General features: G+C 55.7%; 1 protein-coding gene across 1 annotated transcript; it reads right to left on the bottom strand.

Moving 5' to 3' along the window:
* Positions 1 to 26,063: 26,063 nt before the first annotated feature.
* Positions 26,064 to 60,144, bottom strand: Slc29a3 (solute carrier family 29 member 3). The gene is made up of 6 exons (XM_046419885.2): positions 60,056 to 60,144; positions 56,634 to 56,926; positions 41,167 to 41,249; positions 35,620 to 35,846; positions 31,514 to 31,676; positions 26,064 to 27,405 (listed from the first exon to the last, which is right to left on the bottom strand). Coding segments are annotated over exons 1-6 (1,422 nt in total). The 5' UTR covers positions 60,057 to 60,144; the 3' UTR covers positions 26,064 to 26,750.
* Positions 60,145 to 60,948: the final 804 nt, after the last annotated feature.

Genomic DNA, 60,948 nt, shown 5'->3' on the forward strand with positions numbered 1-60,948 from the left:
CCAGCCCTCTCGGGGAGCAGAGTGTGGAAGCACTTTGACAGGGCAGAGCCCCACACAGCCACCCACCGCCCAGGACCCAGCATTATCCAAGGCTCCTCCTGGCCAGGGAAGACTGACCACTGCAGGCAGGAAGAGATGGACCAGACCCTGAGCTGTCCCCAAATGCTCACGTGTCCAGTGATCCAGCCCTGATTGCTGGGGATGCTGGGAGGTGTGCGAACTTTGAGAGATGGGGCTTAGTTGGGAAGTTAGGTCAGCAGGGCGTGTCCTGGAAGGGGACATTGGGACCAGGCCTCTGTTTTCTCTCATTTCCTGGCCGCCATCAAGTGCTCCCCTCCATGATATTCAGCCTCGACACAGACCCAAAGGGGTGGGGCCGAGTGACCGTGCTCAGAAACCATGAGCCAGAATAAATCTTTTGTCCTTAAAAATCGTTTATCTCCAGGGTCAGGGGCTGGGGCTCAGTGGTACAGCGCTGGTCTCGCATGTGTGAGGCCCTGGGTTTGCTCCTCGGCACCACATAAATCAAGGTGTTGCGTCCACCTACAACTAAGAAAATATTTTTTTAAAAAAATTGTTTATCTCAGGTATTTTGTCACAGTGATGATAAACTCATTGCAAAAGTCTAGCTGCACTCGACTTGGAAGCTTGAGGGGAGCTGTAAAATTTAGAAATAGTTATGACTAGTTTCATATGCACAACCATGCAAAGCACCTGGCCAGGGCTCTGGGGCCTGATCTGGGTGTGTTCTTGGCCACCAGCCTCCTTTGGTTCCCATCTGTTGTCTGGGCCTATACTCCAGCCTTCTGATTGATTCTACAGCCCCCCCCTCCCCATCTAACCAGTCAGTTCATCTCCTGCCTCTGTTATCCAGAGCTCGCTTCTGTTGCTGGTGGCCATGAGAACCCTGGCTGGTTCCCTTCCCAAGATCACAGGGGAGCCCACCCAGGACAGCAGCATGGCTCAAGTCACTTTCCCGCTCTTTGGTCAAAATTAAAAAGAAAACAAAAAAGTGGCACCCTGACCCTTCCACCTCAGGGCCTCCTGTCGGGGTGTTGGCAGCTTCCTCTCCCATCCAGAGCCACGTTGATTTCCAGGCCCTCAGAGGCAGGGGCTGAGTCTTTGTTCATTTGTCTAACCCCCAGACCTGCAGAGCCCCAGGGTGCCAAGCTGGACTTGAGGACACAGAGAAACACAGGACATCGGAGTGGCCCTCAGAGACGCTACAGTCCAGCTGGAGACAGAGAGAGAAGCAAACAGGAGGCAGTAGACGGTGCCATTCTTTAGGCCAGGACTAAGTTCCAGAGTGACAGAGGGGACGCCAGCAGGGTGCCATCCACCCTCTCCAAGGAGAATTGGGGAAGACTTCACACAGGAGGGGCCACCTAAATGGGGCCTTGAAAGGTGGTGTCCCTGCAAGATAAGGCCAGCAAGGGCGTCTGAGTTGGGAGGGGCAGACTTCAGACACCAAGTCCTGTGGTAGTGAGCTGTGCCAAGGAGCGCGCTGGGCAGAGGAAGGAAAGAGATGAATCCTGGATGCCATGCCCCGAGACCCTTGGGCGTCATCTCAGCAAGTGGTTCTGGGATGGAGCAGCACAGGCCACAGGTGAGGACACAGGGTCCTGGGGAAGCATGCGGGCCAAGGAGGGGGAGGGGAGTGTGCCCTATCCCAGGAGGCCCCCGCTGGCTTCTGGGAGGTAGGACACCACCCATTCAATGTCTCTGCATCCCTGATCCGCCAGGTGGCCAGCGGCTTGCGGGTACTCTCCATGAATAAAGAAGGGAGGGAGGGAACCACATATGTGGCTTTAAACACGTCCAGCCTGTTGAGTCACGGGGGATCTGGCCCCGCCTTGGCGTTCCAGCCGCCGCCCCTGGGGGCTTTGCGCCCTGCTGCCCTCCCTGAGGACGGGACAGGAGGCCGAGGGGTGCAAAGCCAAGCCCAAGAGACTGGGCTGCAGTGGGCGGGGCCTGGCCACCCAGTGGGAGTGGCCGCCCAGAGGGGGTGGCCACCCAGTGAGAGCCTCAGCTTGCTCTGCGGTAAATGGGTGTGAGAGTCCCCAGCCCCTGAGAACACCTCCCAAGATGGCCATTCCAGTCAAAAGAGAAAAATACATGTTAAAGTGCTCAATAAACTGTAAAAACAAGGCGACACTCAGAACCAAGTCTCTCCTCCCTGGAGGGTCAATGAGTATTTTTAATGCACACCGATGCCAGTCCTCCAGGTGTCCTGTGTCACTGTTTCCTGCCTCACCACAAGGCACGGTTTCCTACTCCCACCCCTGGGCTGGTGAAAAGCTGTTTGTCGCTTCCGGCCCACTCACCCTCTCCCGGGTGGCACTGCCACCATAAAGCAAACATGTGTGCTCCTGAGCTTCTTTGTGGGCCCGTGGAGCCCGGCACAGCTGTGGCAGCTCAGCTGGGCTTGGGGAAGGCTGGGGGGCTAACAAGGTGGGGCCGGGGCCTCCCATCTGCAGAGCAGAGGACCCCCAGGAAACCCCCAGGGGACACAGGGTTCCCTGGGCACAGTCCTGGAAGCTCAGCCTCCCTTACGGGGTCCGCAGAGGCCGCCTGCCTCCCTCGCGTTCTGCCCCTCTCCCCGATCCCCCGGCCCATCATTTATTTATAAGGTGTTCATAGCAAATGAATGACAAAAAGTTAGAAGCTAATTAAAGCTGGCACAGACTGGCACACGAGGCCATGCATTATGCATTGGCGCAGAATGGTGGTTGGTGGCAAGGACTGGCACCGAGTGCCCCAGGCACTGGGGGAAGGTGGGCCTGGGGCCCCAGCTCTGCCTCAGCCCCTGCTGCCTCTCCGAAGGGCTTTCCATCCAGGGCCTTTGTCGGGCTGTGTCAGCCACCACCCCTCAGGGGGCAGTTCCTCTCTGCACGGCCCAGACTTCCTGGCAGTGAGAGGCATCAGCGCCATGAGCACAGGCTGGACTCATCCCACAGAAGCACGTCACTGGCAATGGCTCTGCAAGCACGTGCCTGTGACAGTGCCACAAAAAAAAAGAATGAGCAAGGCTCGGCTTCCAGAAGGGCAGAGGCAGAAGGAGAAGGCCTGAGATGCACAGGTCACTGCTGACAGGAGCTTCAAGTTCATACCGTCCAAATCTTACCCTGTACTCAGAGATGGAGAACCTGAGGCCCAGAGAGGGACAGGGTCTAGACCAAGTCACACAGCTAATGATGCTGAGGATAGGATTTAAAGCTGGTTTGGTGCCACTGTCCTGAATGCTTTGCAAATATTATGCCATTCAATTCTCATCTGAAAAAAGACACTATACTTATCTAAATTGGCAGATGAGGAAACCAGGGCAGTACAGAGATGCAAAAGCAACTTGTCCAAGGTCACCGAGATAAGCAGGGGCAACTAAATCAGGCAGCCCGACTCCAGGCCCTGGCCCTGTGGGCAAGGGTAGTGGCCGCAGCCCTGGCTCCTGGGACATGGGGCAGGGATTTAACAAGAGGATCCCAGACTAGAGCTGATCGTTCTGACCTCTGGGGACCTGAAGGCTCCCAGGTGACTCTAAATGCAGAGGAAAACCAGTGGGGTGTGTACACGGGGAGTGAATCCTGGTCCTAAAAGTCATGCGTGTGAGTTCTTGCTCTGTTCCTCCCACTCCGTGACTCTGAGGACATGACTTCACCTTTTGGGGCCTCAGTTTCCACGGCTATAAAATGGGGTGAGTAATAGTTCGGCTCTGGAGTTGGGCTGTCTGGGTTGGACTTGAACCCTGGCTCTGCCTCTCAGGCAGGTTGCCTAACTTCCCTCTGCCTCGGCCTGCTCATGGGTAAGAGTGACATCACTAATGCAGCGACGGTGAATGAAGTGACGAGTATCAAGTGTGCCTAGCACACGTGCTCATGGAGATGGAAGCCATGATCATTATGTTGTCCTGGCACTGGGGAACCTTGTCCCTCCTGGGTCACAGCCTGTCGGGCCACAGAGCCGGGTCCCCAGGCCGCCTTCCTGGGTGCCAACGCTGTCTCTTGGCACATGGGAGCCAGGAGCCCGTTATCACGGCAGACACTTCAGCCACGTAGACCACCACGGCTCTCGGTTTGGTGTGTTTCTTTCCAAGGAATGTTCTATGTACATATGGAAACATCTAGTTTTTTTGGCTGGGAGCAGGGTTGGGAGAGAGAGAGAGCCATCGATCATGGCACACTTCTGTACTTTTGACTTTTGAACCATATGAATGGCTCAAATGTGAAAAATAAATATAAAGGGTAGGCTTCAGGCAGGAGGAAAGTGGTCCCAGATGGAAGCTTGGATTTTCAGGAAGGAAACAAGAGCAATAGAAAGAGAAATACGAGTAAATACAAATGATATTGGTTGTATAAAACAATAAAACTAATGTGTAAAATAGAGAATTAAAATCTCCAGCACCATAGCACATGAGTCAGGAAGGGGGCACACGAGTTAGAATGTTCTAAGGTCCTCGCATCTTCTAAGCGATGGGTTGGCATGTGGCTATGTGGTAAACATCAATAAATCAAGGGAACCCGCTCCGTCTCCAGGCTAACCCTAGAGGAATGGTAATTGGATGTATCACTAACCAGCCGGTAGGGGGAAATGGAATAATGAAGTGTTTTATACGTGTGTATGTGCTAAAATTTTAAAGAATTGTTGTTTATAAATAGAGTCATACTGCACATATTGTTCTATAACTTTCCTTCTCTCTTAAGATATGTCCTGTGGCTCTTTCCACATGGGCACAGAGGATGTGCCCCTCCTCTTTATGTCTGCTGGTGAATGTTCCAGAAAATGACGGCAATGACAGAGTGTTAAAGAGCAGGGTCCTGTGTGACTGCACAGGTCATACCCCCACCCCAGAGCCTACACTGACCGCAGTTCCCGGGCTATGTGTACAGCCTGGTCTGGGGCCACGAGCAAGACCTGCTCTCTTGAAGTTCTGAGCCCCCACCCGGGCCCTGTTGGTCACACATCAGAAAACCTAACATCCATCAAAAATAAAGGGGTTGCCAGGCACGGTGGCACACACCTGTAATCCCAGCAGCTCGGGAGGCTGAGGCAGGAGGATTGCGAGTTCAAAGCCAGCCTCAGCAAAAAGCAAGGCACTAAGCAACTCAGTGAGACCCTGTCTCTAAGTAAAATACAAAATAGGGCTGGGGATGTGGCTCATTTGTCGAGAGTCCCTGAGTTCAATCCCCAGTGCTCCCCCAAAATAGAGGGGCAGCCTTAGATCATCTTGTCTCTTTTCTCCTGTCTCCTACTGCAGTCAAACCACCCCAGAAAGAACGTCTTTCCATTTTGTTTGCTGGTTTCAAAGAACAGGGCTCCCGTTTGGTATGGTCTGTACGTGGCTTCCTGCTAGATACAAACCTCCTTTGAATCACCTCTTTGAGTCACATGGTGATCGTTATTCCCTTTTGAATAGCTTACTCTATTGTAGTCCATGTCGATATGCAAAGGACAAAGTCTCCATTTGTGCTGTTTTGAACCCTGGCTAATCCCTCTTCTAGAACCAGAAGGGATCAGAACTTCTGCTCCACCTCCACCTGCCAGAGTTTGGCTCTTTAATAAGATTGTTTTCTTATTGTGTATTTATTTTGATAGTTACCTTTCATTGATTGCAATTAGTACTGTTTTATTGCCATTTATGGCAGTGATTAAAAAGGTTTTAAAAATAAATTTAAGAGTTTGAAGCCAGGTGTGGTGGTGCATGCCTGTAATCCCAGCAGCTCAGGGGGCTGAAGCAGGAGGGTGGCAATTTCCAGACCAGTTTTAGCAACTTAGTTAGACTCTTCCTCAAAATAGAAAGGGCTAGGGGTGTAGCTCAGTCGGGAGGGCCTCTGGGATCAACCCCCAATACCATAAATTAATTAAACTGTTTGAAAATAAGGGATTAAAATTTGGGTTAATAACAGTATAGTTGGCACACAGGGCCAAATTGGTCAATGTGTGAAGTGAATGATTGAAATCAGGAGGTCTTGACCTAAAGAATCAGGTCAAAGCATCTCTGTATCATTGGAACATCCCAAGCCCTCCTTCTTCCTGTGAATCAGGCCCAGGTAACTTCTGAGGCTTGATCCAACCTCTCTTTCTACCAGGCCTCCATCCCAGCTGGAAACCATGCAGACACAGAGGGGCAGGGGTGGGATGTTCAGAGAGGTGTTCTTTATAGTAGGGGCACAGGGGGCAGAGCCTCAGTAGTGAACTGGTTAAACACACCATGCTTTCACCCATCAGTTCTATGGACCACTCTGCTCTTTGGACCTTCTACCCCTGACCTTGGCTCAGCCACTGCCCACCCGCCCTTCCTCTGCTAAAACCCATCCTTCAAGTCCCATGGCTTCCTGGAAGCACCCCCCCTGCCCGTCTCCCAAACCCCAGGTCCTGGGCCTCCTGTGATCCTTGGGATCCTCACCATAGGGACTCCCTGTAGTCTCTGTATAGCATGGAAACATGAGGGAATCTCTTCATATTATTTCTTATTCCCATCAGGTGGTAGCTCCCAAAGGGCAGAGGTGGAGGCGTAGCTGTGGGTGTCCTGCACAGGGCTCAGAAGACCAGGGTTCAGCCTACTCTGCCTCAATGAACCCACACAAGGCAGCCCCAGGCTCAGTGTCCTAATCCTAATGGGGGGCGGGGATTTCAAGGTCCCAGGGTCCTTCCTGCTCTGAAGGTCTGAGACCATTACAATAAGATTTAGGATTCTTCCATCATAATCTCACTTAATCCTCTCAACAAATGGCAGCGGTGCTGGTGCTACTGTCTCCACTTCACTAATGGGACTACCGAGGCACAGGGAAGCCACAGCATGAAGATCAACAGGCTGCGCTGCGATGTGAGCCCACCACGAAGCCTCAGGGGCCACAGACGCTCACTTCCTGCCAACATCTAGTGCAATGCTGACCAGACGGCTTTCCTCCAAGGGAGGCTTGGGATCCAAGTGTTTCCATCTCAGAGCTCTGCTGCCGGAGCACCTGTCACTGTGGCCACACACAGGTCACCAGGGCAAGGCAAGAAAGGATGGAGGAGTCCATGGGTTCCTAACTGCCTTGTCCTGACGGGGTGAAGGGTTCACATGTCCCTCCTGCTCCCCTGTTTCCCTGGCCAGACTGTCCATCATGTGGCTCCCACGGGGCTACAAGGAGGCTGAACTATGGAGTGGTGAGCAACAAGAATCTGCAGCACAGAAGCTAGGCCACCAGGAAGTGGCAGAGGCAAGGATTTGAACCCAGATCCCAGATCCTGAGATTTGGAAGTTTCTACTTAAACACTCTTCTCTGTCATCTCCAAGGAAGTGCCCAGTCCACAGAAGGTGAGTAATGAGCTTAGTGGGGACAGGTAAGCATAAAGAGGGTGAGTAAACTGATCAAGGTCAAACAGCTGGGAGGTAGCTGGAGACTCTCACCCAGGGCCCTGCAGAGAGCAGGGCCAGGGAGGAGGAAATGAGGCTTGAGTTCTCAGTCCAGGCCCTGCCCACCCTTTGCTGACCAAGCTAGGCAAAGATGACCTTGGGAGGGAGCCCTTTTCTAGAGGCATCGGGAGAACCCTGAGGACAGACCACCTGCCGCAGCCTTGTCCTGTGCCTGGGAGGGAAAATTCCTGCAGGGCGATTCCCGCCCCCGCCCCCGCCCCGTCCAGATCTGCAGTGCGGGCGCCACCTAGAGGCCGAGAGCGGAGCGGCGCCTCACTTCCGCGTGGGTGGTCGGGGCTTGGGAAGCCAGGCTCAGGGGCAGCTCCTGCACGCGCGGGGCTCGGGCCACCAACAACTTCGCGGTTGTTCTACCCCTGCCCCCTGTTCCCAGTACTCCCGAGTCTCTCTATGGTCGTGTTTCTATTACAAATATTAATTGAAAACCTTGTATGGGTCCGGTCCGGTCCGGACTCCTGGGTTCAGTCTTGCCAGGCCACTAGGTGTCAGTGTGACTCCGGGGCAGTCACTGCCCGTCTCCAGGCCTCAGCTTCCTCTGGTAAAATGCAGGTTACAGTTAGGGACCAGGCCTGCGTCTGGCCTCAGTTTGAATCCCAGCAGCGCCACTTCCTTTTTGAGTTAATTAACCTTGTTGCCCCAGTTAGCGTGTCTGTAAAACGGGTGGATGCTGCCTTCCAGAGTTGTGTTATCAAGACTAAATCACATCTAACTAAGCTGCTCAGAGCTGGATGAATTTTCTTTGCTTCTTGTGGTTTTCTGTTCCCTGTAATGCACATATTAATACTTTAAAAAAAATAGATATTTTAAAAACCTGTTTTTAAACAAGGATTAGGGCTGGGGCTATAGCTCAGTTGTTAGAGTGCTTGCCTCACATGCACAAGGTCATGCAACCAATCCCCAGCATCACACAATCACACAAAAAAAGATTAAACTTATATGAGTTCTACCATACATGAAGTTCCTAGCTCCTGAAATTTGAAACATGAGCTCAGTTTCCATGGCTTCCCTACCGTTCTCCCTAAGAAAGATCCAGATCAGCCTCCTGAATTTGCACCCTGCCCACCTGCACCAGACCAGGCAGTGCCCAAAAGCCCTGGTTCCTGGAACAGCGCTCCTAACCCAGATCCAGCCAGTGCATTGGGTGGGGGGGGAGGGGGCTCCTCCTTCCTCCTGGGGTTGCCTCTGCCTTCATGGTGGGGATGTGGTAAATGGTATCAATTCCCCGGAGTTCCCCAGTGCACAACCACAGTCACTGTTCATGGCTGCCCTGACAATGAAATTCTCAGTAACGAAAAACAGGTTCACCGGGATACACAGCCCAACACCTGGCACTGGGAGAGGAAAGAGGGGCAGGTAGAACACCTGTAGCTTTAGAAGATCTCAGAAAGAACTATTATTCTAGCTGAGACAGAGGCCCAATTCCCTCCCCCGACCCCCTCCTAACCCCAGAGGGCAATGCTAAGCACCTGCTCCTGCTTCTGACATTTGCAGGCTTCTGTTTATCGCCCAGACTCAGTTTCCTCATCTGTGAAATGTGGATATAATCCCTGGCCCGTTTCCTCCCTCCATTTGTGAGGTGAAGAATCTGACACTCTCCTATCAACAGAGCTGTCCCTTTGAGAGCAGGGACACATCCTTTTCAGACATCCTGACCATCTGCACCTCCCCAGGCTCCTCCCCTTGTTCACCTATTGGGGAGGTCACGGGACATAGTGGGCGTCTGTCTTCACTTGAACACCTCTGCAAAGGTGAAAAGAAGGAACTGCACCTTCCCCCAGGGCACCTCAGCCTCCCTCTGCTTCCCCTGCCTCCTCATGGTTCTAGGCCACCCCTGCCTGTGCCCCACGCATCACATACACGCACCACATCATTTCACCCTTTCAGCAAACTCTGGGGCTGGCACCAGCATCCCCGTTTTAGACATGAGAACTGAGCCTCAGAAAACTTCAGTGGAAGAAGCCGGGTTCAGGTCCGGCTCGGCTGGGCTCTGCACTGAGTCCACCTTTGGATCATACGGGGAAGAGATGCTCGTGGCTGGTGCTCATCCGGTGTCCAGAGACAGCACCAGGCGCTGCGCAGACTTCATTTGATTCCATCCCTACACCACCCTGCCAGCTGCCCCGTGTGACAGGTGAGGAAACTGAGTCTCTGCGAGCGGAAGGGAAACTCTGGGCCCTCCTCCGCCATCCTGGCTGATGCCTTGGGAGTCGACAGATTACAGTAATCAGCTAATGCCCGCGCAGGTCTCTGAAGATGAAAGCCCTCATTGAAAGTGCTAAGTATGGTGATTAAGTGGGGAGGTGGAATTAGCTGCACAGGGGGGCGGCAGCCGCCATCGGGCGAGGATTAGTGACTTGCTGCCCATCTCTGCAGATGTGGGGTGGTGGGGGGAGAGACTGAGAAAGGCTGGTAGCTCTCCGGAGCTGCTCACGCGGAAGAAGGGGAGTGACTTCGAGGACCTGTGAGGCAGCAGTCGGGGCTCCAGTGTGGAAGGGACAGACCCACAGACACAGGACAGAGTGGGCCCTCAGCTCCTCACCCGCCCCCCCCCCATTCACCTATCCATCCGCTGAGTACTGATGAGGGCCTGCAGGTACCAAGTGTGGGAGGGGGTGGCGCTGGGAAGCTCCCAGCCCCCGGGAGGAGACATGTAACCATAATCACACATCAGGAGCTGGGTGTCAGGAGACATAGGTCTGTGATCCCAGGGGCTCTCGAGGCTGAAGCAGGAGGATCACAAGTTCAAAGTCAGCCTCAGTAACTTAGTGAGACCCTAAACAACTCAACGAGACCCTGTCTCTAAATAAAATATAAACAGGGCTGGGGATGTGGCTCAGCGGTTAAGTGCCCGTGGGTTCAATCCCTAGTACCAAAAACAAAACAAAGAATCACATATCAAGGAACTATTGTTAATTTTTAAAATAACAGTATTTATTTGTAAAGACTATTTTTAGAGTAGTTTTAGGTTTACAGAAAATTGAGAATACATTTTAGCATATAGCTCCTGCCCCCCTACACATGGTGCCCCCATCATCGACATCCCCCATCAAAATGGCACATTTATTGCAACTGATGGAGCTACATGGAGACATCATTGTCACCCAGCGCCCCCAGTTCCCGTGAGGGTTCCCTCTGGGTGGTGTTCGTTCTTTGGGTTTGGACAAACTTATTTACAACGTGTATTTGTGGCTCTGTCTTATAGAAGCCCTCTCATCTCTTAGTGACACGTACCAAGATATTTACAGATGCCGTGACATGATGCCTCGATTGACAGAGTGGAGGGCTGCGGGGTGGCCCACGGGAGGGCAGCCCTGAGTGGATCATCCCTGAAGCCAGCGACAGGTACATGGAATCCATGGTGCTGTTCTGTTATCTTTTATAAATGTGTGACGTTTTCCATAAAAGAGGTTTTTATAAAAACCAAAGGTAGATAAATAACTACCCTCATGGTAAGGACCACAAAGGAAAAGTAAATGGTATAACAAGTGTAACCCTTTCTGTCTTCCCCTCCCTCAAGGGCAGCGTGGCAGTGTCCTGCGGAGAGGGGCATCACCAGCAGGCTCTGACAGATGAGAATCCTAGGGCACCCAACACTAGCACCCAAGTTCCCACTTCAGTAGTGATGGCAGGACTGGAGGAGGCCCTACCCAACTCCTGCCTGTGACAGGTGTGTGTTACTTACCTGCCCTGAGCACAGCATCCTTAAAACAGCCTCAGGGGGAAGGAGCAGGACTCCCACTTTATAAATGAGAAAAACTAGGTTGTAAAGGGTGTGAAAGGACTCACCCGAAGCCAGCAGCAGAGCCAAAGATGGAGGCTTGTGATCCTGTCAGTGTCACCCCCATCAGCCCTACCTGTTGACACAGCCACCATTCCTGAAAGGTGGGGAGGTGAGGGGAAAGGATCGTTAACAAGGCCTATTGCTGGGACCTCAAACCACAGAGCTGTGGGCCAGAGGAGACAGGGCCATTCCTCTCCAGGGCATAATGGCAGGTGACAAGGAGGGCTGTTGTCTCCTAGAAATGTGCAGAGCCACGTGACCTTGGGCCTTCACACAGAGAGAGGATGCAGTGCCGGGTAAGCGCCCCCTCCCAGCAGTGCCCTCGGCTGCAGTTTGGTGGGATTTGTGAAGGGAAGGGGTCCAGAGCTGGGCAAATTGGCAATGCTTGGGCACACGCTGGGGGCTGGGGGGTGCTGAGAGGGGCCGTGGGGAGCTCTGGGTGAAGGACCTCAGGCTCTGGGAGTGGGACTCTTGGCTCAGGAGCCCCACCAGCACTATCCACGGTGTGCACTCTGGATTTTTCCACAGGGCACAGCCTGTAACACCCTCCCTAGTGCTCCTGTTTACCCCCTAAAAAAGCAGGAATGACAAGAGAACAAATGTGGCTGGTCCCTGCTCTCACTGCTAAGGATGATACCCTCTGCATCAGGCCAGCCTGTGTTAACCCTTTGGGCAGCCACTGACAGCCCCAACCCATGTCCTTGTAGGAAGCAAGCCCCCGCCTCCATCAATGCACAGTAAAAATGAACAAAGCCAAATAAAGCCAAACATCAAGCAGAGCTCATTTCTTACAGCCACTGTCCTCCTGGTTGGGCAATGACTCCCCCCTGTGTTCTCCAAGATGTTCTCCAGAAGCAGATGGAGGCAAGGGTTCAAGCGCAAGGAGTGTTTTGGAGGTGATCCCAGGAAGCCCCAGTTGAAGAGTGAGGGAGTGAAACTAGGAAACGAAGGAGACCCCCAAAGGCATGTTATTGAGCAGGTTACCATGGTAGAGAGCCGGAGCTTCAGCTCTGGGCTTTATGCAATGGGGCATTGGCTCTCCAATATTGAACGTGCATCAGACTCCGAAAGGATGGGCCCCACCTTCCAGATTTTCTGATGCAGTGGGTGCAGGGTGGGAGCCGGCTGGTAATTTGCATATCTAGCAAATTCCAAGTAATGCAAATTACTGTGGGCTGGGACCAGATGTCCCCTCAGAACCGCTGTATGGGTGTGACTCAGCAGGATCCCACCTGAGAGGTGAGAAGACCTGGGTACTTAGGCCACAACTGCTTGTCCATCAGTACTTTATGACAGCTTCCAAGGGCATTAACTCTCTGGCACTCAAGTTTCCTCTCCTGGCAGGCCAACCTTGGCCCCACCACCAGGAAGTCCTCTCACCCCTTGCTAGGGGCTTCCTAGGAGAAAGGCCCTTTGGCTGGGATACAGGATGGGGTGAGGTAATATAAGGAAGGCTGCAAGAAGTTTTGACCTAAGATTGAAGGGCTTTGAGGGAAGCTGAGGGTCAGGGATGCCTTTGTGTAGGGGCCATAGCAGTGTGTTTAAATGATCATTTATCTTTGTAAACAACAACAACAAAAATGTTGTTCTCAACATTCTAAATAAGTATTCTTTTTTGTACTTAATTTTATATTTGCAAATTTTAGCCTTTTCTCTGAAAAAGGCCCTTGAAATTATCTAAGTTCCAAACCCCATAAAATTTGGATTTGCTGCCCACGGGGCCTAGCAGGAACACTTAGGTTTGCTGAATTGAAAAAGGAGTATCTACTGCTCAACTCATTAAGAACACATACCACCTGGGTTTAAGAATATTCAATTTCAAATTCCAGTTCTGCCACCTTGTAGTGGAGGTAGTTTGGCTAAGATGCTTAATATATTTAAATTTCCACTAACTTGTTTTCAAAATGAGGATAGTAATCATACTTTCCTTACAAAATCAGATGAGGGGCTGGGGCTGTAGCTCAGTGGCAGAGTGCTTGCCTAGCACATGTGAGGCACTGGGTTCGATCCTCAGCACCACATAAAAATAAAACCAAAGTAAAGCCATTCTGTCCATCTATAACTACAAAACAAAAATGTTTCAAAAACCAGATGAGGATCAAATGAAACGCTCCTGGTAAAGAGCCAGACCCACAGGAATCACTCAACAAACGTTTATCTTCATTTGCTCCCATGGTAAGCCCCGCCCCTGCCCCCCGGACTAGGGATGGACCCCTTCTTTTTTCATTTGTCTTAAAGATCTTGGTCCTCAAGTCCAAGTAGGAGTGAAGGAACGGGAGCCAGAAAAGACAGCCACCCCCGGAATTGGCAGGTCGCCTCGCCTCGCACTCCCCCTTCCACACCTGTTCTCCCTGCCCTACTGGTCCCGCCCCTCAATCGGCGTCTGCCCCGTTGCCGGGTAACCCCCGCGGCCCCTGCGCGGGGATTGGCTGCGAGACCAGGCTCCCGGCATGCCCCGCGGCCTCCGGAAGTCGCGCTAGCCTGTGTGGGTTGAGCTGCCAGGCGGCGGCTAAGCCTGAGCTGTGGGGTCTGTGCTGGCGGAGCTGATCCCGGCGTGGCCGCGCGTCCGCCAGTGGGACGGCCTCTCTCGGTGTGTCACCGCCCTGGGGGCCGCCGGCTAGAGTTCTTGGGAGACCTATGGAGGCCCGGGAGTGGCCAAGCATCAGCGTCCTCATGTCCCCGGCGGCCTGAGCCCCACCACGCTGCCCCGGCCGCCCTACCCTGATTCTGGGCCTTGAGCCTGGAGAGGAGCACCCACAGCCTGGTTCAACTCTAACCTTGGGCACAATGAAAATACCTATAGTGACTAATGAGTGGCATTGTTATTGGTTGCTTACATTATGCCATTTTACAGACGGCAGGATGAGGTTCAGGGAGGATTTTAATTTGGCCTGACTCACACAGCCGCACAGATTTCCAATGCTAGGTCGCTCATCTCCAGAGTCCATGTAGCTTAGAGCCTTCTTTCGAGGATGGAGGAGAGGATGTCAGGTCCTAGCCCGGAGCCCTGCACCTACTAACTGCCCAGGTGAAATGAATGGGCCGATCATCGTAGTAGGTATAAAAAGTAATAATCATATCTAAGAGTGGCTTTGGTCAGCCAGTTCTCAGGGACACAGTGCTCTGTTCACTTAGGAAAGGGACAACCTGGAATTTGTTCCTCCCACTCCCCAGAGTTTCAGGTTCTTAAAAATATCCACACTGCTTTGGCTTATGTTCTCTACTTCCTTCTTAAAATTCTCTCCACTTCTATTTTTACCCCTTCCTGTCCTGTCTTACAGTTTCAACTAGCTCCATGGGTGAAGCCCTTCATTTCTGAAAAAATAGCAACTAAATTTTAAAATGGCTCCAAATTTAAAGGGGATAATCAGTAATCCTAGAAGTTCTTACTTTGCTTGGCTAAAATGGAAATAGTGAAAACGTCAACCAGGAAAGAGGGACTCCACTGAGGGGATTCCATAAAGGGCGAACTTGGCTAGCCTGCCACTCTGGTTTTGAGGATAGACAGCTGTATATATATATAACTTTTAAAAAATTAAAAATAAATTGTAGTTATAGATGGACAGAATGCCTTTATTTTATTTGTTTATTTTTTTCATGTGGTGCTGAGGATCGAACCCCGTGCCTCATACATGCTAGGCAAGTGCTCTGCCACTGAGCTAAAGCCCTAACCCCAGTCTATAGTCTAAATGTGAACACATCATTCTCATGATAAACTTGAATATTTGTGATCCCAAAGAACCACCTGTATTTTTTAAACTGAATATTTTAACTCAATTGCTTTACTGATATTTCCTTTTTTTTCTTTGTACCAGATTGAACCCAGGGGCACTTAACCAATGACCACATCCTCAGCCCTTTTTGTTTGTTTGTTTCCCATTTAGAAATGGGGCCTGACTAAATTGCTGAGGCTGGCTTTGAATTTACAATCCTCCTGCCTCAACCTCCTGAGCTGCTGGGATTGCAGGAGTGCACCACCATGCCTAGCTTGACATTTACTTTTTTAAAAACCCATATGACATCATTTTAATGGAAAACTGTTATAAATAGAAGGTAAGGAAGAAATACAGATTACAGCATTGTTTTCAATTCTAGCAGGCAAGACCTTGAAGTAAGGCCTGATCTCTTATTCAAAAGAGAGAATGCCCAGTTTTAGCAAGGTGTTAGCAAATTCAGGTGCTAAGCTGAAAATTTCTCCCATGGGTAATCAGCGTTGAAAGAACTGAAAAGGAAGAATATCCACATGCTGAGATTCTGTGCTTAACACTCTGCCTGGCACCGGAAGTTGCCTAGCACAGTACCAGGACTTCACTGTCCACACTTGGAAAAACAGTGGCCAGATGGCTGGAGCTGTCCATTCTCCAGTATTTGCTCTGATTCTCTTAGGGCCTGTGGGACAGGTGGGGAGCAGGAGATCTGTCCTCGTTGGTCCACCACAAGCTTCCCGCTCAGGCACAGGTGGAACTGGTCACCAGAATTTGGTGTGCGCCAAAAGCTATTGGCCAACTACTACTGCATGTTCCCAGGCCCCAAGGAAGCAAGTGGAGCAAGCGTTCCTGGCTGACTTTCTGGAGTAAGAGGGGCTGAACTCCCAGAGATGGCAGCTCACTTCTGGATTAGAGTCTCTAGACTGTCACAGGATGTGTGGGTAGGACAGAGACAGTGGGCAAGGGTGTCACATGTAACAAAATATGGATGATGACACCATGAGCAGCCAAGGAAGAGGCAGGAGATCAGAAGGGGCCCCAACTCATGGTGATGACTGCAGGCTGCCACCTTTCACCCACTGATTTTTCCCTTGTGCCAACTAACAACACTCTTCCAAGATGGAGATGAGGGCAGGCAGCACCACTCTTCCTTCCCGTGATTGTTCCCTGAACAAATATCTGTGCTCCCAGGGCCTGCTCCCTGCCACCCCAACTCTTCCAAACACAGACACCAAGATGGAGCTCATGACTTCTCACAGAACCATCTAGCCTCATGTCTCAGGGATTTTCACAGTGGCAGCAGGACGGAATTGTAACACAGAGTCCACCGGGAGACAAAAAGGAGACCAGCCATGGCTCAGGGTGAATGTATGGTCCCCGCTTATGGCCTGTCCTGCATGTCCCTAGAGGACACGATATGGCTAAAGGATGGAGAAAGTGCTGCAGCCCCTATTGATCTCTCCTAATCCTGTCTGCGGTTCCTAATGTGGATGCTTAGGAAGAGAGGGGAGGGAAATAGGAGGAGAGGTGCAGATGGAGAGCTCTGTCTGACTCCAAGCAAGGGGAATTCAAACTTTAGGTAATGAAAAAGAACTCTAATGGGCCCAAGACAAGAGTATAAATGAAGCCCTTATACCTCGTGTCTCCATAGGTGATTTATACACCCAGTGACACACTTGAAATACATGCTTTCTTCCTTGACACACGTATAGCTTTATATCAACCTGGAAGGTTGTCATACTCTCTGAGTTTGGCTCAATCCCACATCTGGAGACGTCTCCCATGCACATGTAGACACCCCAACCCATATGTCCTGACCTGTACCACATGCAACAGCCACCCCTTGTGCCTGAGAGTGCCTTGAACACCTGCACTTGGGGCAAGGCCTGCCTCGGCCCTCATTACCTGTTTGAGGCCATCTGGGCAAAGAATTCACGTGTCCCAGGTACCTGGAGCAAGGTCCAGAAGGGGAAAAGGCCATGTGCTGCGGGCTGTCATGTCCCCTTTGTCCTACATATTCCCTTTCCCTCCCTAACCCCAACCCCCCTTCCCTTCTCTGGGAGCTCTGTAAGCAGAAGGCGGGCCCCAGACACGCTCTCTGGAAAGATAACGATGATAAAGCAAGGCCAGACTTCTGCATTCCTAGCTCACCAACATTATTAGAAACTGCAGTCTGCTCAGTTTCTGTTTCAAAAAGTTGCTGTTTGGTAACGGCTCATTTCCCTTTTTGAGTCTCAGCAAAGACTCAGCAAAATGAAAAACAGTAAACATCACCTTAGCAGCTAATGAGCTCCAGAGAACAGGTAGGAGGTGTGACCCCAGCCCTGGCAGGAGGCTCGGCACCCCCCCCCCCACTCCCCAGCTCCACACATGCCTGCCAGGAGGTGAGACCACAGCTCCACCAGCTCCTCTCTCAGACTTGCCCCTGGAACTCCCCCTTCCTCCCCACTCCTCCTGAATATTTATGGAGAAGGTCTCAGCTGAAGGAAGCAGATGGGAAAGGGGTAACCCAAGAGTAGAGTCTCTGGGCGCCGCCCTTGGGGGCTGGTGGAGGGGATGCGGCTGGCGCTCCCTGTGCCCAGGCTGCCCTGAGTCTGTGATGGTGTTTAAGGAAGGACGAGGGAGCACCTACAGGCTTCACCCCCTTTGAAGACTCTGCAGCCCTGAGCCCTCAGCTGGAACAGGAGCAGATGAAGCCTCGCAGTCTCCCCAGGCCAGGTGTGAGCTCCTGACACCCCTCCTCAGTGGCTCCTGGAAGTGGGATTCAGAGGGGCAGATTCAGCACCACCTGGGAGCTTATCAGAGATGCAAGGACTGGCCCCACCCCAGACCCCTGGGATGGCAGACTCCAGGGGGTGGGAGGTGGGGTGGATTCAGCCCTCTGCCATCTACCCAGTGCTCCTGGGGACCGTGATGCACACCAGCGCGGTGGTAATGTCGAGGAGTCCCAGAGGCGGGCAGACTGGATTTGACGCTCAGCTCTGCCGCGTCCAGCTGTAGGCCTACGTCTCGGTTCTGGGGTCAGTGATACTTGCTGCAGTGTGATTGGATTAAGTAAGATTCTGCATTCACACACTTGACTCAATAGGAGGCAGTTCCTCTGTTCTCCACACATCAAATTAGTCAGTGGGACTCGAGGAAGGCCACGGGACAGACGCTCAGAGGCCAGTGCACCAGGCCTTCAGATGTGCGGCTTCTGACTCATACCCAAGACCATCTCGTGCATCCTGGGGCCCATAACTGGTTCTCCCTCCTTGCCCAGGACTGACCCTGGGTGGATCTGGTTTACTCTCCCGTGGCACACGCACACCAGATGGAAAGTTCAAGGCTCGTCTGGGCAACTGAGGGAGACCCTGTCTCAAAATAATAAAAAGGGCTGAGGATGTAGCTCTGTGGTAGAGGGCCCCTGGGCTCAGTCCCCTGTACTGTAATCAATCAATCACGGACACCCTTCCTCCCCTGAAAGCGTGCCGGCTTCCTCTCTGCCATGCTCTCACCGGACGGTGGGTCAGCAGGACCTGCCACATTTGCAGGCAGAGGCTCTGGATCTGGGTTATTATCACTGTCCTTCTTCCTCATAGACAAAGTGCTGAGGAGCACCCAGCCCTGTCATCCTCGTGGGGAGGACCGCAGCCCTCTAGCCTGGATGGGGCGCTCTATGTAGATAAACTCATTGGATCACAAGGACCCCGTGAGGACAGGCACTGTTTTCCCCCTTTACATACAAGGAGACTGCAGGTTAAGAGATTGCCCTTCGGGAGGCTGAGGCAGGAGGATTGAGAGTTTACAGCCAGCCTCAGCCACTTAGGCCCTAAGCAACTCAATGAGACCCTGTCTCTTAAGTGAAAAAGGCCTGGGGATGTGGCTCAGTGGTAAAGCGCCCCTGGATTCAGTTCCTGGTACGAGACAGAGAGACAGAGACAGAGGCAAAGGACTCGCACCAGGTCACTGACTGATAGGAAAGTCTGGGTTCAAAATCACACACCTGGTTCTTGAGCACTGTCCAGGGGCAGCCTCTACGCTGCACAGGGTCTGTAGCTTGGCATCGAGGGCTCTGATGCCGTCTTACAAGGTGGGTCCCTTGAGGATCTGATGAAAGCCGGGGCTCCTTCCTCTCCCAGGGGAAGAGCATACACTTCTGCATGAGATCTCAGGGGGTCCTCGAATCTCTCATCCCACCCAGGGACTCCAGATGAACACCTGTGTACGCGGCTTAGAATATTCTGCCCTCGTTCCGCTTCCGGGAGTGGGCAGGGGCCAGCGCTGCAGGAGGGAGGCTGTCAGGGCTGAGGCATGCGAGACCCAGGCAGGGGACACGGGGGCTCTTTCCAGAACAAGAGCAGCCCAGAGGGTGCTGAGTGGCTGTGGGCCCGTGTCTTGGTCCACAAGAGTCAGCTCTGGCGGGTGGACAGTGGCTCACAGAGTCCTGCCCAGAGCTAGAGGCTGGATGGGGTGACCTCGGGGGCCCTTCCAGCTCCCGGCGTGCACTTTCAGTAGGAGAGGTCTGGGCACCCTTGAAATTTGTACCTCTCTGTGCCCAGAAGGTGGGACCTACCGTGGCTCCCTGACATGCTGAAGAGGAGTCACTAGGGGCAGCTGGACCTTGAGGGCCCCGTGGGGACGTTCTCTGCCTTGTCATGGGCACTGTCAACCCTGCCCCTGCCTTGGAGATCCTCATGCTTCAGGAGCCTTGGTTACTGGTGACCAGTGACCCTGTGCCCAACAGCGTCGAGCACGCTGAGGACGGCTTAACACTGTCATTTATGCTGAACAAGTTCGTCCAGTCTCTGCCTCTCCCCCTCCCTACCTTTCCCACCTGGCAGGTGCCCCTGGGCCCTCATATCTGCAAACCTTTTAAACAGTTTGAGAGGAAAGTGCCCTCCCAGTCCTCTAAGGCAGCAGTGAGGAGAGAAAGAACATGGACTTTGGAGCCTCAGAGCCCTGGTCTGAATTCCAACACCCTGACAGCTCTTCTGGGTCTCGGTTTCCTCATCTGTGAAATGGGCATGAGAGACTCACTGGGCAGGGTTTTGTATGTAAGCACAGGTTGACCCGAGCAAATGCTCCCTGGTCGGCACCTCTCTTTATTCTGAAGTAGGTGTAGACCACACCCCACTACAGGAGCAGGCTGCTCAGAGGCCAGGGTGACTTGCAGAGACTTAGAGCGGTAGACCTCTCAGCCCAGGTCAGGTTGCTGGGCCAGACTGAGCTCCTTATTGACCAGCTGCTCCAACATGCCCTCAGTATTCTCATTGTTGGCAACATTGACAGGCTGAGATTTTTCCTAATTTTTAAGTTTTTGCTTTGTTTTTACTTAACAATTGCATCTTCATGTCATTTCCCAATGCTTGAGTTTTACTATAAGCAGTCAGGAGGAGTGAAGCCACACCTTCAACACATTGCTTAGAAACTTCTTCAACTAACCCAGTTCTCCCACTCCTTGGCATATACCCAGAGGACTTAAAATCAGCATACTACAGTGACATAACCACATCAATGTTCGTAGCAGCTCAAGCCACAATAGCTAAGCTATGGAACCAACCTAGGTGCCCTTCAACAGATGAATGGATAAAGAAAATGTGGTACATATACACAGTGGAATATTACTCAGCCATAAAGGAGAATGAAATTATGGCAGTTGCCAATAAGTGGATGGATCTGGAGTCTATCATGCTAAGTAAAATAAGCCAGTCCCCCAAAACCAAAGTCCAAATGTTCTCTCTGATATGTGGGTGCTATCACATGACAAGGGGGACAGAGAATAGAAGAGCAATGGATTAGACAAAGGGGAATGAAGAGAAGGGAGGGGGAGGGGGATGGGAAGGACAGTAATGAACTGGACAGAACATTTTTATGTTCATAGATGAATACACACCAGTGTAACTCCACATCATGGACAACTACAGGCATAGGAAGTTATTCTCCACGTATGTATGATGTGTCAAAATACATTCTACTGTCACGTATAAAGAACAAATAAAAAATAGAAAAAAAATAAATTTCCTCAGCTAAACATCCAATTTCATCACTCCCACGTCATGAAAACACTAGAACACCAACACAGCCCGGGCAAGTTCTTTGCCACTTATAACAAGGATCATTCCTCCATTGTCCAATAATGTGCTCCCATTTTCTGATATCATCAGAATGGCCTTCACCACCCATCCCAATATTCTGTCCAAGATTGCTTAGGAATTCTCTAAGGTTCAGACTTACTTTCCACCTCTCCTCTTTTCTTTCTCAGTCCTCACCAGAATTGCTTTTAAGGGTCTGTTCACAGCAATGTAGGATTTTTGGACCCTGCACCACAAGAGTCTCCCACCTCCAACTGCCCGATTCTAAAGTGACTTCCACCTTTTCAGTTATTTGTTACAAAAGCACCCCACCTGGGTACCAGTGTCTGTCTGAGTTTGTTCAGGCTGCTATAACAAAAACAACCCAGAATGAGTGGCTTAGAAACCACAGAAAAATATTTCTTACCATTCTGGAGGTCAGGAAGCCCAAGTTCAAGTGTGCAGCAGATTCAGTATCTGGTGAGGGTCTCCCCAGTTCCCAGATGGCCACCTTCTTGCTTGGCTCTCTCATGATGGCAGGACAGGGGGCAGGGGGAGCGCTCTTAGACCTCATTTATAAGATCATTGTTCCCATACCTGAGAACTCTACCCTCTTTATCCCTGACCCTCTAAAGTCCCAATCTCTTTTACCATCAAATTGCAGGTTACAATGTCAACACATAAACTTTGGGATGGGAAGGCACAAAATTCAGTCTCCACACCAGGCTCAGTTCCCAGGGTCTTGTGTGCATTATTCATGCATCATAATAAGCAGAAGGGAGGCCGGGACGGCCTTCAGACCGACTCTTCCCATGAGAAGCAGGAGGTGGAGCTGAACTTGCCCTTTCACACAGCCAGGATCACAGAGAATTAGGAGCTGCCTTTGCTCCAAGCACTGACTCTTCCCTGTGGGCCTGCAGATGCCGGTGGGGAGCTCAAGCAGGATGACAGCTTGCGTCTCTGTCTTTATTTTCTTTCTCCCGATTCCTGCTCAGCTCTGCGTGCGGGTATGTCAATAAGGTAAGGAGTGTTCATCTAAAAGCTGGTCATATAAAGGTCATTGGCCCTAAATTTTCCTAACTTATCTCCTCCCCCTGCAAGACTGGGGACACCAAGATGAGAGTCACAAAGGTATTTTTATGACTTTCGGGGACATTCAACTACCAGCTTTTAGAACATCCTGTCTGGGACACCTGGAGTGGCACCTCGAAGTCTACCATCATTTCTCTACACCTTCCAGGAACCAGAGAGCCTTGCAAGCGGACCACCCCATGTGACGGTGTCCCATTTACCCAGAAGCCATCACCTCATGGGAAATGGGTCACCCACCCTCCAGGGTCACAGGCCACATAGACAAATATCATGTGAAGTAAACGGAGATCGTCCCCCAAGAGCTAAGGCATCTCGGGGGTCACCTTGCAGACCCAGAACAGAGATTGTGACCAGCCAGACCACAGTGTGACCAAGCGGCTTGACTGTGCACCCCTGGCCCTGCCCTGTCTTCCTCTATTCCAACCCAAGCTCATGTCCACAGCCGGGAGCTGGGCCGGAGATACTTGACCTCGCGGGCCTTCCCAGGGTGGCCGCAGTGACTAAAGTCCCCTTTCTGCTTTGGTCCATTGTTGAGAGCCACAGCCAAAGGGGCCCCAGCAAACTTCCAGCTGATTGGCTCCTCTGAGGTGATGCTCATTGGGCTGTTTCCCCGCCCTTTCAGACTACGGAGCTGCTCATTGGGGAACTCTTTTGGCTCCACCCATGCGATCCAGCCAATCGGCCTCAAGAGCAGGAGGAGTGGGGGGTTGAGAGGCTGGTGGGAAGCCTGCGGTGGCAGTTGGGCTCTGAGGGAATTCCTGAAGAGCTCGTGTGGTGCCAATGTGTGTTCTAAAAATAAAGTTCGTTTCTGCTTGACAAGTGGCTCGTGAATTGTGCCCAGCCAGACTGCAGCAGTCCATTACCTTTTCCATTTTTTGGTGGGGGGTTAAGTGTCTGGACCTGATTTGTGGGGACGTCCAGAGCTCAGGGCCTGGCTGCAGCCCGAGGTTCTGTGCCCAAGAAGAATGGTAAGAGAAGGCCTGCTCTGGGCCAGGGCTAGGACCTGGGAGGGCCCCATCCAGCAAGGGTTTGGCCAGTTCCCTGGCCAGATCCACCCAGATGTGGGCTAGTGTCAAGGATCTGGGCAGTACATCCACCTGGCACAAAAGTCCAACCAGTTCTTTTGAAGAGAGGAAAAGGGGGACAGGTGTCATGAACAGGAACATGACAACCTGTTCAGGCTCAACCAGGAGAACAGGAACACAGGGTGGGTGTGGATCTCTACATTTAGGAAGACCTAGGTTTGATTATAGCTGAGTGACCTTGGGAAAGTTACTTAACCTCTCTGAGCTTCACTGGGTTCACATCCAGCCCAAGGCAGTAGTGGCCAGGAATCTGGACAGCAGGGTAGAGCAGCGGTCCTGGACCCTGAGCCTGGGGCTACATCACTATTCCCAGCTCCCACCTTCTGGCAGGACTGAAATTCTTTCTGGGATCCTGCGGAGTGGAAAGTGGCCTGGGACCTGGGTCGGCTGCAGCCAGTGCACGAAGGGCAGCAGGTCCCGGGCCTTGGGCACACCTGGCCACACTGGCAGAGCTGCCACCAAGGGCCCGACGTGGTGAACACATGGACACTTCCACCCAGGAGCCCAGGGAGCTGACGCGGCCGCAGCTCGGGTGGAATAAGGCAGGTCACAGGTGGGGGCTGCCCCGACTCCCACCGGAAGCCCTGGAGAGAGACCCTCCCACGACACACCACAGCCAGCTGCTCCGGAGGCCCCCAGTGAGTCACCCTGGAGCGCTGGTGGCAAGCGCGGAAGGAGGGGCTTTGCTAGTGAGGCCCTTGGCTCAGGTCCCCTGAGGTCCCCATGCACACAGGAACAAGTATTTTCTCAGAAGTGCCTGCCAGACCCCAGTCAAGGAATCGTGACCGAGGCTCCCTCTGATGAACACAGGGGAAAGGAGATCGGCACAGTGAGGGACGAGGCACAGATGTGCCCCCAAACAGCCACTCGGGCTTGAATGAGAGAACTGGGGACCGAGGGAACTGCTCCCCGCCCACAGTGGAAAAGTCCCCTTCTCTTCATGAAGTTTTGTTCATCCCCCTCAAATGTCTGAGCTCACTGTCACATGAGGCTCGGCCCCAGAGCAGAGCAGACCCCATGAGCCGCTCCCGCCGTGGAGGGGCCCCGTTCTCTTGGCTTGGTCTCCATTTCCCTCCCTCCCTCCCTGGGGTGTGGGTGATCTTTTGTAATATGACCACTAAGGTGAGTCACAAAGGAGATGCTTCCACCATGCAGCTGCCCCGGCTTCTCTGCCCACGAGGTGGGCACTGATCTTGTCCCTCATCTTGGTGCTGCTTCATGGCGGCTGCCACCTTCTCCCCACTTGGCTCCATGCCAACAAGAAACCACGTCTCTGATGCTGCTCCCTCTGGTTGGCTCCAGAGTGGTCCCCATCGGGAGCCCAGAGAGGCTGTTTACGCTGCCCACCTCTGAAGCACCTGAGGTAGAGAGGGGTCCTAGGGAGGCGACGTCCCAAGCCACCCACAATGGTGGTGGCCTCCTGTGAGGCCGGGGATGGTACTAGGATTTTTTTTTTCTAGGTACCAAATTTAGAAAACCTTCCAAGGGGTCTGGCTTCCATTCCCTGGCCCTGGAGAGGGATTGTGAACCCGACTGAGAGGACGGGACTTAAGCCGCTGCCACCGGGTGGATTAGGAAGATGGCTTCCCAGCTTAATCAGGAGTCGGCAGGACACCGCGGCCTGCGCTTCTCCAGAGAGGGCTCGCGCACACGCGGGTGGCCGCTTCTCACCAGGTCCCCGTCTCCCTGATCCCCAAGCCGTCTCCTTCCCCAAGAAACAGCCTTGTGGGCATCTGCAATGGACCGAAAGGCCAGAGTGGCTCTTCATGGAGTGTTTCGCGAAGGACGAGGACCACAGTCACCTCCCAGGGGGGCAGCGGAGCCTGCGGGGCTGGTGTCTTTTTCTAAAATGATGTTTTTGTGCCAGGTTTTGAACCCAGGGGCGCTTAACCACTGAGCCCCATCCTTTTATTTTTTATTTAGAGACAGGGGCTCGCTGACTTGCTGGGGGCCTTGCTTAGTCGCTGAGGCTGGCCTTGAACTTGCCATCCTCCCACCTCAGCCTCCCGGGTGGCTAGGATTGCAGGCGTGCGCCACGGTGCCCGGCTTTGCTGGTCCTTTTAGGAACAACCTCGATGTACACAAACACCCGTACCAAACCAGAACAAAGCAACACTGAATTTCGCCCACCAGAGTGCCAGGGCCCTAGTGACAGTCGTAAACAGCAAACCTATGAACGCAAAAGCCAAGTGCCCATGGCCCAGTCACTGCGAGCCCCACCCCCCTCTCCCCGCCTGCTCCCACCTCTGGCTGGGTCCACAGGGGCGAGGAGGAGAGGGGAGGAAGGTAGGGAGCGTGTGGCTTCAGCTGCCTCCTGCCGGTTACAGGGGGCTGCGCAAGTCCCTCTTCACCCCAGATGGAGGTGACATTTCCAGGTCCTAGAAGGACTGGCTGCTGCCCGGCTGCTGTTATGAGTTCTTGGAGACCCCCACACCACCCTCGGGATTCCCTTGCCTGATCTTAAAATAAGCCCACGTCTCCCGGCATGTGACACACCCCTATGATCCCAGCAACTCAGTGGGCCACGGCCGGAGGGCCACCATGGACAGACCAGGACAGACCAGGCAACCTTCTCAAAATAAAGAAATAAATAAATAGGATTGGGGCTGGGGACGGTGGCGCACCCCGGTAACGCCAGAGGCTCAGGAGGCTGGGGAAGGCTGAGGCAGGAGGACCGCAGATTCCAAGCCAGCCCTGGCAACTCAGCGAGACCCGAAGAAACGCAGCGCGACCCTGTCTCGAAATGAGAAATTAGAAAAGGGCTGAAAAAAAAGGCGGGGGGTGTGGCTCAGAGGTAAAGCATCCTTGGGTTCCATCCCCAGGACTAAAAACCACAGCAGTCCCCCCCATGTATATGCAATATAACAAATTACCCAAACTTAGTGCGTCACTTCCTGCCGAGACCCTGGCTAACAAGGACACCAATAAGGGTCACGTTGAACACCCCAGTATTTATTGGGCCCTTGAACCAATGGCCCTGGCATGTTGTAAACATTAACATGGAAAGACCCTGCGCCCATTCAGGCTGTGGCCCCCCAGGCCAGTCCCCCCTGTGGGAGAACCCAGGCTGACCTGCTGGGTCCCGGGCGCAGGGGTGCACTGAGCCCAGTCCAGGGAAGGGGGGTTCGGCCGGGGTCTTCTGGGTTCTGGGTCTGGGTTCTGTTCTCTCCTGACAAAAGGCAGGGACAGTGCAGGCTTGGGTCCTGGGCCTGAAGATAGCCACCCCAGAGCACCTCTGCTGAGTAGGGAGGGCCGAGGATCCCCACCCATCTTGCTGTCCGCCAGAGGAGCAAGGCTGGAGCCCAGCCCGGCTGTGGCCTGGTGACAGCTCACAGCTGAACGTGAGTGACCCATCAGCTAAGGCAGTGAGAGCCCCTCTTTACAAGTGTCCTCTTCCAACGTCTCCAGAGTGTCCTGCTGCGGGGTCTGAGGCGCCTCTCCTGGCACGGCCCGGGGGGCACGGACGGCTGGCCAGCATCCTGGGAGAGGCCGACCGCTCTCCTCTGCTCTGCGCCAAGCCGGATGCCAGCCCCGTCCTCCGCACCTTGGCAGCACCAGCCCTCTCACCCATCGCTGGGCCCCGAGCCTCAGGTAGCCCTGACGTCCTCATCACCCGCCCTAGATGAGGTGCACCAGCAGGGCCGAGCAGGCAGAGCCCAGCACCAGGCCGATGGACATATAGAAGGACATCACCACTCCTGTGGCCTCGGCCAGCTCCCGGGGCACGATCTTGGGCCCATAGACGAGGGCCAGGGTGCTGAGGTAGCCGTTGCTCAGCCCTAGCAGGCAGGTGAAGAGCACGGGGTAGACGTCGGACCGGAAGACCACAGTGGCCAGGCGGACGCGGGGCTGGTAGTTGCAGAACACGAAGAGGGGGACGAGGCAGGAGCGCAGCAGGACCAGGCCGGGCAGCACCTTGCTCTTGGGGCCTGGCACCTGGACCCAGGCAGTGATCTGCCGGCCACACAGGTCAGCAAAGTTGTACAGGAGGAAGGTGGTGAGGGGCACGAAGAACGTGGTGGTCCACGGGGAGCCCGAGTCCTTGTGGAGGGACTCGATGTTGGTGCAGACGGCGGGGAAGATGAGGCTGGTGATGAGGAACAGGTAGAGCACACAGAAGCCCAGGCCGCCGGTCTTCTTCAGGATGGGGCGGAGGGGTGGCATGTGCGACCCACTGGATCCCGGGGCCACCAGGGGGGTGCTGCAGGTGTCCTGCGGTGCGGTCTCTTCACCAGAGAACACGCGGGCTGGACAAATGGGCCTCATATAGTACCTGCGGGGAGGAGGGCGGGTGTGCGGTCAGCGGGCCACCGTAGAGGCCACCTGGGCTTTCCAGGGAGAGACCCTGGAGTCTGCACAGCGTGTTCAGGACAGAACCCTTAGGCCCTGCAGCCTGGGGTCCCTTGATGACGCATGTGGTACATGCGGTGGCTACAGGAGGCCCCCCATCCCAGGCTGCCCACCAGGCCGGCTCCAGGCCTCAGCCAGTGGTGGCAGCTGTGCTTAAGGGACAGAGGGAATCAGTGCTGACCACCACATGATGAGCACAGGCTCCTCCTGTCCTGGCTCGTCTGTTTTGTTTTGAATTTTGGAGAGGAGGAGGGGGAGATAGAGAAAAAACAGCACACAGAAACCTGAAAATTTAAATTCTATGAGCAACAGAGGCTCATGCAACGCACAGAGTAACACAGAAGAGCAACGACAGTCGAACCCTCCTCTCCTCCCACCTGACCCCTCCCGAGTGCCACTGACCGTTAGCAACCTCATCAGTAATGTCCCATGCACTTGCAAAAACCACAACCCTCACCCTACACACAGTTACTTAAAGTGGGCTCCAACTGTATGCAAGGCTTTTCTGCAACACTATACAGCCTAGTACATCCACAGATACGCCACACAGCGGCCTAAGTTGCGCGGCCTGTTACTCCAAGTGCTTATGCATAACTGCCTAAGAGACACGATCTTGTGGCCAACCTTTCACAGAGACCCCCGGTTCTCGGTCCCCTCTCTGGTGGGTTGCTGCACCATTGCTCAGCCTAGGCGTGTACAATGCCTTGCTCCCCTGGACGTTCAGGTTGGCCCCCGTTTTTCACTACAAGTCACACTGCCACGAGCATTCCTATACTGAAGTCCTTACACACGTAGCCTAGTACTTTGGCAGGATGGATGTCGAAAACAGGAGATCCCTGGATTGGGAGTTTGCATCTGCCAGGCGCAGTGGCACACACCTGTCACCCCAGCATCATGGGAGGCTGAGGCGAGAGGATTGCGAGTTCAGAGCCAACCTCAGCAACCTTGCAAGACTCTAAGCAATTCAGCGAGACCCTGTCTTTAAATAGAATATTAAAAATGGGCTGGGAGTCTGCTCAGTGGTCACAGGTCCCTGGGTACAATCCCTAGTACCAAAAAAAAAAAGTTTGAATCTGTGAAACTTGTCTTGATATCCAAAAACTGCTCTCTAGATAAGAGTCCCAATTCATCTCTGCCCAATACTAATCATCCACCCTATGTAACCTGACCTGTTAATTTTTGTGAGTACCTATTTACTTTTTTCAAAAATGTGACCATGATCTATAATCATCCTGTTTGAGTGTTGCCATCATGTGTCTCCTTCTACAGGGGACAGCTCCCTGGAGCAAAGACCACATGTGATTGTTTCTCGTCTACACAGAGTGGTAGAAAGAACTAGTAAGCACCCTACAGCAGTGTCTGCCCCACCTGATCTTCAGTGCTGAATATCATCAATCTTTTCAACTTCTGCTTCGGTTAGTTTGCCTTGCTGTGTGACTTGCCTGAGCCCTTAACCTCTCTGTGCCTCAGGTATCTGAAAGCCAGGAAACTGTATTAACACAGCTCCAACATAAGGGCTTGGGGTACACGTGTTGGGGAAAACCACAGCGTGGTGACAACTGGGTTTTGGTTTCAGCCTTGATTCTGTTCCCCTGTGTGACCTTGGGCCTTGGTTTCTTCCTCTTAAGATGGAGGTTTTACAGAGCTCTGAGGGTTCAAAGTCTCTGCCAGTCTTCCCATCCTGGGAGCCTCCAGCTGCCCCGTGAGTGGGTGGAAGTGCTGCTCCCCGTCCTTCCCTGTGATGCTGAGCAGGGGGCTTTGGCCTTGAACCATCTGTTTCCCAATCACTATGAAGGAACAGGAACAGTCCCACTTCCCTCTGGCTGGGTCCTGGCCTCCAGGCTGCTCTGAGGAGCTGCACGCCAAGTTCCTGGGGTCGAGCTCCTCCCCACAGGCTCCCCAACCCCTCCTCCCGCCCAGCACAGGCTCCTTTCAGTCAGGTTCAGTCGGAGCAGCCCTGGGAGCCAGCCCTGTCTGGGAGCTCGGCCTAGACAAGGTCGGCCTCTGGGCCTGAGTTCTAATCAACAAAGAAGCAGGAGTCTGTGCAGGCGGCCTGGCCCGGGAGCTCTGCCTCACAAGCTCAGCTCCGAGGCCCTGGGCCTGCCCAGATGTGACTGGCGCCCAGGCTGACCTACGAGGCTGCCTGGTTTGGTACTAAAGTCCCAGATGAACCAGAGGTCGCTGCTCTTCTGGTAACAGCCACCCAGAGCACCAGGATCAGGGTGCGGACTCTCCGCCCAGGTTCATCCGGGGTCTCAAAAGTGATTTCAAAAGCAGGACAAGGTGCCAGGCAGTGGAGGGGACCGGGGACAGTGCGCCAGCCTGACCCCAGGAACCACAGCAGGGCAATGTGGGGCTCAGGGGTCTGCGCCTGGGACACTGTGGGACGCCACGGCTGAGTCCTGTCCTCCTGAAGCCTCGGAGGCCAGCTGAGGTGGTGAGCAACCCCGAGGGAGGAAGGCAGCCCACGGCCCCCCCGGGGGTGAGGGTTGGTGAAGGCGGGGGCTGGCGCCCTCCCAGGGGCAGGAGGCCTGAAGCAGGAGGAAAGACCCTCGAGGCCACGAACCAGGGCTGGATGGCTCCCCGCACTGCCCAAGGTCAGGGCCTGCGGTGGCTCGCCAGGTGGGCCACCGGAGCACAGCTCCCTGGGGCTCAGGTCCTCAGGGGTAAAGTGGCAAAATCAACCACAGAGTGTCACAAACAAAAATCATAATTGTAATAATAATAAGAAGAAGAAGAAGAAGAATTGGTAATAAACAAAAAAATAGGCACATAACCTGCTTAGCTCACAGGCCACCTCACAGAATAGGTTCCCGTGGAAGAGGGCAGCCCAGCCGGCTCCCTCTGAGGGGCCCAGGGAAACCTGGCCTCCTCTGGGTCTCAGCATTGTCACCTGTAAAGTGGGGACAATTCCTGCCTCCCTATGTCAGATAAGAAAAGGGCTTAGAAAATGCTTTGGAAAGGATAAAATGCGGGAGAAAGCCAAAGGCTGGTTTCTGTTTTGGTACCAGGGATTGAACCCAGGGGCCCTCGACCACTGAGCACATCCCCAGCCCTAATTTGTATTTTATTTAGAGACAGGGTCTCTCTGAGTTGCTTAGCGCCTCGTTTTTGCTGAGGCTGGCTTTGAACTTGAGATCCTCCTGCCTCAGCCTCCAGAGCCGCTGGGATTACAGGGGTGTGCCATTGCACCTGGCAAAATTGGTTTTCTAAAGAGCAGGTGGAAGGAAGAAAGGCAGAGGAGGAACTGGAGAAAGGAAAAAAGAGAGACTCATGGCACGAAGGGGGATCCTGAGGGCAGAAACATGCCCACCGGGCAGTGAATGGTGGGAAGCGCAGGCTGGGAGGGACCTGCAGACCCTGCTCTGCCACGGCTGGCTGTGGACCCAGGTGAGTACCCTGACTGCTCCCATCCCTGGGTGTCACCTGTACGTGGGAATGACCATAAAGAATAGCGACGCTAAGAGGAACCGGTGTGTCAGCAGTAAGCCAGGTGGGCACCCTGAGCTGAGGGTGAACGGGAGCTGTGATTTCTTACTGTCGCTCAGGCCCCACTTCTACCCCCTCCTTTCCTGTCCCTGAACCTGCAGACACCCACTGCTTGGGGGTATGGCTTGCAGCCAGCGCACACCAGTGGCCAGGCCAACTGACTGCCAGGACTGCTGCAGGCCAGGTACAGCAGGAGGCCCTGGGATACCGAGGACCCCGCTCACCCTGGGGCAGGTGCAAGTAATAAAGAAGGCAACCGACAAGCCTGCAATTCAGGAGGCTGAGGCAGGAGGATCACAGGTTCGAGGCCAGCCTCAGCTACTTAGTGAGGCCCTAAGCAACAGAGCAAGACCCTGTCTCAAAATAAAAAGGGCTGGGGGTGTGGCTCAGTGGTAAAGCAGCCTGGGGTCCATCCAGGACCAAGCCCCCATGACCAAAAACCCCAGGGAAACAGATGACCCCGTCGGATGATGAGGAACACAGACATGGAGAGCTGAAGCTGTCCACTTAGGAAGACTGAAGGGCGCACGACAGGGCCTCACCTGGAGTACTCCAGCCTGGGCAGCAGCAAGTAGAGCCCCAGGCACAGTCCCAGGAAGGCGGCCGCCGTCAGGAAGAAGGCCAGGGTGCTGTCCGTCACGTCTCTGGACGCCGCCAGGTCCACCAGCGAGGCCACGGCGCTGATGGTCCCTCCCATGGCTCCTCCTGTGGAGGGCAGAGGACACCATGGAGTCACTTGGGGAGGACCCAGGGGAGCACGTCCAGGGCCCCTTTCTGCTCAGACCAAAATAAAATTCCTCCAGTGTGAAAGAGGCCATGGTTCTCAGTGTCCCCAAGTGGTGGCAGACAGGAAGGGGTCCTGCCGAGTTTCAGAGGGGGTGGCTCATCCCCGTCCCTGGCCCAGCTCCCTGCTCTGTGCTGGACTTGGCCTCACCTGTCTCCTGCCCTGTTTTCCCCCTGGCCCTGACCTCCTCCCGTGCTGACCTCCCAATAGGACCTGTCTCCTTTCCTCTGTGCTTGGCCAGCGGGGAGAGGCTGGGGGACATTCCAGCACAGTCCTTCCAGCCCATGGGATCTCACCCACACCCAAAGGCAGCTGTGGGCTGCCTCATGTGAACCTGTGCACAAGCACACGCACGCACACACCCATGTGCATAGCCTCACACACTCACCCACAAGCAGGCAGCCACCCCCACACAGAAGGACCTCGCCCAGCGCTTTGACTCAGGTCACCTCATGCCCCTCACGGCTACCCAACGCTTCTCTTGTGCCGGGTGGCGTGACCTAGCAGGGCGACCCTGGACCCCGAGCCCAGAGACCCAGAGCCCAGGGACCCTGTGCCCAGGATGCACATCTGCCCTTGACTCGGCCTCGCTTGCCCTGACCCTGGAGGCCAGGAGGACTTCTCAGGGCCACCGTCTGCTGTCTGTAAGATGGAACCGCGATGGCCACGGGCTGCTTTGACAGCTGCACGAGAGGATCCTCAGAAAGTGCCGGGCACATGGCAAACTGTCACCAAGTGCCAGTTCCCTTCCCTGCCAAGTCACTCGGCTGTGTCCGGGAGGCCAGGGTGTGTCCTCCTTTGCTTCGGGAGCCTCAGCCATGGGGAGTCAGTGTGTGCCAGCCGCGGGGGGTCAGCTGCAGGAGTGTGACAGGCAGGTCACCTCTTGCCTCGCTCTGCCTGAAAAGCGGGGGCCAGTGCTTGTCCTGTCCATCCCGAGACGGCAGAGAGAGGGAGTGGGAGGATGGATGGAGGAGGGGACACTGCTATCCACACACCGATGCCTGTGAGCGTGTCCACCCCTGGGTGGAAGGGATGTGTCTGCTGGCCTTAGAGCATCGGGATTTCTACTTTCAGAGAGGCAAGGAGGCTGACCGTGAACGGTGGGGCAGGCTGGCCCATGTGGGCGCCAGCTGCTCTGCCACCCCGGGAAGCTCTTACTGGGCACCTCTTTGCCCACTGCTGGGCAGGGCAGACTGGGAGCAGGACAGTAGAGGCCCCGCCCACCCAATGCCCCATTGCTGTCTCACCTACACTCAGCCAGAGCCTCTACATGAGGAATGGCCTCGGCCTTGGCCCCGATGGACAATTCTTTTTTTTTTTTTTTTTTGTTACCAGGGATTGAACTCAGTGCTTAGCCTCTGAGCCACATCCCCAGCCCTATTTATATTTTATTTAGAGACAGGGTCTCACTGAGTTGCTTAGGGCCTTGCCAAGTTGCTGAGGTTGGTTTTGAACTTGCAGTCCTCCTGCCTCAGCCTCCCGAGCCTCTGGGATTCAGGCATGCACCACCCACACTTGGCTGACAATACTTTCCCTCAACTTTGTCAGCATCCATTCCATTAGCCTAGGTGGGGCCTGGAGGGGAGGCAAAGACACCCAAATCTGCAGAGTGACTAAGAGCACAGACCTTGGAACCAGAGCCTCAAATCCCAGTCTAGTCTCAGCTCTGCTACTTCTAGCTGTGTGACCTTTTCGAAGTCATAGAAACTCTCTGTGCCTCCATTTCCCCCATTTTCTGATGGGGGTGTTAGTAAGACCCACCTCTCAGGACCGTCCTGAAGAATGAAAGGATTATTATATGCAGAGTGCTCAGAATGGCGCCCAACGCAGACAGGGTCCAAATTCCAAGTAAATCCTCTCACATTCCCAATTAGGTTGTGGTTATTTCCGTCCTTTCCACATCAAAGCATCGACAACAGGGTAAACCCTTTGCCAAGAGGGGGGCCCACTCCTGAGAAGCTGTAATCCCCACCTGGACGTTTCCTAAGAACCGGGGTTGGACGCCGTAGACGTTCCGCTGCTGCCCGGAGGAGAGATCTTAACATCCCGCCTATTGATTCCCCTTCTCCCTTACCAACTTGTGGAGAATTTGCAATTTTATCATCAACAACAAACCAGGCCTCCGGGAGCTCATCCTTCATGACTCCCTGCTTTTATCTCATCAGTTATGGAAATACATGCAAATGAGAGGTTTAAAAAAAAACACCCTGGAAACAAATGAATTGTTCCTCAGATGCCAACACGCCCAGAATTCACAGATGGGCCCAAACGAAAAGGGTGCTGGGGCTCTGGGAGCTGGAGCCACCTCGGATGTCCAGGATGCTGGACACCCCTGGTGGGGGCTGCGCCCAGTCATGACAACAGCTTCTGTCCCGGGAGAACTCGGGCCAAAGTCTAAGCCCTAAATGCTCCATCTTGAATCCACTCGTTCCTGGGTGGTCCTCTGGGGAAGGATAATTGGGAAGGGCCACTTGCTGATATCAATGGTGTCTGGTCACTGGCCCCTGGAGCGGAAGCCAGCTGGGCTGAAGTCACACAGAAGAGCCCTCCTCCAGCTCGGTGGAGGGAGGTGAGGGGATCAGAGCCTCTTTTTGAGGCCAAGGGTGACAGGGGGATTAATGTTTGGTGGCCCTTTCCCTCGGCCCAGACCTGCCCTTCTTGAAGCACGGCGAGGGCCTGTGGACTGGGCTTAGGAAACTCAGCAACGAGTCCATTTTTATTTTATTTTAGGCCCAAGGTTTTCCCAGAATAGAGCCAGAAGCCTAATCCCATATCAAAGATGGCAAACAGACCGGAACTCACGTCTAGACTCTGATCCTGCCCGAGTAATTGCCTCAAGGGCCGTGTTGAGAAGGATTTAGAGGCTCAGGAGGAAAGATAGGGATCTATTAGTGATGTCTGGCCCTGGCGCTGGGCGGGGAGGGGGATCTGATCATCAAGGTACTTGTCATCCCTGCCACGTAGCACCTGGCATCCTGACCCAATGGGCACGGCGTACAGTCTAAACAATTCTTCTCAAGTCGGCAAACGTTGAAAGCACTCCTCTGTACATCAGAGACGTGTGGGGACACAGACAGAGAGGCCGAGCCTCGGGCTTGCTCTAGGGGTGGTGATTTCTGGGGAAAGCTCGGAGGCTGATTGACCCAGCTCTGTTTTACCTTGAGGGGTCACTGGGGACAGGGACAAAATAGCCGAGGTCCTGAAAACAGGCTCAGCATCTGCATGGAAACTTCAGCTGGGGGGTTGACCCCTGCCGGTCACAAGCCAGCCCAGAGAAGGCCCAAGTCCAGGTGACCGAGGTGCTCATTCACTAGGCCATCGGCTCCAAGAGGACGCATCTCGTTCACCTTTGAATCCCTGGCACCAGGCGGGTCCTCTATAAAATGGGAAAGAAGAAAAGGCAGATAGAAAGGAGGAAAGGAGAAAAAAGGGTGGAGAGGACAGGGCAGGAAGAGACACAGGAAGGAGGAGGGAGGGGAGAAAGAAAGGCTGGTTCAGAAATGGTACTTGGAAGGCGACCTGGTTTTCATAAATGACTGCGATTGCGGCTCCCTCCTGCCTGTTCCTCTTCTGGTGTGATCACCACACTCTCCCACAGAGACCTGGGTGGCCTTGAGTCTAAGTGGCCTAACAGCTATGGTGGAAGTGATCCTGCGTAGCTCGGTCGAAAATAATGCACTACTTGAGCCTCTGGGGACACACTCTCTGCTGCCTGGACACCATGCCACCAGGAAGCCCAAGCAGCTACGGGGAGGTCCAGGTGGAACCCAAGCCCCTGCTCTAGCCCAGCTCAGGGCAGCTGCCGGCTTCCGGCCTCCGGCCTCCAGTGGGCTCCCAGGATCGGCCCTGGGCCACAGCTCTCACCTGACATCAGTGCCTGGGCGTTCCTCATGGGGAAGGTGCCAGTCAGGCCATAGACGCTGCTGCTGAAGATGGTGGAGGAGCCACTGACGATCACCATGCAGACAATGGTGATAGCGAAGAAGCCGTGGCGCCAGGAGGAGGTGTCCACCTTCACCAGCACGGTCATCACCACGAAGATGGCCAGCGTGATGGTCAGGGAGGCCAGGACGCGGACACGGACGGGAATCCTGCGGTGAAGACAACAGGAGCCGTTAGATGTGGCCTCCGGTGTGGCTTGGGGGTGGTGCTGGGGAGGCGGGGGAGCTGGGTGGCAACGTCCACTCTGCGTCCAGGAGCCTGGGTTTGAGCCCTGCCTTCCTGCTCGTGGGAGTGGCCCCGGCTTCAGCTGTGCACCTGCACCTGGGGGAGGATGCACTCAGGGGTGCGGGGGCTCCAGGGAGGTAAACGGTGTGCAGCAGGGGCAGGGCCAGTGCGGGTGTCCTCTCCGTGGACACTCTGCTCTTCAGCTCACTGGCTGCGAGGGTCGGTGCCTGCTAAGCCCCCTGTTCCGCCTGCCCCCGAGCTGTGCTCCCGCTGGCTTTGCCGAGTGCCCAGAGCAACCACCCTGCGCTTCCCGAGGAACTCTCGGTGGGCGGTGGGCGGGAGGGGAAGAGAGCTTTGTCATCGCCATCCATTATCACAGCACTCACAGTCCCTAACTTGGGCTGGCCACTCTTCCACGTGTAGGTCCCTTCTGACACCACGGCTAGGGAGGCTGAGTCCACTCGGCTGGGCCCCAGGGGGTACCCAACGGCTTCCTGGGATGAAGGGACTCTGAGTGGCACAGCATGGGGGGCCAGGGCTGGACTGTCCCAAGTTGGTCTCAACTGTGAGGGCAGCAGCCAAGGCAGAGCTGGTGTGCCCAGGCCGGGCCCCAGGTGCCCCTAATGCCACACCACACCCAAGCCCTGCCCGCCTCCCAGCCTCCATGGACCCAGGAGGATAGCGGGGAAGGAGGCCGTGGGAGAAAGGCCCGGTTTCTCTTCCAGGAGGGACAGCACCATCTCCAGGGCCCTGAGGCCATCAGAGCAGACCAAGCCCTAACCAGATTCAGTTCACTCTCCCACTAACCAGGGGCGGGCGGGGGCGTGAGTGAGAGAAACGTGGAAGGTCGGGAAGGACACACAGACACGTGGGCACGAGGGGGAGCGAGAGGACGAGAGGAAAGGGCCGCAGTGAACCTGAGTCCCCTCCGGGTCCCCGGTGGGAGGGCAGGTGAGGCCTGGGCACTATGAGGGGGGCAGGAAGCCCGAGGAAGCGCAGGGACAGGCCTGGCTGCAGAGGAGCCGTGGGGAGCTGGCCCCGAGCACCGCGTGCCGAGTGCTGTACAGGCAGCGGGCAGGGGACAAGCAGCACAGGCCCTGTGTTCCCCCAGCAGAGGGCCATTGGAGCCGGTGGGGCATCCAGGGGCCACACGACCCATCCTGCCCCAAGGGGAGAACGGGCAGTGCCCTGGGCTGGGCACACAGGTCTGGAAAGACTGTCCACCTGTGTGCCTTCACGGAAGTGACAGCGGACTCCGGCTGCAGTCAAGATGGAGAGGAGAGCACTGGACAAGGCTGGAGAGAGACAGAGCCGGCCCTCGAGGGCCTCCTTATCCTGCCAGCCCAGGACCTGGTCCTCAGGGGGAATGGGGTGGGCCTGGGGTCTGTTGGCTAGCCCTGTCACCTACACCACCCCAACCTCACACAACAGGCACATGACCCAGCCCAGGTGACGAGAGCGTCCCGAGCTCCTGGCCACTGGGAGTGGCTGGATTAGGGATAGCGTGTGACCGGCTCAGGGCCACCGCTCTCTCCCAGGACTGACTGGGAGGTGGTAGGGAGCGGCTCCGTGCAGCGTCTATTTGGCTGCCAGAGTCGCCCTGGCGGCTGTGTTGGGGGAGGCTGCCAGAGATGAGCCAGTGGAGACTCGCAGAGCCCAGGGACAGGGCAGAGGGGACTCCCTAGACTCGATCACGCCCAGGGCAGCTCTGATCTGAACTTTAAAGAACAAGTTCAGCCCCTTTGGAGTCTCTGACATTTGTTTCAAGCGCACCCACCAACACAGAGGTCCGTCAGAGTTGCAAGCTGAGGAAGGACGGGCAGGAGCTCCCAGGGACGCTGCTGTGCCCACCCACAAGCCTTCCCTTGCCACACTGGTGCAGGAGGCAGGCTGGAAGTGAGAGGCGCTTAGCACTAAGAGCAGGCTTCAGCGATGACGCCTGGAGGGGCTGGAGGGGGACACCCCAGCTCCCACCTGGTGTGTTCTGCTGGCTCCGGGCAGCACTAAGCCCTGGGTCCCTGGCGGTGGCTGGGCTGGTGGGTGTCCCCTCCTTCTGCCTGACCCTCCCTTGTTTCAGGGTCTGCTTCTGGGAAACTTCACCAAGATGCCCACTAAGACTCCCAGTAAGACACACCTTCCCCAGGTGCACAGGAGCTTCAGCCAAGGCAGCTGCCAGGTGGGCAGCCACGGAGCATCTACAGTCAGAGCAAATCAGACACCCAGGAAGCTGGGGCTCAAGCCTTGGCCCTGATGCTCAGGGTCATCCTTCATACTCCAGTCTCACCCAGGGGGCCCGCCTTCTGCACCCAGAGCTGCCCCACCCACCCCAGAGACAAATGGCCAGCAACACTCTGCCCAGCTCGGCCATCAACTCGAAGTGTGATCCCAGGTGAATATTCTCTGAGCCTCTGTCTCCTCTCTAAAAAGAAAAGCCTGGAATAGCGAATAATCAGGTCTCTAATAATGGAGCATTCTAAACCAGGGGAAATACAAGTGAATGCAGAGGTTGAGGAAAAATACCAAAAGATTCCAATCAGTTCCTGGTAAAGGTCTGCTGGGAAGCGCGTCTAACAACCCGGGAGAGCAGTGGTGCTGGGCCGCTCCTCGCGCTGGCCTCATCCCCCCACACTACCTGCCTGCCACCCCTTGGGTGTGGCCGTGGCCGGCTGCCCACACCTGTCTCCCAGACACAATGATGGAAAAGCTGGCAGTAATGGGGGCTGAATCGCAGAGCCCCCCGGGGCTTCACCACAAGGAAATTAGTGGCTTGAACAAGAAGGTGGCTTTGCAGAGACCTAGGGGACACAGTGGGGGATGAGGCCAATGCCAAACACATCACAAAAGCAGAGCAGTCCAGAGCGCAGCCCCTCCCCCAGGGTATAGCGCCTCACCTGCACAGGTGCCTTCCCACCTAGTTATCTGCAGCCTCAACTGCACCAGAGCCTCCGCCCATGGCCCCAGGACCTTGGGGATCCCGGGGCCATTTCCAATGCCATAAGGCTTTATGAAATGTGCGGGGCTCAGCCCACCCCACCCCAGAGCTCCGGGGGGCACACTATCTGTCTCTGCTTCTTCCTCCCCCAGGGTAGGAAAGTGGCCCCAGGGAGCGTGATGCTCTTGGGACTCTAGCGAAGGTGCAGGCGAATGTTGCCCTGGTGTCAGAGTTCTACTTGGGGACAGGGCATGGCCAAGATGACAGCCCACGAGCCTGGGGCAGGCCACACAACGTGAAGATTCTTGGAGAGGGACGTCCACGGTTCCCAGGCTGCCGGTTCCCCACCCCCACCCCTTGCCCCCCCACCACAAGGGAGGGCTCAGGACCCCAGGGGACAGTTTCTTCATAAGTCTCCAAAATGTAAATCCTCCTCATAAGTATTTATGATGCTGCAGATTTAACATAATAAAACACTTGGCGATTATGGATGAGCCAGTCAGAGAAAGCCAGGGTGCTCCAGGAGGGAGAGAAGGAGACATTTCAATCTCGCACATTAAATAAGAAACAGCCGAGCCCCAGAGGGTCCTCTCCCAGCCTGGGAACAGACGGGGCTGGGAGCATGTTCCCGCAGTGCCCAGCCCCCCCCCCCCACCAGAGCCAGGTCAGGCAAGGGCAGATCCCCAGGGTCACACCAGGGCCTCCCCGCTGGCTTGCTGTGCGTCCTGAGATGCCAAGGGGGTATCTCCCTCGTCATGTTTCAGAAGGTGCCTTCGGACCTAAGGGGATGGCAGCGCCCACCCATGTGTGTCAGGTCACCCAGCTGGGCAGAAGCCCCTGCTCCTGGAACCAACCCTGGGGGCTTCCCACTACCATAGCCGCACCCCACCCCCGCCTCTCTCCAGCTGGGTGCTGCCAGGGTCTGGCTCTGCCCCCAACAGCACCCTCCCCTCTCCTGGGGTGGGATCTCTGCAGGGTGTCCCCCGCTCTCAGCCCCATGAGGACACTGATGGTGGCCTAGGGGACAGGGAGAGTGAGGCAGGTTCAGACACACAGCTTGCCATGGGGAAGAAGGGTCTGGGTGCCCTGGACACGGAGAGGACTTCCGGACACCTCCACAGGTCAAGCATGGAGCAGTGACCACAAGTGAGAGACAGAGATGAGGGGGACAGCTGAGGAAGGGGCTTAAGCCCTGCCTGCTGGAGTGAAAACCGGGTCAGTGCTGCCCGCAGAGCCCTGCTGACCCCCCAGCTATCATCCCCAGCCACCATGCTTTGGGATATTGTCCAGCATGCTCACTGGCTCAGCCCAGAGGACGGCCCACTTGGGGAGGCTGCGGTGCTGGGGATGAGCACACAGGAGGCTGGGGGCTGCCCCCTCCTTCTTCACTCAGAGCAGACATCACTAATCAATCAGGGGCATTCCTTGAGCCCAAATCTGCCTGAGAATCCTGTTCAGCCTGAGATCCAGGGTGACTCGACAAATTGATCAGAGCCAAGCCCAACAGATTTGTCATCACTGACAGAAGGTTCCAGTGGGCTGCGTCAGAGAGAAGCCCAGGTTCCTGGACCACAGTGGAGTCAATGTTATCACCTAGCAGCACTTGAGGGAAACGTAGGTGACGTTGCTAGGGCGACTGCCTGTGTGAACTCAAATTGAGAATGGACGGCAAGAGTCACCTAGGGGGTCTTTGGGTCATGATTATTTGCTATTCTCTTTAACAATCCCTTCCTCTGTGGTGCACCCGCATGGAGCCTCTCCCAACCCTCATCAGTGTAACATCAGGAATTCTCAGCCAGGCGCTATGGTGCAGCCTGTCATCCCAGCAGCCCGGGAGGCTGAGGCAGGAGGATGGGGAGTTCAAAGCCAGCCTCAGAAAAAGTGAGGTGCTAAGCAACTCAGTGAGACCCTGTCTCTAAATAAAATACCAAAAGGGGCTGGGGATGTGGCTCAGTGGTTAAGCACCCCTGGGTGGTTCAATCCCTGGTACCAAAAAAAGAAAGTGTCCCTACCCCTAGTGAGTGGGTGGCACATCAGCTGGTGTGGCGGCTCCTCTAGGCAGCCCGAAGCTGCAGGATGCTCTCAGAAGTGACAGTGGCTCAGCTTCCACAGACCCCGGGAGAGAGGGAAGGAAACCCGCTGTCCCCACCCTCCTGGCTGCTGCCCTGGTCACCGTGTGCAGCTGGAAGGTGGAAGTCCAGCTCCCTGGCCAGGCCCTGGTGGCTCAGTGACCTGAGGCCCAGCTGCGAGGACTCCTCTGAGCTGCCCCCTACCTGGGTGGCCGCGGGGAGGGGCACCTGGGGGAGGCCTACCTGTTGACAAGCAGGAAGTTGACCACCAGGCACAGCAGGGCGGGCACAGTGGAGGCCACGGCAAGGTAGCTCTCAAAGTAGTTCTGGAAGCACACAAGGGAGGAGGTGAGGCCACCGCAGACCAGGGCCCCTCTGGAGGCTCCTCCCACTGTCCTCAGACTCCCAGGCCCATGGGGTTCCCCCCATCTCCAACCTCAGACGCTCAATCCCTCAACCAACAGCCACTGATGTCAGCATGTGAACACTTGGCCGTTAAGTGCCGGGTCACAGTGAAGGATCTCACGTTGTCCCTGTCCCCAGGGAGGACCCCACTCCTACCCCCTCAACCTGCCCCACGGGGACTTTCAGCAGTGGGGACAGGACTCAGTGCAGGTCAAGAAGAAAAGCTTTGCCCTCCAGCCTTTGGCCAGAATACAGAATGACCCTACCCACAGGCTTTGTCCTGACTCAGCCACGTCCTCAGTTCTGGGGACCAAGTGAGACCCCTTTCAAACTCGCCAGCCCCACTCCCGCCAGGAGACACCACCCGAGCTCTGGACTCACTCCCTTGGCAGAGCAAGTGGCCAAGGTCAAAGCCGTGTTGGGAAGTGGCTCCTACTGGCCAGGATGAGGGGAAGTGCGTTATTTTGGCATCAGCTCTGGGTCATGGACAAGACGGCAAGAGCCCAGAGGAAGGGAGGATGTGCTGGTTAGAACCTACTAGAACACATAGCTGACGATGCCGGGGGAGAGACCCGCTGTGCTCGCCAACGCTCTGAGAACTGGCCCTGCGGTAGGATGGACTTTACTCTCTGCGCATGACCCCTCAGCGTCGCTGTCTTTACAAACAAAACACTGGCCAGGCGAGGCGGGGCACGCCTGTAATCCCCGCAACTCTGGAGGCTGGGAGAGAGAATCGCAAGCTTGAGGCCAGCCTCAGAAACTTGGTGAAGCCCTGATCCTGTCCTTACATAAAAGAGGGGCTAGAGACGTGGCTCAGTGGTTAGGTGCTCCTCAGTGGTTAGGTGCTCCTGGGTTCAATCCCTGGTACCCAAAAGTAAATAAAATAAAAACAAAACACTGGTGTGACTCAGTGGTAAGGTGCTGGCCCAGCATGCCGGAGGCCCGGGGTCTCCTCCCCACCACTGCTAAAAACAAAGCAAACAACCCCCCAAAACCACCACTGGAAAAGGGGGACTACTCTGGCTTTGGTCACAGTAGGTTAAACCACAAACCCCAGCTGGGGACGGGGTCCTAAGCGGAGATGAGCGCTCACAGGTAGTGAGCATTTGCGGTCTAAAGCCACAGAGGATTTGTGGGAATGACACCGTTGAGCCCGAAACCAGGAACCAGAAACTGTGTGGGAGCCCCACCCGGGCCAGCTCCGGCCAGCTCACCTAACGGGGAGCCCACAGGAGGACCAAGTGCCAGGAACAACGCGTGTGGAGCATGTGCAAGTCCAAAGAGCCCTGCCAATCCTGGAGCTCACCCAGGAGCACAGGTGTGACCTTCCCTCCAGGAAGGCCGTGTGTCCCCTGGGGACCGGGAAGGCTCTCCACAGCTCAGGACTCCACAGGAAGCCGTGTCAGAACTCCTCGATCATTGTTTTCCTTTGCCCTGTCAGAGGAAGGAGCGAGGAGACCTGAGGAGTCCCAGGTAGGAGGGCAGGACAGGGGTGGGGAGTGGGGTGGAGGGGTGACCCCTTGAGAAAATGAGAAAGAGTGTGGCTTTGAGGAGAGGCTCCAGAGGAGGTGGGACTGCAGTCAGACCTTGAAATTGAGGGTCAGATTCTTTAGGGGGCGAGTATGATTGTAGCCTGGAGACCAAGAAAGAAGGCCCCTCCTAGTCTTAGGCAGAGACCAGTCTATGGCTTCTTTTCAGCCCATGGTCTTTGAAATCTGCACCCTGAATAAAAGGTCGCGGTGGCTTTGCAATTAAAATGATAACCGCTGCTGGTGCGGGCCATCAACCATGAGCCTTAGAAATAGCCTGGGCCTTTGAGATGCCACCTCATTGTTCCTGCCCTGATGGGCTCAGCAGAGCCTGGACTGGCCGGGGCAGTCAGTCAATTCCACCTGACACAGTGGCTGGGCCTGCGTAAGTCAGGCGGGTGCCAGGGTGGGAGTGGTGGGGCGCAGCCCTTAGGGAGAGAAGGCTGCAGGGGGACCCAGACCCCCAGGGCCAGCCTCTTGAAGACGCACCCTTCACGCTCTGGCTGGTCCGACAGTGGCAAGTCCGTGACTGGCTCTCAGGCCAGATGCAGAATCTGTGTTTATTTTTGGAGGAGGCTCAGGTTCCCTGAATGTTTTAGGGATGGGGATTTTCCAGGTAACTGAATGTTCTGGTTTGTTGAGAGTCGAGCAGAGAACTGCATCTTTTAATGTTGGAGAGCTTAAAATACTGACAACTGAGAGATTCTAACTTTCTTTCTGCTGACTGAGCTCATTTCTCTGCTGCACAAAGAACGTGCCAGACAGGCACGTTCTACCTAGAGAGGAACTGAGGCTGGACCACCGTTCGACTGGTATGGATGGGAAGTGAGGTGGTGATCTGCTTGACACAGCGCATTCCGAGGACCTTTTTCATTAAAACAAAACAGCCAGGCGTGGTGGCACAAAGCAGTAATCCCAACAGCTCGGGAGGCTGAGGCAGGAGGATCACAAGTTCAAAGCCAGCCTCAGCAACTTATTAAGGTTTTGATTAATTCAGCAAGACCCTATCTCTTAAAATACAAAAAAGGGCTGGGGATGTGGCTCAGAGGTTAAGTGCCCCTGTACCAAAAAAGAAACAAAACAAAACAAAAAAACAAAACACTTCATCCTGATATAAAGATGTTGTGGGTTTTTTACTTAATTCTCTGCTGTTTCTGCCTGTATGCAGAGTTCTAGCAAAATGAGGTGCGATGGGCACTCAGTGTGGCCCCACGCTCCCCCCCTCCTGGTGCTCACACCCCTGTGGGATGCCTCACCAAGGGGGGCTTCCAGCCAAGAATAGAAAGCAAGGCTGACAGGTTGTGTGATCAGGTGCACATCATTCTGTGTCATGGAAGACGGTGGCAGCCTTCTTGCTGGCTTCATTTCTCCTACACTGGCTTTGAGGACGTAGGTGGCTATGCTGGGGAACCCCATGTGGCAAGGCACTGCAGGTGACCCCAAGTTGCTGCGGGTGGTCTCCTGCAGGAAACTGAAGCTCTCGGGGCCACAACCACAAGGAACTGAATTCTGCCAACAACCTGGACAGGTTTGGGAGTGGCCCTTCTCCCAAGGGGCTTCAGATGAGACACAGCCCTGGCTGACACCCTGATTGCAGCTCCAGGGAATTTAATCCGAAAGCCCAGCCAACCCACTCCCAGACTCCTGGCCACCTGCAGAGACCACGAGCAGGTCAGTGTGTGGTTTCACACTCAGTTTGCAGCATTTTGTCATAGGGTTCTGGAGGGCGGGGCTCGTAAGCAGGGTCTCCTGAACGCTGTGGCAGCTGACACTGCTGTGAAAGCAAGGACAGCTGATCATGATCCTTTCCTCAACTTCCAGTCATAGTGACAATGTCTGTGGCCCACAAAGTGAAGAAAGGCTGAGCTTGCTGACCACACCTGCCCCTCCTGCCTGCCCCTGCAAACCCTCTGCTGGAATTAGAATTTTTGCAAGTGGCTTGCACTGTTTTCAAAAAACCGGACTAGGTTTAAGTGCATGCAGATCCAGTCACCTGCTGACCCTGGGCCTCTGCACTGCCCAGTGGCTGTGGAAGGGACCAGGTAACAGTCTTGGAAGCAGGGTCAGGGGGCAGTCAACATTCCCCCTTTGGCCAGACGTTGACCAGAGGCAGTAGGGAAGGTGAATGGCTTGTCTGACCGACTGTTCTGAAATGCGGGGCTCCCAGGGCTTCTCTGGAGATGTCCACGTGCCTGGGCGGCAGCTGTTCTACTGCAAAGCCGTGACGCGCGCTCAGGGGTCCCGCAGCTCATATCTGCTGTCTCGGTCACCGCCTCACTTCCCCGGGATCACTCGGCTTCCGAAGCCTTTCCAAGAAATACCCAACAATGGCGCCCGGCATTCCAGTCCTGAAGATGCACCGGCACTGCCTTCCCGGGCTCCCCTCGTTACCTCCTCCCGTTTATGCAGGGGGATGTGAAGGCACTGGGGCGCGGGTCCAGAACCTAATGGGAGCTGACAGTCACGCCCTCCAAAACACTCTGGAATGCCCACCTCAGGGGGATTTATGTGATGTAATGTTTTAGGAAAAACTCCTGCAAGTTTCCTCAAAGGTGGTCTTTACTTACCCCACCAGGCACCCTGCAGCCATCTCCACCTCTACCTGGTGTACCCCTGGAGCCGAGGGCGAGCCCCAGCCTTGGAGGAGTGGAGGGATGTGGAGAACCAGGGCCCCCCATGTGATGGTGCAGGCTCTGCTGTGTACCTCCTATGGACAGTGATATGGACGGAGTCCCTCGGAGTCATGCGATAGCAGTTGTACAGCCACCCAAACCCCGCAGGCCAGGTGGCCTCATCGGGATGCACGTGGAAGAACAGCACTCAGCAAGGAGGCAGGGCAGAGGCAGTGTGAGGTGGGGGCTCCCCAGGCAGGTTCCCAGCCCCAGCAGCTGGGGACCCAGCAGGAGCCCAAGGCTCCCTAGGCTGCCAGCCACGGCTGGGTGTCCACTGTCCATCCAACCAGCATCTCCTCCTTTGCTCCCTGAAGGGTGCCAGGCCCCTGGGAGGCAGCACTGTGCGGGTCCATGGACGGGGGACAGAGAGGCAGCCCTGTCTGACTGCTCTCAGTATCTGGTGCTGACCCAGAGCCGGGGCACAGCACCCACCAGGTGTGGGGACAGGGCAGGAGGGGCCTCCAGGGGACTTCCCCCAGGGCTTTCCTTGATGGCAGCTGGAGATATTGGGGAGTGTGCCTCACAGACACAGGAGGTGGGGTGCAGGGAGAAGGCTCGGGCCTCCCAACAGGAGGGGGACGGCCTGGCGGGCACAGAGGGGTGGGCTTTGCCACGCGGGGCTCCATCTGGATTCATTGGTGGGAGCCGACCTCAGGGGCTTTCCTCTCACCAGTGGGAATCCGCTGAGCTGAGACAAATTGCCCGCGTTGCCCATCCAGTCCACACACAATGAGGGGCAGGCAGAAAAGACTGTCAGCCACGCCCCTGTCTCCAGGACGCTGAGGCAAGAGGGGTCCATCAGCCATCACTGTGAACTTCAACCCAATGTGGGCGAGGCCCAGCTCTGAGAAACCAAGGGGAAGTTCCACTGAATGTCTGTTGGGATCCCCTGTCCGCCAAGGCCTCCCCAGGTTATCTGCACCCTGCAGTGACCTGGGGCTGGGAGAGGCTCCACACTCAGCCTCAGGGAGCCAGAACCTCATTCCCGGCCCCTGTAGGGGGACCTGAGTAGGGAAACAAAATCCTGCAGAACATTCAGGAAGGCAGCTTGCTCCAGGCCTGCACAGACCCCTCCAGGGGCTCTCCCCAGGACCTGTGAGGGAGCAGGGAGCTGGAACGGCCCCTGGCCAGCAGCGGGTGCACTTCAGGGGCACACACCTGGAGAGTGCTGTGGGTTGGCGTCTGATGCGGGAGGGCAGGGGCCGGGGAGGACATCAGCAGTGCCACTCTACCAATGCAAGAACCACTCGCCCTGTCCCGAGGCTGCCTGCTTCATGGTTGCACAAGCCCAGACTCCATCACAGGGACCGCAGTGTGTCACCTGTTTGCCCTAGTGGCCTAGTCAGGCATCCTGCCTCTCCAGCAATAAGCAGGGGCCAGCCCCAGGGACCCGAGGTCCATCAGGGCAAGTCACACTGAGCTCGGTGTGGGTGGCATCTATCCTTTGCCCCAGCCAGGATGGCCTGCCTGAGCCGGGGCCTGATGCCTCTCCCCTCTGCCTGGACAGGGTGAGGCGAAGTGTGAGCCATCTCCTCCCGAACCTGCTTCCCATCCCCCAGGGCATTTCCACAGGCCTGTGGATCTGACAGAGTTAAAGATAAACATTTCAACAAAGCAGGGAAAAGGCCCCACTCCGCCTCTATCAGCTACTAGGAATGGAGGACGCGGTCAGTGCTCAGCAGACACCGCATTAGAGAGGATGGTATGGCTGGGGACGTGACTCAGTGGTGGGGCACTTGCCTGGCACCCATGACATCTAGATTCTACTCCCAGCACTGGAAAAAAAAGAGTTGGGGGGGCGGAGAGGACAGTGTGTTTGGGCCACCCTGGGCACAAGTCCCCACTTCCCTCCCGACTGTGCAAGACCCTGCAGATGCCCCCAGGGTGGGGTTGGGGCTCAAAACCCAGACTGCAGACAGACCGTGGCTGGGATGCCAGGTGTCTGCAGCCCTCTGACTGGCAAGTGGGGACGAGCCACTGCTGGCCAGGACACGGGGCACCCAGCTCACATGCAATGGTGATAAGCAAGTCACTGTCATCTGCTGCGCTCTGGCCCAGTGAGGGAACACCAGGAGAGCCAGAGACGCTCTTCAAATGCAATTTAGAAACCCGGCCGAGCCAGCGTCCAGATGTGCAGCCCGTTTTCCGACAGGGAGCACTTCCTGGGCTCCGAGCTAAGCAGCTCTGCTGGGAGAATCTGACTCCAGGCTCAGAGTCCAGATTAAGAGGTTTCTCGGGGCAGGGGGCCCCCAAAATGAGCCCGTTCATGTCTGGCAAGCCCTGGTTAAGCCTCCCCTCCCCGGAATGCCATCCAGGCACTTTGAAATCAGTGTGGCAATTAGTCACGAGCTGCAGTGGACAGACCTGGGGCCAGGCCGCTTTGTGCAGCCCCCACAGCCGCCCAGGGCAGCAGGGGCAGCTGGGCTCCTGCGGGCGAGAGAAAGCGATTCCAGCCCAGGGTGGTGGCTCAAGGCAGCCGAGCGTTACCTGGATCACAGGAGCATGAAATTAGCAGCAGCGCGCAGGCTGGCGAGAATAGCCTGCGTCGCCGAGTTGCCACCTTCGGACAGCTGAATCCTGCAGCCTGCAACGTGCAGGGGAGGCGCCCTCGCCCAGGGCACCGCAGGAACCACCCTGGGGAGGCTGAAAGGTGAGCTCCTTATAGGAGAGGTGCTGGGTCCTTTGGGTGGGCTCCAAGGCCCTGTGTTTGGGGCATCCATCCGGGAAAGGAGGGGCATGCAGCTGAGGGCGTGGGAGGGGCAGGGAGGGAGGGAGGGAGGGGCAGCCCCTGCTCCAGGGGCCACAAGGAGCCCAGGTCCAGGGAGGCTGCATAGAGCGGCCAGGGCCCTGAGGGCAGAACAAAACTGGGGACAGAATCACAGGGAAGCCTGGAAAGACTCCGGCAGTGCAGACTGAGTCAAGGCTGCCACCCTGAGGACGGGAGCCCCCATTAGACATCTGCACAACATCAGCCCGTCCCTTGGTCTCTCAGGGCGTCTCCAGGCCTGAGCTTACTGGGGTCACTGAAATCTTTTCTCACCAGTGCAATGGCACATGCCTATAATTCCAGAGGCTTGGGAGGCTGAGGCAGAAGGACTGCAAGTTCGAGGTCAGGCTCAGTGACTGAGTGAGGCCCTAGACAACTTAGCAAGGCCCTGTCTCAAAAAGTAAAAAGGGCTGGGGACATGGCTCGGTGGTTAAGTGCCCTGGGTTCAATCCTTAATGGATATATTTACAATATCTTGTCCTCGTAGAGCTCAGAGGCGCTCCCCATCCTTTAGAACCCCTGCCAGAAGACCAGCCAGGTTCCTGAGGCCTCTGGAAGGAGCTCCCTGCTTCCCTGTGGGTGATGTGTTCTGAGGGCACCTTCTCTTCTCTGTGAGGTCCTCTCTCCAGCCTCGGGGGACAGAGACCGCGGACAGCACCGGCTCTCACCTCTCACCTGCACTCTCCCTCACTGCTGCGTGCTCCTCCCTGTCCGCCAGGAGGCGCTCTCGAGGCCTCCCTTTGGTCAAAAAGAAAGGCAGCTGGACTCTGCTGCATCGGGCCTCCAGCCCACCCACTCATGCTGGTCTCCTTCCTCTCGCTCTGATACCGCCTGCCGCTCACCCATGCTGGGATGTGCTCCCCACATCCGGGTCCACCCAGAACCTCGGGGTGCGACCTGATTTGGAAACAAGGTCTTTGCAGATATGGTGGAGGTGAGGTCATCACGGAGGAGGTGAGCCCTATGTCCAGTGTTGGTGGAAGGGGGGGCACACAGACGACTGAGGGGGGGAAGGACGCAGAGGCTAGCGTGAGGCTGCCACAGGAGCCCGAGGCTAGAAGCAGCAGGGCCTGTCCAGCCTCCCGGGTTGTGCCACTTCGCGGTGGCAGCCCCAGGAAGTCCTAGGGCTTCCCCACAGCATCCACTCCCAGGTGGAGTGACAGGGCCCAGGGAGGCCGGAGAGGAGGTTAAGGGGGGATCTTGGGTGGCAGGTTGAAGAGGAATTTTAGTGTCCAAAGGTAGCAGGAGCATTGGAAGGTTCCAGCATGTCCAACAGGTACAATCAGTGCTGAGCACAAGGGAGTCACCTGGTGGAATGACAGGAAGGACGGGGCAGGAGAAGTTGTCACAGGGCTGCTCAGTTCTCCATTGGTTCATTCTCTCAGTGAACGAGCCGAGTGTGCTCAAGCCACCACGGGGGTGAGCCTGACACTGCATAGGGAGAGAAGGTGTCGAGGGGACCGAGGCTGGGCCTGGACAGGACTGCCCAGAGTTCCCAGTGGTCAAGGGAATTTGGATTGGGGATTTTATTCTAAGTGGGAAGCTGCCGCAGGATTCTAACTTCTTCCCCACAGTGTTCGCTGAGGCCCTCCCGGCTCTGCTGTCCCCAGCACTCTTTACATATCCAATGGTTCCATGCTCCCCTTCCAGGGAAGACTCATGTTCCAGATGAAAAAACCAAAGCTCAGAGAGGTCAGGCAACTCGCCCAAAGCTACACAGCTCAAACCCAGCCCTCTGTCCCCTGGGCTGTCAGGTGACCTGCAAGGCCTCTCCATTTATGTCTTCAGCTCATTTCTACAGTGCCACAGAGAACTGATGGGAGATTCCACCAGGGAGGCAGTATGGTCAGAGAGGCTGAGGCTGAGGCTGGCCTTGGAGGGAGAGAGGGATTTGAGACTTTTTTGAGGTTCAAGCGACAGGACATTTTGATGGACTGAATGTGGGGGTAGAGGGACCAAGGGAATAAGGGATAACCCCAAAGATCCAGGCTTGATGGACGTGGGCAGGGTGTGCTGTGGCCTGGACAGGGAGGTGAAGTTCATGCTGGGCACGACCCCAGACCCACATCATGCCCCCATCCCTCTCCTTCGCCTCCAGCCCAGCACCCACCCAGGACAGGCCCTCACCAGCGCCTGGATGAATTCACCCTCCTGCACACACCGGCTGAGCTCACTGGATATTCTACGCACTGAGATCAGGCTTAGTTCCTGCCTTGTGGAACCTCAGATCCAGTCCAGGGAACCGTTGGCAAAGGCGTGAAGAGAATTAATGGAAGATAGGTCAGTAGCATCTCTGCAAATGACCAAGGTTCACCAGCGTGGGGGCGAGTAACCAGTCCAGAGGTGGGCAAAGGCCTGTCCCTGGGCCGAATCTGGTCACCACCTTTTTTGTAAATACTGGGACTCGGTCACCATGGTTGGGCCACGTACTGTCAAGGGATGAACTGAGCAGCTGCCAGAGTGTGGCCTCCAAATCCTAGAACATTTGCCCTCTGCCCCCGGTAGACCAGAGCTGCTGGTCCCAGTCTAGTCTAAACTAGAGGGGAGACTGCAGGCCCTGGTCATCAGCGAGTTTGAAAGGTTGGCAGAAAAAAATGCCAGCTCTCCAGAGTCCCAGGGCCGTCCCACCACGCAGGGGAGGAGGGAAACAGTAGCATTTCCATCAACCCTGCACCCCCTCTGCTGTCAAAGCCACCCCAACAAGGGACGAGTGGCTTCTCTGATTTTCATGCTCCTGTTCCCTCTGTGCCCTCAGAGGGGCAGAGGAAGGGCTCAGAGACAGACAGAGGGAAGGGCCAGAGACACCAGGACCCTGGGAAGTCCACAGGGTGACCCTGAGCTCCTGCACGATGCCTGACTCGAGGCTCCCTGACTGCTGACACCCGATGGCCCGTCCTTCCTCTTATGTAGCCTGATCTCTGGCACATGACCGGGGAAAGAAGGAAGCAGGCCATCTAGGACACTCCCCACCTACGGCCCACGTAGCCCACATCAGTCTCCGCCTGCCATGTGGTGGTGGTCAGGAAGTGGTCTGGGTGCTCCAGCTGTCCTCCACAGGAGGACACCCAGGAGGACCACCAGGAGGAGGCCCTGGGCTGGCTCCAGCAGGCACTTCCTCCTCCTCCTGCACACGGTTTCCACTATAGACAGACAATTTCTGTCTGTCTCATGGGCCCAAACCACAGGCTGCCACAGGCCTCAGACATGTGTGCCTCCACACACGCACATGGAGAGGACTGGCAGGAGTCCAGCAGAGCCCCTGGGCACCCACCGTCCCCGCAGACCCTTCGCAGACCGTGGCTGTTCTCAGTGAAGAGGCCGCGGCTTCTCCTAGAGACCCTCCTCTGGGTCCTGCTCTCCGGGTGCTTGTGATGATCAATCACCTTAAGAAGACCCTGGAGCTCAGGGCCCAGGCCCGCTCCTAACGTGTGCAGGAAATCGCCTCTGGATTCTAGGGAGGTGTGCGGGAAGAAAGAAAATCGAAGGCACAGACCGAGCGATCGATGGCCCTGAGGGTCTGGGAACGGGGTGCAGGAGGGGAGGGGGCGAGATCAGGAGTGGGGAAAATAAAGAGAATCAGGGCCGGCGAGGCCCCGAGAGCCAGGACCCACAGGCTGAGGCCAGGCCGGATCCCTGCCTCTGCAGGACGTGGCGAGGGCTAAAAACAAAGACAAGGCTGTCCTAGGTGTTTTACTGAGACTGTCACGTTGGCTGGACTGCAGTTAGAGTCCGAGAGTGGACAGGGGAATGAAAAATGACTCGCTTTTCGATCTAATTTAAAAAAAAATGGTCTAGAGCAGCCCCTGACTGGGCGGCTGGCGGGGAGGGGGTGCTGCCCTCTGCACGTGGCTCACCCATACCTTGTGGCAGGAGCCTGGAACCCCCACCCCACTTCTCCAACTGTCCCCACCATCTCCTGCCATCTCCTTGACGGGGCTCAGGCAAAACCCCGCCTTACTGCATTTTGATGGGGGAGGGGATATTTCACCCAGCACCAATCTTTGGAATTCAGCTCTTAAAAAATAGATGGCCAGCCAGGCCTAGTGCTGCCCACCAGGAATCCCAGCCACTCAGGGGGCTGAGAAGGGAAGATCACAAGCTCCAGTCCAGCCTGGGTAAGTTAGGGAGGCCCTGTCTCAAAATAAAATAAAAAGAGCTGGGGACATAGCTCTGGGGTAGAGCACGTCTGGGTTCAATCCCCAGAACCACAAAAAAAAAAAAGGTGGGGGGCGTCACTGAGACCCGCCTTGCTGGGGTAACAAGAGGAAATCTGTGCCGCCCCACTGCCGGCACAGTGGGCTCCCAAAATGGAGGCTGCGGCAGCTTGCCCCACGCCCGCTTTCCATGCCAACTCTTCCTCGGTTATGCCCTAAGTTTTTGGCCCTGGGCCAACAGGGCTTCGCTGGGTTTATTTGTGGGTCTCATTCCAGAGAAAGAGAGGAGAGACGGGCATGCAGCAGGCTGTCTAAACCATGCCCAAACTGCTGCAGGCAGAAGATGGGAGCCTGGCACGGGAGGTGACCTTGAAAGTGACATCACTGGAGTGGGGGTTTCTGTTCAAACAATCCTACGGGGTCAAACTCCCCAGCAAGTGCTATCTATTCCAGCAAAATATTTAAAGTATCTCCACCCTAAAAAAATCCCAACCATGGAGACCCTCAGCTGATGGAGCTGCAGGTGGCAGGCAGAGACGGATTTGTCCAACTCCCCCGTCCCTTTCCCACAAACTGGCCCTCAAGATGCCAGGCAGACCGGCCGCCTCTTGCAGGGAATTGGGAAGAGGAGGGGCAGCACGGGGGAGGCGGTGGCAGGAATGAGGAATGAGGAAAAGAAAAATAGCCCAGAAAACGCAGAGACACCCCAGCACGCCTGTTCCCAGCACCGGCCCATGAATCGAGGGGTGACAGGTCTCTCATCTCCGATGCCAAGAGCCAGGAGCTCCGGGCAGCCACAGGTACTACATCCGCACCTGCCAGCACTTGGAAAGGGCAATAAAGCTTTGAGCGGGGCTGGAATGCTAAGTGCCTGCAGCTGGGAAGGGACGGCCTGGGAGGGCCTCTCCGCCAAGAGCCAGCACCGTTCCCAGAGACCCTGCACTTGCTCTCCCTCCCTCAGCAGCCTGCACCCGGGGGCGGGGACCTGCTGGAAGAAGCCCGGTGGGCAGCAGCATCTACTGAGGCCAGTGGACGGCCGGGACGCAGGAGCCCCTAGTGAATAAGAGAGGACCATAAAGCATCCGGCTAAGGCAGAGCCCATGGGGACACACCAGGGCCACAGGCAGCTCGGAAGAGCTGCTCCAGGCCCCCGGGGATTTGCACTGATCATGTTTGTACAGCACCTGGGATAGTGGACCAGGCCTGTCCCAACACCCAGGAATGGGCTTACCCACACCCACCCAGGATATGGTTCTTTTTTAAAAAAAATACAGGGATTGAACCCAGGGGTACTTAACCTCTGAGCCACATCCCCAGCCCTTTTTTGTATTTTATTGAGAGGCAGGGTCTCACTGAGTTGCTTAGGGCCTCACTGAGTTGTTGAGGCTGGCTTTGAACCTGTGATCCTCCTGCCTCAGACTCCCCAAGCCACTAAGATTACAGGCGTGTGCCACCACACCCAACAACATGGTGCTTTTATACACCAGGAAAACAAGGTGTCACAGAGGCTGACTCAGACCCAGAGCCAACAACTAGCCAGGGCTTCTCAAAAGCCACTGCACCTGCCAGTCACCTTCACAGGAGCTACAGGTGGCAAGTCTTGGTTCTTGGAACCCAGTTGATCCTGACTCTGGGTCTCGGTGGGGCTGGAGGCTGCCCTACCCACAAGCCCCCAGGGCTGCTGGTCTCAGGACCACAGGAGGCTGTGCACCACCCACTCCCTGGCAGGGGCTCTTCAGCTGCACAAACAGGCTCAGACCCCAGGTGAATTCTTAGGTTCACAGAAGAGGCCCCCAGGAAGTCAAAGCTATTGGGGGGTGGCAATCAGACAGGAGAGTAAACTAGAAAATACCAAAGTCTGCACCACAGCTGAGACTCACTCCAGCAGGATTCCTGGGCTGGGCTTGATGGGTATTTTGCAAAATGCTCCCTGGTGATCCAGGTGTGTAGCAGCTGGGCTCAGGCCTTGAAAGGCGGAAAGAGATGCCCTTCCCATGTGTCCCGTTCATGCCCACACTGAGGAAGGTTCCAGGGGTTAGGTCAAGGGTAAGAAGGTGCCTTCAGAGAAGGAGCAGTGAGCTACCTCCTGTGCCAGCTAAGGGGTAGGGCTGGCCCTGTGGCTGGCTCTGCTGGTGTTCCCTCCTGTCCCTGAGGGATGCCCCGGAGGAGAGGCACAGGGCTCTGACAACACCCCACCCCATGCCTTCAGGGCCCGCTTCGCTTCTCCACCCACGTGTGTTTGAGCGAGCATCCTCTACCCTTGAAGTCCCACTTAGTCATCTTCCATCCACTGACCCCTCTCTCTGTTCCTGGCTATAAATACACCTGTCCTTGTCAGAGTCGAGTCCCAGTTCTCTCCCTATTGCAAGAGTCTTAAACAAAGTTGGCCTTGCTGTTTTAGCAAGTGTCAGTCATTTTTTTTCTTTAACACTCCTCCCCTGCCGGTCTCTCCCCCCAGAAAACCCACAGGCACAATGTGCAGCCCTGCGTTGGGAGGGAGGAGCTTAGTGCCACTGTCAATCAAACAATTCAGATTTCTCACCTTGAGCCCCCAGGCCTGGGTAGTGGTCTGAGCCACAGGGCCCCTGCCGCAAACCCTGTACAGCCAGACCTGATGCCCCGTGGCTCCTCACATCCATGAACTTCCTCTTGGTCTGCCTTGGCCCAGCCGTTTCTTCCATCTGCAGTCTCCTCCCCCATTCTTCAAATCCACCCTGATCACAGAGATCTCTACCTTGTGCCCCAGACTCCTTGTCCCCAAGGGTTCCTATCTCCTGTGCTGTGGTGTAGACATAGCCCTCCTTGTCTTTATGCACACTGCATTGGCCAGAACTAGTCACGTGACCATGCCTGCTGCAATGGAAACTGGGAAATGTAGTTTTTTTGATGCTGTGCTAGACCAAGGGCCTCAAGCACACTAGGCATGTGCTTTACACTGATCTGCACCCCGCCCACCCTGAAATGCAGTGTCCCCCAAGGCCACGGTGTTGAAATGTAATCCCCAGTGTGAGGCATCAAGAGGGTGGAAACTTAATATGATATTTAGAGGGGAGACCTCTGGGAGATGAGCAGAGCAAGATAAGCATTAGGTGGACCCCATCACCATTTCTTGGGGTTTTTTAAAAAAGAGACGCGACTCACATGCACTCAAGCTCCCTGTCGCTTGCTGTGTGGTGCTGTGCCCCACCTCTGCCAAGAAAAGCCACAGGAGAGGCAGCCTCTCTACTCTGGACCTCCAGAGACACCAGCCCAAATAAACCTCCTTTCTTCATAACCCACCCAGTCTGTGGTACTGGGTTATTGGCACAGAAAATGGGCTATGAGACTCTGTCTTTGCTAACTACCAACCTCCCACTTTAGTGGACACATGGTTTTCTGGGATAAACCTACATTTGAAGATATTTCACAGCTGGGAGTGTAGCTCAGTGGTAGAACCTGTGCTTAGCATGAGCCAAGACCCGAAGTTCAATTCCCAGCACCAGAAAGACCAAACAAAATTAAAACTACATTTCCCAGCCTCCACTGCAATTAGTGTGATCATGTGACTGAGTTCAGACCAATGCAGTGTAAACAGAAGCAATGTAGTTATTTTCAGGAAGTGTTTTTACTAGCAGCATGCATTTCTTTCTTTCATCTTTGGTTTTCCTATTGATGTCATGACTGGAGCTCCATCAGCCATCTTGGACCATAGAGTCACCTTGGACATGAGTGCTACACATGGTCAAACAACTGGGTTCCTGACACCACAGAACATCACACAAGCCTTAGGCCGCACCCCAACCCCTGACTTCAATATGAGAGAAAAATGACCTTCCATCTTGTTTGATCCACTTCTCTTTGGCGAGACTCTATATCTTACAGCTGAACCTAATGCTATTCAATGCACACCTTCAGACTCCCAGAGCCACGGGCTTTGGATTGCTGGGTTACCAGCCTGCACTGGACAGAAGCATCACTGCCCTCTCCTCGCAAGCTAAATAGGAAGCAAACTGAACCCTGGAGCTGGGTCTTATCCACCTCCATCTTCCCGGCCACACGAAGCCTGACGCGCCTTGCAAACCAGGTCAGCGCTGAGTGGAGCTCTGTCCACGCGGCTCCCACCCCCTCCTCTGCTCACCAGCCCGTGGCAGGCCTCTGCAGGCCTCCCTGGCACGGCACGGCGCCCCGGGCACAGCGCCCTTACCATGATGTCGGTGTCCTCAGGGCTGTTCCCTGTGGCTGGGCTGGAGCAGTTGCGCAACTTGAAGGCCCAGTACTCCTTGGCAGTGACAAAGAAGTTCCATGGCAGCAGACTGCCGATGCCCAGGCAGAAGAAGATAACGTAGGCGCCGTTAAAGCGGTCCTGGGGCCTCGGCAGCCCGGGGCCTGGGCAGTCCAGTCCGGGCAGCGCCTCTGGGTCAGCTCCGAGCGAGCCGCTCACGGGTGTGTAGGTGGAGTTGGAGCTGTGCAACACGGCGTCCTCCGAGCCAAGGGCCACTGTCAGGCAGGGAAAGGCACAGGGTAAGTGAGTGGACGCTGAGGCCGGGCACAGGTGGGCTTGCCTTCCTACAAACCAATTACATCCCCCGCCAGGGCTCTCAGGCCGCCAGAGCTCGGTGGGAGAGCTTCATGTTAAAGGACCAGGAAGAAGAAAGTCAGACTAGGAGAAGGACAGGATGTCAGAACTCTAAATGACCTCACAGGTCACCCTGACCACACAAGAGGATACCGGCAATAGGCAGGGCCAAACACTGTGAGTGGGGCCCGTGACAAGAACGCTGGACAGGCAACCTGGGGTCATGGCAGCATCAAAATAGGAATCGGAATTGGGGCCCTGGATGGACAAAGAATGTTCTCTAAACTCTTCAATTTTATGCCCAAACAGTAAGGAGCAGGAGAGCATGTGGGGTATGCTATTTGTGTAGAAAGGTGTGTGTAAAAAAATGCACACCTATGCATTTGTGCATGCGCAGGATGTCGCTGGAAGGACGCCAATGAAATCCCTGACAGTGGCTGTCTCTGAGGGAGACGGACAGGAAGGAGGGCTTCACTGTTAATTTTTTTTGTTTCTTCTGAATTTTAAACTATGTGGCTTCTTTAACTGTTTAAAAATATAGATAAAAATAAAGTCATCTGAGCCAGGTGCGGTGGCTCACGCCTGTAATCCCAGTGGCTCTGGAGGCTGAGGCAGGAGGAACGTGAGTTCAAAGCCAGCCTCGGCAACTTAGTGAGTCCCTAAGCCACTTGGAGGGACCCTGTCTCTAAATAAAATATATAAAAGGGCTGGGGAGGTGGCTCAGTGGTCAGGTGCCCTTGGGTTCAATCCCTGGTACAAAATAAATTAGTTAATAAAGTTATCTGAATTAAATAATATATATATTTTTAAAATCCATGCTGATCCAGAGACTTGTGTAACCCAATAGCCCACTCCTCATTTCATTTGTGGGGACAGAGGCCCAAAGCCCAGGTCACAGACTAGGTAAATGGCTGGGCAGAGGTTTCCAGCTCGTGCCTGGGGTCCCAGCTCTGTCAACATATCCCGCCAGGAGACGGCCACTCCCAAGCTGTGGTAGCACCAAAGGCAATGAAGGTTCTAGGCTGCTGACAACCGCTGCCCGCAAGGCCTTGGGCACGCTGCCAGCCTCTGAGCCTTGACTGCCCCATGTGCAAAGCCAGGGAAGCCTTTTTTACAATGGCCATGAACTTGGACTGGCTGGCAACGGCCAGCATGGGGAAGCAGCTACTGAAGAGACGGCTGATCGTCCCTGGCATCCTGGGCTTGTCACCTGTCTGGCTGGCTGCAAGGTGGCATCCCACTTCCCTGCTCTAGCTGGCACCGAGGATGTGGTAGCAGCTTGAAAAATGGGAAATACATAACGCTGAGAATGGGACACTCAGTCTGGGGTCCCTCCCGCAGTAGCATCCTCTCCACCCTATAAACGAATAAATACATGTGACGCGGCTGGCAGAGGAAGCCGGCCTGACCCAGGAGCATCCAGGAAGCGTGGCACCTTGCTGCCCTGGCCGGATGGAAGCACCCCCAACACGGACTGGGAGCCTTGTCTGTATCCTGGGATAACCTCATGGCAGCCCAAGGAATGAGGCAGGGCCGACATTTTTTCTCCTTCTACAGATGGAAAAATGGAAGCCTTGAAGGCTCTTGCTTTTTCCTACTTTCAACAGAAAAAATTCCCAAGAGCTAAAATGAAGTCCTGTAACCACACATGCCAAGGTTCCGCCTAGCACTTGAGCTTGACAATAGCCGGACATGTTAGGTCCTACTCATTTCACAGATGAGGGGTCTGAGGCTCAGAAAGTTTCAGTAACTTGCCCAAGGTCACATAGCTACCAGATGGCAATAGTGAAGTCACATGCCAAACAGCCTGGAGCCCATGCCAGACTCCTGGGCTTCCCTGGGAGGGGATGTGAACCTGTGTCTGCTGGTTCCAAGTCCAAAGCCCCTTCCTGAAGGCCTTCCAGCCATGAAGCTGGGAGCAGAGGCAAAGGGAGTGAACAGCGTGGACACGGCATCAGTATCTGCTGAATGATGGGGCTGGGTGCAACCAGGACAGCGCCCCCTACTGGGCAGAATGTACCTTGGCGCAGGGTCGCTGAAAGCTGCCCAAAGTAGGCCCAGGACATCCAGTCAGCAAGTCTATTTGAATCTCCCTTGGTTGAGCAAGCCCCTCCCAGCCAGGGTATGCGTGTATGCACACATATGCTCACACTATCACACACTTGAAATTACTGCTAAAGAATGTGCAAAGTGGGCTGGGATGTGATAGAGCACTTGCCTAACATGGGCAAGGCCTGGGGTTCAATCCCCAGCAATGAAAAAAAAAAGTGATTCTAATCCATAGAAGTCAACCAGATGTTCTATCCAGAGGGGCAGGAACAGGGCCAAAGGCTAGGTCACTCAGGCCGTTCCCAGCTCATCGTCTGTTTGTCCAGGGCCATTCAGCCTTGACAGGGCCTCTGAAGGAGCCAGGAATTTTCCCGGGTCCTGGGCCAGAGCACTGGAGTGCGCAGACTCTTATTACCCTTTGTGAAAGCTAGTGGCTGCCCTCTGGATTTAAAAAGAAAGAAGGCAAGGAAATGACCAAGCTTCCCCGGGTCAGGCACCGGCCCTGCTCCTCCCTGGGAGAGTCTGGGTGAGGGGTAGCCCCGGCACCAAGCAGCAGCAACATGGGGGTGTGGGTGTCCTGCAGTATCAGCTTGGTTCCCGCCCTGGCTAAGTCAGTCTTGCCGGTGGGACTCGATTTCCTCGCTGGGGAACAGGTCAGGGGGCTGGGCAGCTAGTTGGGAAGCACAGCCCTGCGGCCCTGGGCACCCAGCCCCAGGCAGGCCCCCAGTTTGGAGCCACAGAGCCAGACACCTCTGGACCCTTGGGGTTGCCTGGCCCACACCCCGGCCCCGCACCCGGGCGGTGAGGCACAGGCACAGGGCGGAGGAGAGCGAGTCTGGGAGCAGAAGGTGGAAAGCCCGAGAGGAGAGCGGGGCGCGGAGCCCGGGAGCGAGGCGGGCGCGGGAGGTGAAGGCGAGAGAGCGCGAGCCCGGGGCGATCGGGGGCCAGAGGGCTCGTCCCAGGCCAGGCCCAGTCGCCGCCCGGCCTCGGCCCGCACTTACTGTCGCCGCCGCCGCCGCCGCCGCCGCCTCCCGGCTGCACGGCCACCGAGACTCGGGCTCCGCGGGCCGCAGGCCGGGCTCCTCCTTCCGCCCCGCCCGCCCGCCGGCGCCGGCGCTTCCCGGTTCGCTGACTCGCTCTTCAGCTTTAGTCCCCTCCCAGCGCTCCCTGCGCACCGCCCTCCTCCCCGGCGCCGGGCGGGGGCCAGCGCGCGCCCATTTCGCAGGTGCAGAAAGTGAGGCGTCCGGAGGCCAAGCACTGGTCACGCCCGCAGAGCCGGCCCACCGTCTCAGCCCTGCGCCGCGAGGACCCGGAAGGGCTCACCTCGCCCCCAGACTCCAGCAAAGAACCCCATCCTTCCCTGATCCCCCCACCTTTGGGCAGGCCCCATCCCCAGGCTGAACTTGGCCTCCCTGGTTTTCAGCAGACCCAGAGCTTGAAGCGCCGCTGGTGGCAGTCAGCAAGTCCCACCCTCACACCCTGACCCCTGCCCACTCCGTGTAATAGGGCGCCAGCGTGTGCGTCCCAAACTTACAGGCTGCACAAGTCAAATTGACCATTTTGAGGTCTTGGGAATTGCAACTCGGGAAACATATTCAGACAGCTCTAGGCGGTGTTCTAAAGAAGGCTGGGTAGGTGGGCGCTATCAAGAGCCACCAAGCCGGGCGTGGTGGCTCACGCCTGTGATCCCAGCGGCTCAGGAGGCTGGGACAGGAGGATAGAGAGTTCAAATCAACTTAAGCAAAAAGCAAGGCCTTCAGCAACTCAGCGAGACCCTGTCTCTAAACAAAATAAGGCTGGGGATGTGGCTCAGGGGTCGAGTGCCCCAGAGTCCTATCTCTGGTACCAAAAAAAAAAAAAAAAGCCAACAAGATTGGATTTTTAGGGGGGCTGC

The sequence above is a fragment of the Marmota monax genome, unplaced genomic scaffold (assembly GCF_021218885.2).
Source record: "Marmota monax isolate L192 unplaced genomic scaffold, Marmota_monax_Labrador192_F-V1.1 WCK01_AAM20220418_F8-fsc00019, whole genome shotgun sequence".
In the NCBI taxonomy this organism is placed as follows: domain Eukaryota; kingdom Metazoa; phylum Chordata; class Mammalia; order Rodentia; family Sciuridae; genus Marmota; species Marmota monax.

What these genes read in the sequence shown, in the direction of transcription:
- Slc29a3 (XM_046419885.2), bottom strand. An exon ending in CTGAGGACACCGACATCATG is followed by an intron (nt 41,250 to 56,633) that starts GTAAGGGCGCTG and finishes GTGTGCTTCCAG; the next exon opens with AACTACTTTGAGAGCTACCT. An exon ending in AACTTCCTGCTTGTCAACAG is followed by an intron (nt 35,847 to 41,166) that starts GTAGGCCTCCCC and finishes TCTTCACCGCAG; the next exon opens with GATTCCCGTCCGTGTCCGCG.